This window comes from Coffea eugenioides, chromosome 4 (assembly GCF_003713205.1).
Source record: "Coffea eugenioides isolate CCC68of chromosome 4, Ceug_1.0, whole genome shotgun sequence".
NCBI classification, from domain to species: Eukaryota; Viridiplantae; Streptophyta; class Magnoliopsida; order Gentianales; family Rubiaceae; genus Coffea; species Coffea eugenioides.
This window is the reverse complement of record NC_040038.1, coordinates 14230812-14302900: the sequence shown is the minus strand read 5'-3', so window position 1 is coordinate 14302900 and position 72089 is coordinate 14230812. Positions and strand designations below refer to the sequence as shown.

The 72089-nt window shown below is 34.6% G+C and overlaps 2 protein-coding genes and 2 pseudogenes across 3 annotated transcripts; all 4 read left to right on the top strand.

Annotated features, from left to right (window-relative positions):
* The first annotated feature begins 1150 nt into the window (after positions 1–1150).
* Positions 1151–5438, top strand: LOC113768603 (E3 ubiquitin-protein ligase SIS3). Its single transcript, XM_027313031.1, has 10 exons — positions 1151–1567; positions 1686–1724; positions 1901–1967; positions 2067–2140; positions 2515–2653; positions 2737–2829; positions 3134–3199; positions 3663–3782; positions 4222–4335; positions 4831–5438. Exons 1-10 carry the CDS (start codon positions 1539–1541, stop codon positions 5218–5220), a joined length of 1131 nt encoding a protein of 376 aa, XP_027168832.1. The 5' UTR covers positions 1151–1538; the 3' UTR covers positions 5221–5438.
* Positions 5439–10982: 5544 nt separating this feature from the next.
* Positions 10983–16880, top strand: LOC113767608 (annotated as a pseudogene).
* A 2835-nt stretch (positions 16881–19715) lies between these two features.
* Positions 19716–25704, top strand: LOC113767609 (receptor like protein kinase S.2-like). Of its 2 annotated transcripts, XM_027311760.1 has the most exons (9): positions 19716–20581; positions 20903–21031; positions 21572–21594; positions 22025–22432; positions 23002–23288; positions 24208–24343; positions 24447–24589; positions 24821–24944; positions 25100–25704. In XM_027311760.1, exons 1-9 carry the CDS (start codon positions 19944–19946, stop codon positions 25408–25410), a joined length of 2199 nt encoding a protein of 732 aa, XP_027167561.1. In that variant the 5' UTR covers positions 19716–19943; the 3' UTR covers positions 25411–25704. The 2 variants fall into 2 exon arrangements, 1 of the variants encoding a protein (XP_027167561.1); XR_003468034.1 differs by lacking the exon at positions 25100–25704 and having other exon boundaries at positions 24447–24651; positions 24821–24907.
* Positions 25705–35962: 10258 nt separating this feature from the next.
* Positions 35963–41763, top strand: LOC113767607 (annotated as a pseudogene).
* Positions 41764–72089: the final 30326 nt, after the last annotated feature.

The following is a 72089-nucleotide window of genomic DNA, read 5'->3' as shown; positions in this document are numbered from 1 at the left end:
TGTGTGAAGTTGAAATTATTATATTTGGACAAATAATATATTATATTATTTTTTACTTTTATATTGTTTTAATTTATTTTATATTTTGTTTGGGATAAAACATTTTTACGGTGTTTAATTTATTTTAGATTTGGTTTGGAATTATTTATTTAAATTTTTATTACTTGATTATGTAATTAGTTTTGTGAAAAATTGATTTTATTAGAAATTACAGTGACAAATTAATAAATTAAAATTAAGTTTCGGGTCATTTCGGGTCGACCCGCCAATTAAAATTAAGTTTCGGGTCAACAGATTCTCGGGTTCGACCCGCCAACCTGATTTGGACCCGAATTGCCACCCCTAGTTTGTACATTCACATGATAGGTTAAGTGTAATTTAAGTATTTTAACAAGTGTCTCCATTAATTTTTAATCACGAGAAACATTATATGTCAATGCAATTTATACACTAATTACTAGTTTATAAATTCAGTATGTGAATACTACTATTGTTTGGAAAATTTTCTCAGTATTGTATACTAAACACGTTTTCTAACTTTATTTTTATCTTTCCAAGCAATTATTTATTTAATATAAATTACATGATAGAAAAGTATTACGGTGAATAATACGTCAAGATTCTCACAGTAACCTTCAATTAAAATGAACTGATTACTTCAAGGATCAAATACAGTATCCATTCAATTTTAAATTACTGTATATAAAATTCTCTAAACGAGCAGGGTTTAGATTTAGGGAATATGTTTAAAAAAGACAAAAAAATTCAAATATAAATAGAGACAATATAACTCATGAATCTAGACCTAGTCGATCATTCGTATAAAATTTTTTTTTCACACTACCACTCCACTTATTGTTAAGTATTCAATCTCTTGTTTTCCTTTTTTTTCTTCTCTCTTTGTGTAAAAGTATTTAAAAGAATTCATCTAAAAAAAAGACTGAAAATCAAGTGTCATCGTATGTTACTTAGAGTAGAATTTTCTCTAAAAAAAAAAAAAAGATACGATGCCATCAGTAAAAAAAAGTGAAGTCATTAAAATTAGTCAACGAAATTCTTCAAAAAAAAAAAAAAAAAGTACATTACTCGACCAAATATCCATTCAATTCTGGGGAAACAAACGGCCGTCAAACTCCCGTCAACCGTCCGTCATCCTCCCCATTAACTTTCTCTTTTGCGCAGCTCCACTGCTCCAGTTGAGTTCAGTTAAGTTCACCATTAACTCTTTCTTTCTCGTTTTCCCACCCAAAAAAAAAAAAAGAAAAAAAATCCAGAAATCTCCGAATTCTTCATCTCTCAAATAGTCCGTATCTCTACGTAGAATTCCCGTATCCCATGCGTATATCAAACGCGTAGTCATTCGTTAATCAGCTCTCTTCTGCTTATACGAACTTTTCTTTTGATTCCGGGGAACTGAGTTGACTCACTGAGCAAGAGATTCGCTTCTGGACGGCTCAAATTTGATTTGGGTGGTGAAAAATCAGGAAATGAGAATCGAATCTTTGGCTCAGTCTTGCTAGGGTTTCTGGGTTTTTCGAATGGCGATCAGAGGTGTCGATTTTAAGTGGTAATCTCTTGCTTTTTCTTTTTTCGTTTGTTTATCAGTTCAAATATTGAATTGGGAGTGTAATTTCTCTTGTTTTCTTTTATTATTGGAAATAATTGGGGGTTCTTCTTTGTTGCAGGTATGATGGATTCTTTTTGTCAATGCTAGCTACTAGTATGTATCCTTTCAAGAATCAAGCTGAGAAAGTTAGGGTTAATGGATTCTATTTTTTGTCCTCTTATTTCAGTGTTCATTTCCCGGATGTTTTATTTTTGGATTTCTTTAATAAATAAATTTCTTGCATTTGGGTGAAAATTATGGTTTTGGATTTGTTGCCTTAACTATTTTGATTAGAATAATTGTGGCAATCAATTGGAAGAGATACCATCTCTGTACATACCCGTTGCACATATGGATTGTGGTGAGTATCTTGAAATTTGTTTGTGCTTCTTTGGGTTCAATTGGTTGATGGAAGTAAAAACTGAATTTTGCCCTTTTTTTTCCTCCTCTTTTGGATTAGGCTGACTACACAACTGTATTTGTATTTCGGCTACTGATGTTTGTAGATAATGGCCTTGCTGCTGGAATGGGATTGTAAGGCTTCTTCCATCATTTTTTAATTCAACTTGTACAATCTTTTAATCTTTAGGAATTAAAACTAATGTTCTATTTATCTATTGTTTACAAGGTGTTATTTTTTGTGTAGTGAAATGAACTTCTGTAGTGCGAAATGGACTGTGGTTCAGTTGTGAAAGTAACAAAAAGCAACCATTTTTCAGTTGCATATGAGATGTCGCTGCATTTCTAGTTGAAAGTTTATAAAGAGCTTCGATGAATATTAGTCTTGAAATTGATAAATGAGGTCTCAAGTAAAAGTTTAGCTTGAAGTTGCGCAAGGTTCGGTTGAATTTTTGGTGCAACTATAGCCTAATAGTACTAGTTTGATGGGTGTGTTATGTTGATTGTAGGGATTTTGGTCCACAGCAGAGACATGCTCGTTTCTGTGGAAGAACAGTAGTTCTCTCAATTCTTGCTCTGTTGCTTTATCCCTTTCTCTGGGTCTGGACTATTATTGGGACCCTATGGTTCACCAGTGCCAGAAACTGCGTAAGTTTCTCCCCCTTTTCTTACTGCATCTGATAATTGTACTTTGCCAGCACTGAAAGGTTATAATTTGGAAATACTTTCAGTTGCCAGAAGAAGGCCAGAAATGGGGCTTTCTAATTTGGCTGCTCTTCAGCTACTGCGGACTTGTTTGCATAGCTTGCATGTCAATGGGAAAGGTTAGTTTTGTTTTCTGCAGTCGTCATTACCCATTTTGCCATCCCCAACCCCCCCCCCCCCAACCCACCAAAAAAAAAAATCATTTGCTTTTACTTTCTCTGTCTTGTTCTTTGTGCTTTTTCCTTTTCTTTTGGCAGCCCAGGAAGGGGGGAGGGGTGTTGGAAAGTGCGGAGAGAAAACAGAAATAGATCACTGCTGTTGCCATGTTGCTTGGTGTCTCTTACACAAGTGTCTGCCTTTTGTGGTTTATCTTTCCTTTTCAATGTCACATGCTGATTATCTGAGTTGGACCTTTGTTTGCAGTGGTTGACAAGAAGGCAAGCACATCTATTACGTGCTCAACAGGGCATACCTATTTCAGAATTTGGAGTAAGCACTAAACTAAGCTAAGGACTGTGCTTCAAAATAGTAGACTCATTTTCTCACATACATCACGTCCATGTGTGCTATATGCAAATTTGCAGTTTTACAGATTGATCATGCTTAAGTTCTTTACTCAATCAGTGCGTTCTAAGAAAATATACTGCAGATACTGATATAGAAAGAACTTTCTTAAATTGTAATGCAGATTTAGAATGGCTTGGACAGGTCTTACTTAGGATTATCATGATGGTGGATTTCTGATGCTCGTACTAGTTTTCTCAATTGATTGCTATCTTAAAAGTTAGACCTAGTTATCAAAAGCGAAAAACATAAAAGAGAAAAGTGAAAAGATTTATTTTTCTAATAGTCTTTGACAACAATTGCTGTGTTTTTGGTTCTATTATCACTTGTTGTGCAGGATTCATCTCCTCTTTGAAAAGAACTTGTTGAAAAATGCTTAAAATTTCAGGTTTTGGTTGACATGATCCGGGTGCCAGATTGGGCTTTTGAAGCAGCTGGCCAAGAAATGCGGGGAATGGGCCAAGATGCTGCTGCATATCAACCTGGACTTTACCTGACTCCTGCTCAGGTAAGAATTGATTTACCTTAGTTTTTGAGTTTATGCTATCTTGATTTTCTGGTCTAGATATCTTGCAAGTTTAGTGCATGTTGGCATATCACTGGTAGCATTTAATCTATTAGTGCTGCACTTTTTGTTGCTCTGAATATTGAAACATAGTGTTATTAATAATAATTGGTCCATGAACTAACTTTAAGCTATGGATGAAACATTATCTGTGGATTTTATGTAGCCGTCTCATTAGTGTCAAATTGTTTTTTATCTGAATAGCATAGGTTTTACAGTGAAGAACTTTCCAGAGTTTGACATGCTTACTGTTGGCCGAAGACATGCTGTTTCCTCTATATATTCTTTAAGCCTGTTAATTCTCTGTCCTGGCCTGATTGTTAAGAATTTCATACTCCTCTTATTACATTTTTTTTATGTGTTTCTATGTTTGGGTGGTTAGAGAGAAGCTGTTGAGGCACTCATTCAGGAACTCCCAAAGTTCAGGTTGAAGGCTGTTCCAACTGATTGCAGTGAGTGCCCTATTTGTCTAGAAGAGTTCCATGTCGGCAATGAGGTAATTTTGTTTGCTTCAGTCACTATAGTTTTAAGTTGTTAGCTTATTGAAAGATGATTATAAGTCAAGTTTTCCCAATCTCTTCTCCCTTGCAAACACAAATAAGTGATGCTATTATTATGCCAATATAGGGATTGAACATCTTTCGTATTTTTTGTGTGTTAAAAAAGATTTTTCCATGTGTATGGTTATCATGGTCCATCAGAGCTTCAAGTATACTGCCTCTGGGCTCTAGAAAATATTTAAATACTTTGTTCAGGCTTAAGAATATGGTCGATTGGCACGAGAATTTGGAAGAAGCTTATTCAACTATTGAATGTAGATAATATGTGTACTTGGAGTTGATAATCCCTGTTCATTCTCTCTCCTAACAAAAAAGAAAGGGCATCTTGCACTTGCGTACTACTTTTAGGATAGAATGAGGCGCCAAGGGCAAAAAGTAAAAGTTAATTTCAGGATTAAGGTTTATGTCATAGTTCCCTTGGTATTTTGCAGGTTAGAGGCCTTCCATGTGCTCACAACTTTCATGTAGAATGCATTGATGAATGGCTTCGGCTTAATGTTAAATGCCCTAGATGTCGTTGCTCCGTTTTTCCAAACCTTGACCTTAGTGCACTATCCAACATTCGTGCTGATTCAGAACGATCATCTTCTCATGTTGTGACAACCACCCCGTATGTAAGAACTCAACCATCTAGCCAGAGATATCTGCTGAGATTACAAGGGCTTCTCCGTCCAATTCGCACAGAAAATGCAGAACCTGTCGCTGAGGCAGATATTGCTCTGGACACTGCTGAAAATGGAAGAATGGCTGTTGCAACTCAAGGCCAAGCAGATTCAGAGCGTGTAGAAGTGCTGGTTGAACACTCCTCCCATCAGCAATAACCAGAGTTCGCTTTAAACACTCTAACCCCCTCATGGGATTGGACTTGGAGAAGCTAATTTGATTTTTGCCCACCAATAGCTATTGCCCAAGTTCATAACTTTCCCCTACCATATGAAAAGAATTCATTGATTAATTTGCTAATGTTGAGAAGCACACATATTTTCGTTCAAGTAATGGCATTCGTCTTGATATTTGGAAGCTGTAGATTGGTGTGTCATCTCATGTGTGTTGTGTTTTTTGCTCCTCTACTTGCTTTTTGGACAAAATTAAAAAGATACAAGGGAACTTGTGCAATTGCAAATATTAGCCTTCCTTTATGATGCCAAAGTTCCACCGGTGATGCAGCTCTCACGAATGAGCTGTAGAGGGTGCAACAATTAAATGTCTTTGCTGTTGCATGAAAGGCAAAGAGCCCTACGCGTCTCATGTATCAAGACAATTTTCTGATTCTGTGATTCTTACCTTCTGTGTTCTGACATTATTTGTCCCTGTCGTGGCATCCAAATCCTTGATGGGGTTGACCTGTAAGAAAAGTGCAGGGCCTACGGGCTTTTGGTGGTTAGATTCCTGTGGATATTCCATCCGTCATCCGTTTCCCTTGTCAAGTGGAGGATGATATCGACTTTAAGTGGGCCTTTCCTGAAAAGGCTGGTGATCACATAATTGGACACTCAGTATTCAAAAGAAAGAAAATTTAAAAAAGCCACCACTGAATTAAATGCATGTTGGAGTTTCTACTTACATCGAATTCCCTCCCCTTTCTCTAGATTAGGTTATAAGAATCCTATCGTTGCGACAAAAAAAAAAAAATTAAACGCATGTTGGAACACTTCTGGAAAGTTCAACTGAGAATCAATAATGATTCTTGTTCAAGTTTAGTACCAAAATTACGCAGTTTTGGTAATTGTTTTACTAATACATTTGAGAGCAAATGGTGCATAATATAATGAAACTATTACCTTTTATTATTTTTTGTCTTTCATCACTTGACCTTTTTCTTAACAAAAATTATCACTTAACTTTTTTCCCTTGGCAAAAAAATATTAGCATTACTTAACCTTTTTTTAGCCAAAAATGTCATCCAATTATTAAAAATGCAATTTCTTGGTCATTCTATTCCATTTAGGTGTTAAACGTTACTGGAAAACCACATACGTGATCTGTACAAAGGGTTCCAGGGACTATAAAATTTTTTTTTTTTTTTTGAGCATAAGCTGCTGGAGAGTTGACATGACAAATGAAAGAACTTGTCGCGGCCTAACGGTCCTAGAAATTTAATTCTCAATTGGCACCCTACGATTTCCACATTACAGAGAAGAATAAGAGAAGGATGTTAGATAGAATTTGGAGAAATTGAAACTTAACCCTCAAGCAAAATCAAGAAGCCCAATTATACTTCCTGTATTAGCTATATAGTCCCTTGGTTCCTACCATTCGGCCGGAAGCCAATCAATACTTGTCACGTAAATAACTAATTGTTTGAGCTATGTACTATCAATGGATACACGAGCAAGTGTAAGTGCGTGTCCCCTATTCTTTATCAATCATTTGTTGCTGGACAATTTCCAACAATTTTAGTAATAAAATTACTATTTTATATATATAAAAAGTGTAAATGCATGTCCCCTAATTCGATTTCAAACTTGAAATTCTGTTTTTGCATAGGTTGCATACATCTGTACTTACTAGTGTAAAAAATTCAAAAAATTCTCTACACCGATAGTACATAAAAATTTAATCATATTAAATTTATCCTTATGGACAGTTATTCCAAATACCCCAATCTACTTTCTATTTGTTTTATTTACTTAGGGTTCATTTGGTCCACAAACTAAATGAGATAGGATGAGTCAACCTCGAATTATTAATCCTGGGTTGAGTCATTCTTGGATTAACAATCCAAATCATCTAGTGTTTGGTTGATTTTAGCTTGGACAGGATATATTGGAAAATAATCCTATCTTGTGTTTGATTGGAGATTGGATAAGACGGGATTACTATTTCAATGACTAAAATACCCCTTAATTTGTAGGATCGTTTTAGTCAAATAATTTAATAATTTATAAACTTTATTAAAATAAAATAATTTGAAACTTTAGAATATAAAGTAAATCAACGGCTTTCAAATATAAAAATTTACATTCACTCAAACTCAATCCATTCGGACCCTTAAAAATAGGTTCTAATCTAGTTTTTGAAACTAAAATTTAAATTTAAGTAAATAAAGGACTGAGTTTTGACTAAGTTAGGGTTAAATTGAATAAAATGCATCCCAACCCCGTCATATTGCCATCCTTAATTCCACCACACCCCAACCCCCTCCGCCCTCGCTTCCGTCGGCCACTTGGTATCAGTAGTGGTCAAGACTCCTCCATTCTTTTTCCCTTTCTTTTTTTGATAAATATAAATGTCAATTTTCATTAATTCAAGATAAGGTCCACATTGAGGGCAGAATACACAAATGAAGGAGAAGCATTTAATCCACTGAGATAACCTAGTACTGTTACAAGATCTAGAGCCCAATTCACTATTATTGTCATACAGAAAAGTCATTTAGCGAAAATTTTTGTGAGAACGTAAGAGTCTTATATGATATGATTCCCATCAAAGAACCCAACACGTAGAACCAAATATGTAAGTCAAGAATCCAATTTTGATCCAACAATTTAATCTATTAAGTTTCGGGATCTTACTTATATATTGACCACTCTTTCTCTATCTTTCGAACCAATGCGGAACATAATTATTTACTCATGAATCTAACAAATCTCCCTCTTTTATGAGTAACCCTTCACATTAAACCCATAACAAATCTCTCCCTTTTATAAGTAACCCCTCACATTAAACCCAGGTTTACAAGCTCTTCTTCAAGTCTACTAAATTCCTTGATACTTTGGTTCACCATCCAAACTGCATTATCGACTCCTGCCAACCTCAAATTTCTTGACACTTTGGTTCACCATCTAAACTGGATTCTAGATGCTTCCCATAACAAATCTCCCCCTTTTATACACTTTGGTTTGCCATCCAAACTGGATTTTAAACTCCTGCCAACCCAAAATTCCTTGACACTTTGATTCACCAAAGTCCACCATCCAAACTGGATTCTAGACCCCTCCCATAATAAATCTCCCCCTTTTATAAGTAACCCCTCACATTAAACTCAAGATTAAACTCAAATTTATAAACTCTTCTTCAAGTCTACTAAATTTCTTGACACTTTGGTTCACCATTCAAACTGGATTCTATATCCCTGCTAACCCTGCCAAACTCATGGCGCCAAATTCCTTGACACTTTGGTTTACCATCAAGAAGAGAAAACCAAATTGCTTGACACTTTGGTTCACCATCCAAATTGGATTCTAGACTTTTGCCAACCTCAAATTCCTTAATACTTTGATCCACCATCCAAACTGGATTCTAGACCCTTGCTAACCCTGCCAAACTCATGGCGCACCTGATGCAACAGAAGCCAAATTCTTTGACACTTTGGTCCAGTTTCGCAACCTGAAACTCTGATGCCATTTGTTAGGAAGAAATATCTCGAGAGAACCCATGAAACTCTGATGCCACTTGTTAGGGAGAAATATCTCGAGAAAGCCTATCAAAGAGTCTAATATATAAGTCAGGAACTCAACTCTGATCCAAAAGTTTAAACTATTAGGTCTCGAACATTTACTTACATATTAACCGCTCTTTCTCCATCTCTCGAATCAATATGGGACATAATCCTTTACTCATGAGGCTAACGATTTATGTTATCATACATTTTGCTTTAATTTTTCTCTTATAGTTGGGGAAAACTTTTGTAAAGGGTTGCATAAGTATCTGGTTCAATTTCTAGTTTCTACTAGACATTAAGAGCGTATTTTGTTGCACTTTCTAATGATTTGTTTCTTAAAATGTCTGAACGAATGATTATAACTCTAATAGTTCGAGACTTCGAGTAGGGGTGACAATCGAGTCAGAAATGGGTTGATGGGTCGGGTTGAGACTCGAGTATAACAGGAAACCCGCTGACTCGAACATGACCTGCCAACCCAAAAAGGGTCAGGATACTTGACCGGAACCCGAAAATTTTGGGTTGGCGGGTTGACCCGAATGACCTAAAATATAATTTTAATTTATTAATTTACCACTGTAATTTCTAATAAAACCAATTTCGCACAAGACTAATTACATAATCAAATAATAAAAATTTCAATAAAATAATCTCAAATCAGATCTAAAATAAATTAAAACACCGTAAAAGTGTTTTATGTCAAACCAAATCTAAAATAAATTAAAACAATATAAATGTTAAAAATAATGTAATACATTATTTCTCCAAACATAATAATTTCAATTTCACACAAGTTAAATAAATTCATTTAAGATTAAGTGGTTAATGCCTTTGGAAAAAAAGAATAACTTAGTTTAGTTAGATAAAATATTTTTTATATTTATTAAGTTATTTTTAATTCATAAATGGGTTATCGGGTCACCCACGGGTTGACCTATTTTCTTTTTGGGTTCATTAGGTTCGACCCGATTCTGACTCAAACCCGCGAAACTTCAACTCAAACATATTAATTTTGTGTTAGATTCGTGTTGTATTTTCAAGTCGTGTCAGAAATTGTCACCCTTAACCTTGAGTAGTAGAGAGTTGGGAAGAATTTATATGTGTCTATACATTTAATACAAGGTGTGGACCAATCACTTCTCGAGTATATGATCCAATGTCGAAACCGGTACAATAGACGTAGATGCCAATATTTGATGTAAACATTAATACAATAAGATTCATAGACACAACAAGTTATTGATACCATTGCACTGTGCAATCACAATAGTGAGCGCAGAATATCTGAATCCGTTTCCATCCACCACTGGGTGATGAGAAATAAATTTTTCGTTTCTTAAGCCACGGACCAAAGTCAGCCCAGTCAACCGATGAAATCCACGAGACGAAGAAAAAGAGCATCCATTTCCTCCTCTTCACCTTCCATCATAGAGTAGGAATGACAATAGGGACGGGTGTCCACACAGGGGCTAATGGGGCAGAGGTTGGGATGGAGGGGAAATTTTTCCCTCCATATAAAAACGGGGCTGGGGGCGGCCGCCATCGGCTAAAAAAATATATAAATAAATAAATATGTATATAATTATATATAATATTTAATTTAATTAGTGATAAATTTTTGATAATAATTTTATTAGTTATATATATTATATAATATATATTAGTATATATAATATAATTGATATTATCAATTATATTAGTAATTTTATATATTTATTAATAGAAATTATTAATTAGTTATATTAAATTTACTAATATATTTATACTAAATTTACTAATTACACTTAATATAATAATATTTTTTTTTCAAAAAAAAAAATAAGTACAATAATAAATTAGTGATTGTATTTGTGTTAAATGTGAAAACTTGACCACTTTAGTTGTATTTATTTCATCATGTTAAATTATATTCAAACAACTTTTGTTTGATTATTTTTATGAGTTTTAATTGTGAAATTATAATGAATAATAATTTAGTGATGTATTGATATTTTAGTACTTAATAATTTGCTAAAATTTTAATTATAATAAAATTATATTAAAAAAATTATTATTAGCCTCGCGGGGCGGGAGCGAGGGTAATTAGTAGGCAGTGAGGCGGAGCCCCCCGCCCCCTCCCCTCCCCTCCCCTCCCCTCACCGGCGGGCGGTTGCCATCCTTAGTTATATAGACTAGTAGTTTCTGATATGGTACTAGTAATTCAGTTGTATATACGAGTATGTAATGGAATCAGAATATCAGAGTTTGATTATGTCGTACTAATGATTATAACATTAATGATACTCGAAAAATTGTGTACCTTAGTAGTAAACTATTGATGAAGAATGTCAGCAGTATACGACAATTGGGAAAGGCTAGTCAGCGCCACTATTCGCAGAGAGGAGCTCCGGCTAAGTGCTCTTAGGACCCCAAGTGATGTTTCTTCAGCATCATTATCATCATCTTCCTCCTTTAACTTCACTTCCTCTTCTACCAAAGTTTCGTCTTTCAACAATTCCTCCAGATTACCAGCAGTTGGGAAATCTTTTACTCATGATCAAATCCTCCTAGCCACCGATTACTTCAGTAAATCGAATTTCATCAAGCATGGCCGCTCTGGGGATCTCTTTTATGGTGTTTTAGAAGGTGGGCTTCAGGTGGTTGTTAAAAAGGTTGATCTGTCAGTGGGTTCATACTTGGTAAATGAATTGGAAATTCTTGGCAAGGTTTCTCATGCTAGATTTGTTCCTTTTCTGGGGCATTGCTTTGAGAATGGGAATAACACGTTTCTGGTTTACAAATACATGCTTAACAAGGACTTGTCCAGTTGTTTGAGTAATAGGGGAATTGCCCCGGATGGCATTAAAGTTGATTGTCAAAAATCGACATCATTAAGTTGGGCTACGAGGTTGAAGATTGCGACTGGAGCTGCAAAGGGTTTGTGTTATCTGCATCATGAATGTGTCCCACCCCTTGTTCATAGGTAAACCCAAGAATCTTGCTTGTTGGCATATTCATTTTCCTAGGCATAGAGCCTTACCTCCTGATATAATTGAAATGTAAATTTGACGTACATAAAATGTTGAAGGTTCTAACTCGCCCCTACTATCTCAGCATACTTCACCTGATGATAAAGTGATGGCTCTTGAGTTTTGGTTCTGGAATCTTTTTGTGAATGATTCATATGATAGTGTTTGAGCAGTGCTTTTCCTTTTTCTTTTCATTCCTTTTTTCCTTGTGTCATTTTGACCTCTTGAACATTCCATGATGGGCTTCACCTGTCAATTGGCATGATTTTGGTATAATCGTTACAGAAATGTTGAAGCTCGCAGCATACTAATTGATGAAAACTTTGAAGCACGGATAGGGAGGCTTGCTGATGTCTGTACCGAGAAAAAAGAGAGACATCAGAACAGGATTTCAAGGTTATTATGGTTGCCAAAGTAAGTATTTTGTGCCATGGTGATACTTCTAAGTTTTTGGTGTTCTCGTGAGACTTCCTAGTCAATTCTATTCCCATAAAATGTCTGCTGGTAAATAATCTGCAATATCATGGCCATGTTTTAAACTTCTTAAGAGTAAAATCACAAAATCAAGTGGATCCTTGGAATGAAAATGTTTACAGTATAAGAAGCTTTTCATCAATGTTATAGTTCTAATTGAGGAAACTTTGGGCTTTTATTACAAGAATCAGAGGATTCACTTGCAGTGGCTGAAGGCTTGACATTGTAATGTGTCTCTTTGAACTCATAAAAGAAATAATAGCATGCACATAACTTCTGAACCAGGGGTTCTCTTAGTGATTGACGTATTTAATCTGAAAAGAAGCTAAAGGTGTTACTTTACTAGCACTAGATTCTCTTATAATTATCATTCATACCCAATGTATCAAATCTATAGAGTTGTAATTATAATTCATACCCAATGTGACTTATTTGAGTTTTGTGGCTATTCTTTTCTCTTTAGATTCAGGGCTTCGGAAGGAGGCACCGCAGGTATGTAAAATTTATTGCAGTATAGTTTGTTTGTTCTTTTTATTTTTTGCTCTCACTATCGAAAAATGGTAATTAGCCTCTGATTTTCGATTCAATCTGACATCTTACAAACTATAATTCAGAAGGGAAGCAGAATAGAAAACTGGTGGACCATAAATTTAAATGGTGAACAGCTGCTTGAAATTTGAACTGCAAGAAAAAAGAATAGTGGAAATAGCAAAAAAGTTCAAAACTTTGAGAGTTTGGGTGTCCTTAAAGCAGCACTATCATCAGTTAGCTTTGTTATTTTTTTGCGAAAAATTCTTCATCTGCTTATGCCCAGCTACATGTTTGATAAGAAATGGCTTTTAAAGGTTAAACAAGATTACTAAAAGCATATGCTTGACCGTACCTTTGTCTTAATCTTCTCATAAATGACCAGGTTCATCCAATGCAATGTGTGCCTATGACGTTTATTGCTTTGGAAAGGTATTGCTTGAACTAGTCACAGGTCATCCAGGTTTTGGTGATCACAATGTTTCAAGCATCAATGGTTGGATGGATAAAGTCCTGTGTTACATCAATACTTATGATAAAGAACTCTTTGTGAACATTGTTGATCCATCTTTAGTGGTGGATCAGGATCTCTTGACTGAAGTGTGGGCAGCTGCTGTTGTTGCAAAGGCCTGTCTAAATCCACAGCACTCTAAGCGACCTCAAATGCTACACATAGTTGAGGCTTTAAAAGATCCTAAGTCGGTAAGGTTCTCTACTTATGTAAGATCGTGGCTTGATGGTCAACTTGGCACATCAGAAAAGACAAGAGTAACTGAGGGAATGACTGGAGTAGGTAGGTGCCATAATATTAGAGCCTGAGCTCCAGTTTCTTTTCTGAGCAAGCCTTAATTTGTTTATATTCCTGCTACTTTCTGCTTGGACAATTGAAACTTGTTAGTTCAGACTGGAATCTATTAGGCTGTTCTATTTTTGCACAAATATATTTGTATTAATTGCCCTTATGTTCACTGAAATTCTTTCAGCAGAATAGTTCAAAATTTTAACCAACAGTAGGCAAATTTTCCACAATACCTATCCCAGCATTTTAACACGGTTCCTTTGTCAATTTTTTTTTTATCTTTGGTACAATTATTTTTGTGAAACAATTGGTTTTTGTTTATTTTAATTTCCTTTTTTATACCTTCCATTTCAAGAGCTACCATTGGTGTGGGGATACTTTGAAACTACCTTAACTTCTTTTAACTTCTTTGAGTCACATTTGCATGATAAAACTGCTCCACTTGCCCCCCAAGTTTTTTATGTGTAAAATCATTAGACCGGGACAAAGGACAATTATAAGTGCATTTTGGCCAGGTACATCACAGGCAAACACCAATGCAGCATTTTCAATTGGGGATAGCAAAAGTGAGGAGGTTTATCCAATTGGGGATATCAGCGACCTCCCTAACTTGAGAATTTACACTTACCCAGAACTCTTAGCTGCAACTAAAAGTTTCAGAAGTGATAGAGTGCTGGGAGAAGGTTGGTTTGGAAGAGTATACAAAGGTTGGATTCATGATAAGTCCACATCAAAGGGCGGCAGTCAATCACCTGTTGCAATTAAAAAATGGAATCCTGAAAGTCTTCAAGGAATTGAGCAGTGCACGGTAATTCAAACTAAGCTTGTAACTGACTGAAGATATACAGTCATTTTGGATTTAATTGGTATCAGCTTTTTTCTTCCTTCATGCACATTGTTCATCTTATCTGAATCAATTATGTTGGCACATAAAAGACTGGAACATAAAAGGGTGGAACAAAGCTTTCCTTTTTGTAGTGCCATCTCTCTTGAAATAATTCATTACTGACCTTTCTTTAGGCATATCATCTCCCTGACAAAGAAAAAAGAAGAAGAAAAAGGTCCAGTTGTTCATCTAAAGCTGTTTTTTATTATCAACAAAATTGCTTGCGTCAACTTCCAAAAAGGAATCTTTCATGTTGATGACTTGATAGATCATACTAACAATATACAAGAAGAGTCAAATGCATTAGACCTACTTAGAATTTGGCCCAAATTATGCTATATCTGGTGTTGCCAGTCACAGTTGTCATGGACATGTATTCACAGAATGGACAAAAAAAAAAGTTTCCCTTGCATGGTTCTCTTTCCACTGCCCAATGGGTAGTGGCATGTACAGAACAGCTAGTGAATTTAGATCTAGCAGTTTAAAATACAACACTATTAGATGAAGGGAAGGAAATTAAGTATGAAGACTGAATATTCAAAACTTCCATGATTAAGGTCAAATAAGAAGGTGCAAGGTTGCACAACAATTTACATTAATAGAACCTGAATGTTAGTGGATTGGCTTATGAGTTTTTTACTGAAGAAAGTGTTTGTTATATCTTCTACATTTTCCACTTAAAAGAGGAAAGGAGAAAGGTGGTTGACGTTGTTAAATATGTATGTCAATTCCTCGTGATTTATGAATAGATACAATTCACCTTGTGTGTTGATGTCAAACATTTCCTGAGTTGCTTCAAAAGGTTCTTTATATTTCTTTATGCAGTCCGAGATATGGATGTTTGGAAAGCTTTCTCATCCTAACCTTATTAAGCTCCATGGTTACTGCTGGCATAATGGAGCATTGTTTGCTGTTTTTGAGTATATGCAAAAGGGCAGCTTTAAGAATCACCTCCTTGGAAGTGAGAGTTTTACTATCCTAACAGTATTTGCAAACAGCTTTGCATCATCTAAGGTATTGATCTACCATGCAGTAATTTGTGTCGTGGTGTTTTTTATATTTTTAGGGGGCTCTTCTATTCAGCCACTTCAATGGGATGTAAGGTTTAAGATCTTAATTGGAGCTGGTCGTGCTCTGGCATTTTTTCATGCATTAAAGAAACCAGTTATCTACAGAGATTTCAAGGCATCGTCCATATTACTTGATGGTGTAAGTTAGATCGATATACCTCATTAATACTCATATTTTTTTTATTAATCCAAGTTTATTGGATGCAAAATTTTTTTGATTTGTCTGCTAAAGCTAAAATTTCTTTCTTAGACTCCATATGCTTGCTGTAAAAATTTTACTTACATACCAATTTAGGTTATGAATAATGCTGTTTTGAGATTGAACCATGGGAAGCTTCATTGCTTTTAACATTGATCAAAACATTCTGTTTTCAGTCTTACAATGCCAAACTATCAGATTTTGGCTTGGCAGAGATGGGTCCTTCGGATAGTCAATCACATGTGTCGACACATGTTATGGGGACCTATGGCTATGCTGCTCCCGAGTATATAGCAACAGGTAATCATTCATAGATCTTTTAAGCTTCTTGCTTGTTATCATGGCAGTAGTAGAAGCTAAAGTTTTGATTAGTTTGGCTTAAATCAAGTCTGAGCCAGATGCCAATCGAAAGGTCAAGAGTCATAATGACGTGGAATTCTTATGTAACAGGACACTTGTATGTGAAGAGCGATGTGTATGGTTTTGGTGTTGTATTGGCCGAAGTGCTAACAGGTTTAAGGGCTCTGGACGTTAATCGTCAGCAGGGGAAACACAACTTGGTTGATTGGATCAAGCCTCATTTATCGGACAAAAGAAAGATAACGAGCATAATGGATTCTCGGTTGGAAGGCAAATACCCAATAAAAGCTGCTGTGGACGTGGCTCAGCTTACTCTAAGGTGTCTTGCTTCTAATCCTGAAGCAAGACCATCAATGAAAGAAGTTGTGGATGCACTAGAACACATTGCATCCGCTAAATGATGAGCCAAAGGAAACAGGGACGATTTCGACGTGCCAGATAGTTCATGGAACCAAGGCATGAAGGGCATCCACCCTGTCTCCCACAACATATAATGCCCTAATCTTGCTTTCTCAATGAACAGATCCTTTCACACATTTTTCCTACTTAATACGGCTGTTTGTTGTTTCTTCCACATTTTCGCATCTTTGAAACTGTATAGAGTTTGTCTTTGTAGTAGCATAATTACTGGAAGGAGGACTTGGGGGCTGATGTCTCATCATAAATTGTTATTGAAAATGAGTCACTTGTGCCCAAGTTTCTGCAAAATACACATCACATTCTGGTGGGATATTGAGAAGATTTCAACTGTTGATTGGTTATTGCACATTTAACCCCTTCTGTTAAGACCCTGAGGATGATGCTTTCAAACATTTACCTAACGTCAAATTTGTGGGAATTGAGATGATACCAACTGTCCTGTATCCTTTTACACGGTATCTTATTTTGGACATTGAGAAAATTTCACGTGAAGAAAAATATCATGAATCTTGAACCTGATATTGTGCTTATACACATGGGCTGAGGCTTTCTAGTTTCTAAATGGCATATTCTTAGTTAAGTTTACAAATGCAGTAATGTATAGAACGAAGAGGAACAGGATTGTCCTGGTAAAGTAAATAAGGGAAAGAATTAAGAGAAAAGCTTGCAAATAACAAATCCTAACATTAATGGGTCTAGACAAGAAGGAATTATTCTTTATTACCATGGGTTTCCTGGTTTTTAGTTGTGGAGGTATACAAAGATTCAGATGAAAAGATAAAGGTAAAAATGGAGAAAAGAAAAAGGTTAAACTGCCCATGCTCAGGAAGCTTAATATTTATTTTGCACGCTTGTTGAACCTCATTAAACCATTTCATATATAGACTCCTTTTTCATTTGATTAGTCAAAAAATAAAAGTTGCTTATACATGAAGCTTACCTATTTCAAGTTTATTTTATGTAGAAATCCTCTTCTTTTTCCTCATACTCAAGAAATCTATAGTTGCTTTACATTTATAGATTTCTTTTTAAACTTTTGATACAACTAATTTATTAATCAAATGGTAAGTAACAACATAAATACTTTTGCTACCACAAAAAAAAAAAAAAAGAGCCTGTCGGTTCTTTTATTTAATTTTTTAGACTCAAGATCAGTATATGATGGTCATGACCTAATAATTAATTAAACAGAATGTCGATATTTGTTTATATCTTTTTTGTTTTAGGCATTTCATTTTTATAGTCTTGTTCTCTTTCTCATTATATGATGCTTTAAAAAGTATAAAAGTTACTAAGATGACTTTTGACAAAAAAAAAAAAAAAGTGCTACTAGTTACGATAGTCTACCATCCTAGCCTAAAAATATGTCACGTTTAGAACAAGTAAATGGAAAGTTAGGCACTGTTTGGATTTTTTTTTATCAAAAAATTTATTTTTTTTCATGAATTTTTCTTACACATTGTCGAATTATACTAACTTTTCCTACAGATTTTACTAGATTATGTTCTGTATTAGAATAATCTGAAGAGTAAGTATATTTGTTAACAAATATTAGAATAATCATGTTGGTTTGTTAACAAATATTTTTGCGAAGATTTGCTAGTAGAAGATTATGTTTCGTTGAGATTATTTTAGGATAATTGCTAGATGGATATTTTGTTAGTTTATTTCATGTAAACACTATAAATAGTGAGTTGATGAATAAATAACACAAGCTTATTTTTAGATTCAATACAAGTTTCTTATAAGTTTTTTTTTTTTGCAACACGAAGGTGTTTTTTCTTAGTTTATACTCCAAAAAATCAACACTTGTTTTTCAATCGCCTTTTTATTTTATATACATCACATTTTAAATTATGCCACAGTAATCCCCCAAAAACTCTTAAAAATTGCAATGGGAACACAACCTTAGCTATTTCTAACAACAAATCTAATCAAAAAAGGAAAAAAGATAAAGGAAAAGATAGCTCCTCCTTAAAGTCTTTGATTCTTAATGTATTTATTAGCATAACTAATCATTGGCCTTAAGAATCCAAAATATTTGGAAAGTAAATGACAATAAAGTGAAGAATAGTGTATCCAACTATGGTCGTACTACACAAATATTCAATGCCATTATTAATCAGTTATAAATCCATTAAACCCAAGACCGCATTCACTTTTCACCTAGGAGTCAAATGAGACCCCATAACACATAAAAATCTAGGCCTTCTGAGAGGATTCAGGAAATTACATGAAGCTGATATGATAAATCTTGAACCTGCTACAGTTGTTAGGCCAAATCTTGAAGTCAACTTCTTTTTTTTTTTCTTTTCTATTTTTTCCCCTTCCTGTTAGCTACTTTGCATCAGTAGTGCTCAAGACCCCTCCATTCTTTTTTCCCTTTTTTCGATAAAAAGAAATGTCAAATTTCATTAATTCAAGACAATGTCCACATTGAGGGCAGAATACACCAATGAAGGAGGAGCATTTAAGCCACTGAGCTAACCCAGGACTATTACAAGAATTTTTTTGCTAGATTATGCTCCGGATGGTTAAAAGATCTAGAACCCAATTCACTGTTGTTGTCTTACGGAAAAGTCATTTAGCGAAAATTTTGCTCAAAAATTTTTTTTTTTGTTTTGTAAGAACGTAAGAACCTGATGAAGATTTTTTTTTTGTTTAAAATTCAGCTCTAATCCCAGTACACCTAAGATAACTGATATGAGTTATGTTATCATACATTTTGCTTTAATTTTTCTCTTATAGTTGGTGAAAACTTTTTGTAAAGGGTTGCATGAGTCTGCGGTTCATTTTCTAGTTTCTAGTACTTAGTAGAGGGCATTGAGAGCGTAATTTATTGTATTTTCTAATGCCTTGTTTGTTAAAATGCGTGAATGAAGGATTATAATTCTAATAGTTCAAGGCTACGAGGTGTTGGGAATAATTTTTCTGTGCTTATATATTTAATACAAGGTGTGGACCAATCATTTTGTGAATTATTAATTTCAAATATATGGTTCAATGTAGACATTGCTACAATAAATGTAGATACTAATATTTAATGCAAACATTAATACAATAATATGCAAACATAAACACAACTTTTTGATACCATTGTACTTTTGCAATATCTGAATCCGTTTTCATCCACCACTAGGTGATGAGAAATAAATTTTTCGTCTTTTTTGCCACGGACCCAAGTCAGCCAAGTCAACCGATCAAGTCCACGAGACGAAGAAAGAGATCCATTTCCTCCTCTTCACCTTCCATCATAGAGTTAGACTAGTAGTCTCTGATATAGTACTAATAATTCAGTTGTATGTAAAGTATGTAATGGAATGAGAATATCAGAGTTTGATTATGTCGTACTAATGATTACAACATTAATGATCCTCGAAAAATTGTGTACCTTAGTAGTAAACTATTGATGAAGAATGTCAGCAGTGTACGACAATTGGGAAAGGCTAGTCAGCGCCACTATTCGCAGAGAGGAGCTCCGGCTGAGTGCTCTTAGGACCCCAAGTGATGTTTCTTCAGCATCATTATCATCATCTTCCTCCTTTAACTTCGCTTCCTCTTCTACCAAAGTTTCGTCTTTCAACAATTCCTCCAGATTACCAGCAGTTGGGAAATCTTTTACTTATGATCAAATCCTCCTAGCCACCGATTACTTCAGTAAATCGAATTTCATCAAGCGTGGCCGCTCTGGGGATCTTTTTTATGGTGTTTTAGAAGGTGGGCTTCAGGTGGTTGTTAAAAAGGTTGATCTGTCAGTGGGTTCATACTTGGTAAATGAATTGGAAATTCTTGGCAAGGTTTCTCATTCTAGATTAGTTCCTTTTCTGGGGCATTGCTTTGAGAATGGCAATAACACGTTTCTGGTTTACAAATACATGCTTAACAATGACTTGTCCAGTTGTTTGAATTATAGGGGAATTGCCCCGGATGGCATTAAAGTTGATTGTCAAAAATCGACATCATTAAGTTGGGCTACGAGGTTGAAGATTGCGACTGGAGCTGCACAGGGTTTGTGTTATCTGCATCATGAATGTGTTCCACCCCTTGTTCATAGGTAAACCCAAGAATCTTGCTTGTTGGCATGTTATAGCCCTACCTCTTGACATAAATAAAATGCAAATTTAGAGGACAAAAAATATTGGAGGTTCTAACTGGGCGGCAATACCTTACAGCCCTTCACCTGATGGTAAAGTGATGGCTGTCCAGTTTTGGTTTTGGAATCTTTTTGCACGTGAATCGCATAATAGTGTTGGAGCAATGCTTTTCCATTTTCTTTTCATTCCTTTTTTTTTCCTCACGTGTCATTTTTTAACTTTGAGCATTCCATTATGGGCTTCACTTGTCAATTGGCATGATTTTGATATAATCGTTACAGAAATTTTGAAGCTCGCAGCATACTTATTGATGAAAACTTTGAAGCATGGAAAGGGAGGCTTAGTGAGGTCTGTACTGAGAAAAAGCAGAAAAATCAGAACAGGATTTCAAGGTTATTACGGTTGTCAAAGTAAGTATTTTGTGGCGTGATATTTCTAAGTATTTGTTATTCCTGTGATACTTCTTAAATTCTATCCCAATACAGTGTTTAGTGGTTAATATTATGCAACGTCAATTTGGCCATGTTTCAGTCTTCTGGAGTTTAACGACATAATCAAGTGGATCCTTGGAATGAAAATATTTACAGTACAAGAAGCATATTATCAATGGAGTAATAGTAATTGAGAAAACTTTGACTACAAGCATCAGAGGATTTTCTTGCAGAGGCTGAAGCCTTGACATTGTAATTTATCTCTTTGAACTCATAAAAGAAATAACAACGCGCACATAAATTCTGTACCTGGGGTGGCGTTAGTGATTGATGTATTTAATCTAAGAAAGAAGCTAAAGATGTTACTTTATTAGAGCCGGATTCTCTTGTTTAAGCATACAACAGTATTTAGTTAATCAAATCTATCATGCCTTATCATCTGCAGAGTTGCAACTGCAATTCTTACCTAATGTCAATTATCTGAGATTTTTGATAATACTCCTTTTTCTTTATATTCAGGGCTTCTGAAGGAGGCTATGCAGGTATATGAAATTTATTTCAGAAACCGTTCGTTTGTTCTTTCATTTTTTTTCCCTATCTTTGCACTATCTAGAAATGGTAGATTCGCTTCTGATTTTCAGTTCAATCTTACATCGTACACACCAAATTCAGAAGGGAAGAAGAATAGAAAACTGGTGGACCATAAATCTGAACCGTGAACAGCTGCTTGAAAGTTGAAACCGTAAAGAAAAATAAACAATGGGAATAGCAAAAAAGTTCAAAACTTTGAGAGATTGGGTATCCTTAACACAGAACAATCACCAGCTAGCTTTATTATTATTTGGTTCAAAATTCTTCATTTGCTTAAGACCAGCTACATGTTTGGTAAGAAGAGGCTTTTAAAGATTAAGAAATATAAGAAAATACATACTTCACCATGCCTTTAGTCTAAATCTTAACTTAAATGACCAGGTTCATTGAATGCAACATGTGCCTATGATGTTTATTGCTTTGGAAAGGTTTTGCTTGAACTAGTCACGGGTTATCCCAGTTTTGGTGATCACAATGATTTGAGCATCACTGCTGGGATGGAAAACATTTTGCCTTACATCAGTACTTATGACGAGGAACTCTTTGTGAACATTGTGGATCCATCTTTAGAAGTGAATGAGGATCAGTTGATTGAATGGTGGGCGGTTGCTATCATTGCAATGGCTTGCCTAAATCCCAAGCCTTCTAAGCGGCCTGTAATGCCACGTATACTTGAAGCTTTGGAAGACCCTAAGTCAGTAACGTTCTCTACTTGTGAAAGCCCATGGCCTGATGGTGTACTTAGCACAGTGGCAAAGACAAGAGCAACTGAAGGAATGACTGGAGTAGGTAGGTTCTCTAAAACTAGGGCCTGAGCTCTTCTCTGAGCAGGCCTGAATTTGGTTGTATTTCCTGCTACTTTCTGCTTGGACAATTGAAACTAGTTAATTCAAACTGGAATCGTTAGGTTGTTATATTTTTGCATTAACATATTTGCTGAGGTTGTCTGTGTGTTTACTGAAATTCTTTCAACATAAGTTGAACTTTTTGCCAACTGTAAGCATTTTTTGGTATGAGACATGTCCCAGCATGTTTGACATAGTTCCTTTGGTCAAATTTATGATCTTTGGTACAACTATATTTCTGAAAGAACTGGTTTTTTCTTATTTTACTGAAGAATTAGTTTTTTCTTATTTTATTTTCCTCTCAAGTCCCTCCTGTTCCAAGTGCTTGCCTTGTCTGGGGATAATTAGAGACTACCTTATATTCTTTTAACTTCTTTGAATCAGATTGCATCATATATAAAACATAACCACAAAAGATTCTTTCCCTCCCTTCTCTTCCACCTACCCCCCAAGTTTTTAAGTATGAATTCATTGAACGATGACAAAGGTCAATTACAAGTGCTTTTTGGGCAGGTACATCACAGGGATCTGCTAATGCAACATTTTCAGAGACCCCAATAATTGAGGAGACTGATCCAATTTGGGACATCATTAACCGCAAAAACTTGAGAGTTTACACTTTCCAAGAACTCATAGCTGCAACTAAAAATTTCAGAAGTGATAGTGTGCTGGGAGAAGGTGGATTTGGAAGAGTATACAAAGGTTTGATTCATGATAAGTCAACATCAAAGGGCGGTACTCAATCAGTTATTGCAGTTAAAAAGATGAATCCTGAAAGTCTTCAAGGGTTTGAGTGGCAGGTGATACACTAAACGTGTAACTAACTGGACTTCTAGTCTTTTTGGGTTTAGTTGGTGATTGCTTTCTTCTTCCTTCTTGCAAAATGTTCTTATCTGAATCAATCATCTTGGCACATAAAATACTGGTACATAATAGGCTGGAATAAAGCTTGCACTTTTTGTGATGCCATCTCTCATGAAATAATTCATTACTGGTCTTTCCTTCACTGTTTCATTTCCCTGTGAAAAACAGAAAAGAAAAAGTATCAGTTGTTTGTCTAAGGCAGTTTTGTTAAATCAACCAAGTTGCCTGCAACAAATTTCAGAAAAGAAATCATTCATCTTGATGATTTGAGAGCTTATACTAGCAATTATACAAGGACAGTCCAATGCACCAGACCTACTCAGAATTTGGCCTAGGTTATGTATATTTTGGTGATGCCAGTTATGGTTGTCATGGACGTATACTCACAGCATGGAAAGAATCAAAATTGACAGTAGTTTCCTTTGCATGACCTTTTCCACTGCCCAAGGGGGAGTGCAGTGTAAAGAACAGCTAGTGAATTCAGGTGTAGCAGTGAAACTTAAAATACAGTGATATTAATTGGTAGGACAGAAAATACAATATTAAGTATGAAGAATGAATATTTGAAAATTGCATGATTAAGTTTGAATAAGTGGAGCAAAGTTGCATAACAATTTATGTTAATAATGTTAACGGATTGGCTGTTGAGTTTTTACTGAAGAAAGTGTTTGCTAATAACTTCTACTTTTTCTACTCAAAAGAGGAAACTAGAAAGATTATTTTGACGTTGTTGGAGATATACATCAATTACTCTTATGATACATGAAGAGATTTTGTTCGCCTTCTGTGTTGATTTTGAAGATTTCCTCATTTCCTGTGTTGCTTCAAAAGTTTCTCTCAAATTTCTTCATGCAGACTGAGATATGCATACTTGGAAAGCTTTCTCATCCCAACCTTATTAAGCTCCTTGGTTACTGCTGGGAGGATAAGAAGCTGCTCCTTGTCTATGAGTACATGCCAAGGGGCAGCTTTGGCAACCACCTCTTTGGAAGTGAGATGTTTACTATCTTTTAACTGAAATTCAGAGATTTTAGCATCGTCTAAGGTAATGATGCGATTACAAAATTTGTTTCCTGGTGCTTTTTTGTCTTTAGGGGGCTCTTCTGTTCAACCACTTCAATGGGAATTAAGGCTTAAGATCTTAATTGGAGCAGCTCGAGCTCTAGCATACTTGCACGCATCAAAGAGAGAAGTTATCTACAGAGATTTCAAGGCCTCACACATACTTCTTGATGGTGCAAGTTAGATTAAGATACTTCATCAGTTGTCCTATATTTGACCAATGCAAGGTTATTGGATGTGAGTCAGTTCTTTCTACAGTTGATTTACTAAAGCTTGTAGGTTTCTTATTATACTCAATATCCTCAAAGCATTTTACAACCAGGTTAGGCTATGAAAGTGCTGGTGTTTAGATGATACCTTGAGAAGCCTCATTGCTCGTAACGTCGATTAATCATTTTGTTTTCAGTATTACAATGCCAAACTATCAGATTTTGGATTGGCAAAGGTGGGTCCTTCGGATGGTCAATCACATGTGACAACACGTGTTATGGGGACCTATGGCTATGCTGCACCTGAGTATATGGCAACAGGTAATCATACATAGATCTTTCAAGATTCTTGCTTGAGATCATGGCAGTACAGTAGTAGAAGCTAAAGTTTTGATTAGTTTGGCTTAAATCAAGTCTGAGCCAGATGCCAATCGAAAGGTCAAGAGTCATAATGACGTGGAATTCTTATGTAACAGGACACTTGTATGTGAAGAGCGATGTATATGGTTTTGGTGTTGTATTGGCCGAAGTGCTAACAGGTTTAAGGGCTCTGGACGTTAATCGTCAGCAGGGGAAACACAACTTGGTTGATTGGATCAAGCCTCATTTATCGGACCAAAGAAAGATAACGAGCATGATGGATTCTCGGTTGGAAGGCAAATACCCAATAAAAGCTGCTGTGGACGTGGCTCAGCTTACTCTAAGGTGTCTTGCTTCTAATCCTGAGGCAAGACCATCAATGAAAGAAGTTGTGGATGCACTAGAACACATTGCAGCCGCTAAATGATGAGCAAAGGAACCTGGGACGATTTCGACGTGCCAGATAGTTCATGGAACCAAGGCATGAAGGGCATCCACCCTGTCTCCCACAACATATAATGCCCTAATCTTGCTTTCTCAATGAACAGATCCTTTCACACATTTTTCCTACTTAATACGGCTGTTTGTTGTTTCTTCCAAATTTTCGCATCTTTGAAACTGTATAGAGTTTGTCTTTGTAGTAGCATAATTACTGGAAGGAGGACTTGGGGGCTGAAGTCTTATCATAAATTGTTATTGAAAATGAGTCACTTGTGCCCAAGTTTCTGTAAAATACACATCACATTCAGGTGGGATGTTGAGAAGATTTCAACTGTTGATTGGTTATTGCACATTTAACCCCTTCTGTTAAGACCCTGAGGATGATGCTTTCAAACATTTACCTAACATCAAATTTGGGGATATTGAGAAGATATCAACTGTCCAGTATCCTTTTACACAGTATCTTATTTTGGACATTGAGAAAATTTCACGTGAAGAAAAATATCACGAATCTTGAACCTGATATAGTGCTTATACTCCTGGGCTGAGGCTTTCTAGTTTCTAATTGGCATATTCTTAGTTTACAAATGCAGTCATGTATAGAACGAAGAGGAACAGGATTGCCTTGGTAAAGTAAATAAGGGAAAGAATTGCAAATAACAAATCCTAACATAAATAGGTCTAAGACAAGAAGGAATTATTCTTTATTACCATGGGTTTCCTGGTTTTTAGTTGTGAAGGTATTCAACGATTCAGATGAAAAGATATAAAGGTAAAAATGGAGGGAAAAAAAGGGTTAAACTGCCCATGCTTAGGAAGCTTAATATTTATTTTGCAAACTTGTTGAACCTCATTAAACCATTTCATATATAAAGGATTATAGACTCCTTTTTCATTTGATTAGTCAAAAAATAAAAGTTGATTATGCATGAAGCTTACTTCTTTTTTTTTTTCTTTTTCAGTGTAAGCGGGAGGACACCCGAGACCTCTTGCTTACACTCCCTCCACCCGTACCACCCAACCCAACCCTCCCTCCTAAACAATCAAATGAAGGCTAATGGCAGGAAAAGTTTACTTATTTCAAGTTTATTTTATGTAGAAATCCTCTTCTTTTTCGTCATACTCAAGAAATCTATAGTTGCTTTACATTTATAGAATTTTCTTTAACTTTTGATACAACTAATCTATTAATCAAATGGTAAGTAACAACATAAATTCTTTTGCTACCACAAAAAAAACAAAAGAGCCAGCAGGTTCTTTTATTTAATTTTTAGACTCAGGATCAGTACATGATGGTCATGGCCTAAAAATTAATTAAATAGAATGTCTATATTTGTTTATATCTTTTTTGTTATAGGCATTTCATTTTTATAGTCTTGTTCTCTTTCTCATTATACCATGCTTTAAAAAGTACAAAAGTTACTAAGATGACTTTTAACCAAAAAAAAAAAAGTGCTAATTATTGGTAGTATCCTAGTCTAAAAATTACTAGTTAATTCACGGTTTGGGATTATTTGTAGTATACTAGCCTAAAAATATGTCACGTTTAGAACAAGTAAGTGGAAAGTTAGATAGGCCTTGTTTGGATTGTTATTTTTTTATCAAAAAAATTATGTTTTTTCGTGAATTTTTTCTACACATTATTGAAATATGCCAACTTTTTCTAAAGATTTTACTAGATTATATTTGGTATTAGAATAATTTAGTTAATAGAAGAGTAAGTATATTTGTTAACCAAAGATCATGTTAGTTTGTTAACAAATATTTTAGTCAAGATTTGCTAGTAGAAGATTATATTTTGTTGAGATTTTTTAGGATAGTTGTTAGATGGATATTTTATTTGTCTATTTCATGTAAACACTATAAATAGTGAGTTGATGGATAAATAACATAAGCTTATTTTCAGATTTAATACAAGTCTCTTATGAGTTTTTTTTTTTTTGCAACACTAATGTATTGTTTCTTAGTTTATATTTCAAAAAATCAACACACATTTTTCAATCATTTTTTTATTTCACATACATCACATTTTAAATTATGCCATAGTAATCCCCCAAAAACTCTTAAAAAATTGCAATTCAAACACAACCTTAGCTCTTTCTAACAACAAATCGAATCAAAAAAGGAAAAAAAAAAGGAAGAAAAGTTAGCTCCTCCTTAAGTCTTTGGTTTCTTAATGTATTTACTAGCACAAGTAATCATTGGCCTTAAGAATCCAAAATATTTGGAAAGTAAATGACAATAAAGTGAAGAATAGTGTGTCCAACTATAGTCCTACTACAAAAATATTCAATGCCATCATTAATTAGTTATAAATCCATTAAATCCAAGAGCACTTTCACTTTTCATGTAGGAGTCAAATGGGACCCAATAATGCATACAAATATAGACCTCCTGAGAGGATTCAGTAAATTACAGATGATATGATAAATCTTGAACCTGCTATAGTGGTTAACTCAAATCTTGAAATCAACTCTTTTTTTGTTTTTTGGTATTCTGCCACCCCCCAACCCTCTCCGCCCTCGCTTCCGTCGGCCACTTGGTATCAGTAGTGCTCAAGACTCCTCCATTCCTTTTTCCTTTCTTTTTTGATAAATATAAATGTCAATTTTCATTAATTCAAGATAAGGTCCACATTGAGGGCAGAATACACAAATGAAGGAGAAGCATTTAAGCCACTGAGATAACCTAGTATTGTTACAAGATCTAGTACCCAATTCACTGTTATTGTCATATAGAAAAGTCATTTAGCGAAAATTTTTGTAAGAACGTAAGAGTCTTATATGATATGATTCCCATCAAAGAACCCAACATGTAGAACCAAATATGTAAATCAAGAATTCAATTTTGACCCAAAAGTTTAACCTATTACGTCGCTGACTCTTACTTATATATTAACCACTATTTCTCCATCTCTTGAACTAACGCGGAACATATATTTACTCATGAATCTAACGAATCTCCCTCTTTTATGAGTAACACTTCACATTAAACCCATAACAAATCTCTCCCTTTTATAAGTAACCCCTCACATTAAACCCAAGATTAAACCCAAGTTTACAAGCTCTTCTTCAAGTCTACTAACTTCCTTGATACTTTGGTTCACCATCCAAACTGGATTCTCAACTCTTGCCAACCTCAAATTTCCCAAATTTCTTAACACTTTGGTTCACCATTGGTCCACTATTTAAACTGGATTCTAGATGCTTCCCATAACAAATCTCCCTCTTTTATACACTTTGGTTTGTCATCCAAACTGGATTCTAGACTCCTGCCAACCCAAAATTCCTTGACACTTTGATTCACCAAAGTACCCCTCCCATAACAAATCTCCCCCTTTTATAAGTAACTCCTCACATTAAACCCAAGATTAAACTCAAATTTATAAGCTCTTCTTCAAGTGTACTAAATTTCTTGACACTTTGGTTTACCATTCAAATTGGATTCTAGATCCCTGCTAACCCTGCCAAACTCATGGCGCCAAATTTCTTGACACTTTGGTCTACCATCAAGAAGAGAAAATCAAACATTTACCTAACATCAAATTTGGTCTACTTGAGAAGATATCAACTGTCCTGTATCCTTTTACACGGTATCTTATTTTGGACATTGAGAAAATTTCACGTGAAGAAAAATATCATGAATCTTGAACCTGATATTGTGCTTATACACATGGGCTGAGGCTTTCTAGTTTCTAAATGGCATATTTTTAGTTAAGTTTACAAATGCAGTAATGTATAGAACGAAGAGGAACAGGATTGTCCTGGTAAAGTGAACAAGGGAAAGAATTAAGAGAAAAGCTTGCAAATAACAAATCCTAACATAAATAGGTTTAGGCAAGAAGGAATTATTCTTTATTACCATGGGTTTCCTGGTTTTTAGTTGTAGAGGTATAAAAAGATTCAGATGAAAAGATATAAAGGTAAAAATAGAGGGAAAAAAAGGTTAAAATGCCCATGCTCAGGAAGCTGAATATTTATTTTGCACAGTTGTTGAACCTCATTAAACCATTTCATATATAGACTCCTTTTTCATTTGATTAGTCGAAAAATAAAAGTTGCTCATACATGAAGCTCACTTATTCCAAGTTTATTTTATGTAGAAATTCTCTTCTTTTTCCTCATACTCAAGAAATCTATAGTTGCTTTACATTTATAGAATTTTCTTTAACTTTTGATACAACTAATCTATTAATCAAATGGTAAGTAACAACATAAATTTTTTGCTACCACCAAAAAAAAAAGAAGAGCCAGCAGGTTCTTTATTTAATTTTTAGACTCAAAATCAGTATATGATGGTCATGACCTAATAATTAATTAAACAGAATGTCTATATTTGTTTATATCTTTTTTGTTTTAGGCAGTTCATTTTTATAGTCTTATTCTCTTTCTCATTTTATGATGCTTTAAAAAGTACAAAAGTTACTAAGATGACTTTTGACAAAAAAAAAGAAAAAAGAAAGAGTGCTAATTATTGGTACTATCCTAGTCTAAAAATTACTAGTTAACTCACTGTTTGGAATTATTTGTAGTATCCTAGCCTAAAAATATGTCACGTTTAGAACAAGTAAGTGGAAAGTTAGGTAGGCCCTGCTTGGATTGTTATTTTTTTATCAAAAAATTTATGTTTTTTCGTGAATTTTTTATACACATTATTGAAATATGCCAACTTTTCCTACAGATTATATTTGGTATTAGAATAATTTAGTTAATAGAAGAGTAAGTATATTTGTTAACCAAAGATCATGTTGGTTTGTTAACAAATATTTTATTTAAAATTTGCTAGTAGAAGATTATATTTTGTTGAGATTTTTTAGGATAATTATTAGATGGATATTTTGTTAGTCTATTTCATGTAAACACTATAATAGTGAGTTGATAGATGAATAACGTAAGCTTATTTTCAGATTCAATACAAGTCTTTTATGAGTTTTTTTTTTTGCAACACTAATGTATTGTTTCTTAGTTTATATTCCAAAAAATCAACACACATTTTTCAGTCGTTTTTTATTTCACATACATCACATCTTAAATTATGCCATAGTAGTCCCCCAGAAACTCTTAAAAAATTGCAATTCAAACACAACCTTAGCTCTTTCTAACAAAAAATCGAATCAAAAAAGGAAAAAAAAAAAGAAGAAAAGTTAGCTCCTACTTAAATCTTTGGTTTCTTAATGTATTTACTAGCACAAGTAATCATTGGCCTTAAGAATCCAAAATATTTGGAAAGTAAATGACAATAAAGTGAAGAATAGTGTGTCCAACTATAGTCCTACTACAAAAATATTCAATGCCATCATTAATTAGTTATAAATCCATTAAATCCAAGAGCACTTTCACTTTTCATGTAGGAGTCAAATGGGACCCATAACACATACAAATCTAGGCCTCCTGAGAGGATTCAGTAAATTACAGATGATATGATAAATCTTGAACCTGCTACAGTGGTTAACTCAAATCTTGAAATCAACTCTTTTTTTGTTTTTTGGTATTCTGCCACCCCCCAACCCCCTCCGCCCTCGCTTCCGTCGGCCATTTGGTATCAGTAGTGCTCAAGACTCCTCCATTCTTTTTTCCTTTCTTTTTTGATAAATATAAATGTCAATTTTCATTAATTCAAGATAAGGTCCACATTGAGGGCAGAATACACAAATGAAGGAGAAGCATTTAAGCCACTGAGATAACCTAGTACTATTAGAAGATCTAGAACCCAATTCACCGTTATTGTCATACAGAAAAGTCATTTAGCGAAAATTTTTGTAAGGACGTAAGAGTCTTATATGATATGATTCCCATCGAAGAATCCAATATGTAGAACCAAATATGTAAATCAAGAACCCAATTTTGAACCAAAAGTTTAACCTATTAGGTCTCGGGCCCTTACTTATATATTAACCACTCTTGGCCCATCTCTCGAACCAATGCGGAACATAATTATTTACTCAGGAACCTAATAAATCTCTCCCTTTTATGAGCAACCCTTCACATTAAACCCATAACAAATCTCTCCTTTTATAAGTAACCCCTCATATTAAACCCAAGATTAAACCCAAGTTTACAAGCTCTTCTTCAAGTCTACTAAATTCCTTGATAGTTTGATTCACCATCCAAACTGGATTCTCGACTCTTGCCAACCTCAAATTTCCCAAATTTCTTGGCACTTTGGTTCACCATTGGTCCACCATCCAAACTGGATTCTAGATGCTTCCCATAACAAATCTCCCCCTTTTACACACTTTGGTTTGCCATCCAAACTGGATTCTAGACTCCTGCCAACACAAAATTCCTTGACACCTTGATTCATCAAAGTCCACCATCCAAACTGGATTCTAGACCCTTTCCATAACAAATCTCCCTCTTTTATAAGTAACTCCTCACGTTAAACCCAAGATTAAACTCAAATTTATAAGCTCTTCTTCAAGTTTACTAAATTTCTTGACACTTTGGTTCACCATTCATACTGGATTCTAGATCCTTGCTAACCTTGCCAAACTCATGGCGCCAAATTCCTTGACACTTTGGTCTACCATCAAGAAGAGAAAATCAATTTTCTTGACACTTTGGTCCACCATCCAAATTGGATTCTAGACCTCTGCCAACCCCAAATTCCTTAACACTTTGATCTACCATCCAAACTGGATTCTAGACCCTTGCCAACCCTACCAAACTCATGGCGCACTTGATCCAATAGAAGCCAAATTCTTTGACACCTTGGTCCAGTTTTGCAACCTGAAACTCTGATGCCACTTGTTAGAAAGAAAAATCTCAAGAGAATCCATGAAACTTTGATGCCACTTATTAGAGAGAAATATCTCGAGAGAGCCTATCAAAGAGTCTAATATATAAGTCAGGAACCCAACTCTGATCCAAAAGTTTAAACTATTAAGTTTCGAACCTTTACTTACATATTAACCGCTCTTTCTCCATCTCTCGAATCAATGTGGGACATAATCCTTTACTCATGAGGCTAACGAATTATGTTATCATACATTTTGCTTTAATTTTTCTCTTATAGTTGGGGAAAACTTTTGTAAAGGGTTGCATAAGTATCTGGTTAAATTTCTAGTTTCTACTAGACATTAAGAGCGTATTTTGTTGCACTTTCTAATGATTTGTTCCTTAAAATGTCTGAACGAATGATTATAACTCTAATAGTTCGAGATTTCGAGTAGGGTGACAATCGGGTCAGAAATGGGTTGACGGATCGGGTTGAGACCCGAGTATAAGAGGGAACCCGCTGACCTGAACATGACTTGCCAACCCAAAAAGGGTCAGGATACTTGACCCGAACTCAAAAATTTCGGGTTGGCGGGTTGATCCAAATGACCTAAAATATAATTTTAATTTATTAATTTACCACTGTAATTTCTAATAGAACCAATTTCGCACAAAATTAATTACATAATCAAATAATAAAAATTTTAATAAAATAATCCCAAATCAAATCTAAAATAAATTAAAACACCGTAAAAGTGTTTTATGCCATACCAAATCTAAAATAAATTAAAACAGTATAAAAGTTAAAAATAATGTAATACATTATTTGTCCAAACATAATAATTTCAACTTCACACAAGTTAAATAAATTCATTAAAGATTAAGTGATTAATGCCTTTGGAAAAAAAGAATAACTTAGTTTAGTTAGGTAAAATATTTTTTATATTTATTAAGTTAGTTTTAATTCATAAACGGGTTATCGGATCACCCACGGGTTGACCTGTTTTCTTTTTGAGTTCATTAGGTTCGATTCAAACCTGCGAAACCTCAACTGAAACCTATTAATTTTGTGTTGGATTCGTATCGTATTTTCAGATCGTGTCAGAAATTATCACCCCTAACTTCGAGTAGCAGAGAGTTGGGAAGAATTTATATGTGTCCATACATTTAATACAAGGTGTGGACCAATCACTTCTCGAGTATATGATCCAATGTAGAAACCGGTACAATAGATGTAGATACCAATATTTGATGTAAATATTAATACAATAAGATTCATAAACACAACAAAGTTATTGATACCATTGCACTGTGCAATCACAATAGTGAGTGCAGAATATCTGAATCCGTTTCTATCCACTACTGGGTGATGAGAAATAAATTTTTCGTTTCTTAAGCCACGGACCAAAGTCAGCCAAGTCAACCGATGAAATCCACGAGACGAAGAAAAAGAGCATCCATTTCCTCCTCTTCACATTCCATCATAGAGTAGGGCTGGAAATAGGGGTATTGCCACCCGTCCCCGGGGGCTAATGGGGCAGAGGTTGGAATGAGGGGAATTTTTTCTCTTCGTTTAGAAACGGGCCACCAGCCGCTAAAAAAAATATAAATAAATAAATGTATATAATTATATATAATATTTAATTTAATTAATTATAAACTTCTGATAATGATATTATTAGTTATATATATATATTACATCATTTATATTAGTATATATAATATAGTTGATATTATCAATTATATTAGTAATTATATATATTTATTAATAAAAATTATTAATTAGTTATATTAAATTTATTTATACTAAATATACTAATTACACTTAATACAATAATACTTTTTTCTCAAAAAAAAACACAAGCACAATAATAAATTAGTGATTTTAATTTTGTCAAAAGTAAAAACTTGACTACTTTAGTTGAATTTATTTCATAATATTGAATTGTATTCAAATAACTTTTGTTTGATTATTTTTATGAATTTCAATTGTAAAATTATAATGAATAATAACTTAGTGATGTATTGATATTTTAGTAGTTGATAATTTGCTCAAATTTTAATTATAATAAAATTATATAAAAAATTATTATTAGCCTCGCGGGACGGGGCGTGGGGAACGGGTTAGGCCTGTTAACGGATCGAATTCGGGTCAGAATTCATCATTTCAGACCCGAAGCCGTCATACTATACCTGTGCCGGATCCGATCCATCTATCCGACGGGTCTTCTACTTTCTCTCCTGGAACCGGATCCGACGGGTCTTGGATCCGAATCGGATCTACCCGGAAAAAAGAGACCTGTCATAGAATCAGGATTCTGGGATTGATTTCTAGATGATGCCCTTGCATTTGAGGAGTAGTAGTGCAGGTGCCAGAGAAAACATTACCCGTACTTACTAGCAAGTTTCAATGTTTCATCAGACCAAAAAGGATCTAGATCCAATTAAGGACCCTTTTAACTTTGCAACAAAAAAAAAGAAGAAATCACAGAAACAAGCAAGCCATTAAACAGACAATAAGAAGAGCAAAGTAGAAGTGTGATAGACTCACCAAACAAACCACAGAGACAGAGAAAGACAGAGAATCGACAAAGCCCTTTAGAAGGAGAAGAAGTGTCTTCCTTAGCACTGTCCTGCTGTATAATGATTGATGTTCAAGATTTTTTTCATTCGACACTTGGGAAACAAGAAGAAGAATATACTACCATGTGTTTAACTGCTGTAATTTTCTTTAATTGAATTGATCTGTTCGTTATTTGCAACAGAGCGTGCTTTCACTTTCTTCGGACAAGTCAAAATTTAAACAATGGGATTAGTAGCCAGTACAAATAAGTAAAGCTTATTTTTTTCCCCAAAACATGAATTTTAAATAAACAATAACACCATGAAAACACCAAAAATACCACACGCGCATTCCCCATCCATTAGGCTGTCACCATGATTTTCAAAAATACTAGAACCAGCCACTATCTTTGACAAAGTCAAAATACTACAATAGAGGCTTTCACCATGATTTTCAGATACTTTTAGGCAGAGAGAGAGATGGGCCGCTGGAAGCGTTGGAAATATGCTTCTTTGGAGCTGCAACCGTGAGAGATAGAAAGTGTGTCCCCGGCGGCCTCGCTAGTCTCTGCTATGGCTTCGACAATCAACGGAAATGGCGGACAATCTGGTGGAACTTGGAAGCTCAGAAATGGCTTACTTGCACAAGAAAGAGAGAGAGTGATGGATTTTGTCTTGGAAGCTTTGCCCGTTTCACAGCAGACTGGAGAGAGGAATTTCGTTTCATGGCGGGCTGGTGGAGGCGGAGCAAAAGAGAAGACAGAGTGAGAGGGAAGGAGGGAGGCGTGGGTGCGGTTGGAATTGGGGTATTAGATATTAGAGTTTGGAAAATTTTGGATATAGAAGAAGTATTATTGTTTTGATATTATATATTTTTAATTATTAATTAATTAAAACGGATTTGGATCTGATACGGGTCAAAATGATATATCCTGTATTCGACCCTTTTTTATTAGATAAAATGGATTCAGATCCGAGTTTGGATCGCGAATCTAAATACCTATCCGTATCTGGAAAATATTGACGGATTCGATCTGAATTCGAATCAGATCCGAACCGTTGACAGCTCACCTGGACCCGAATCGTTGACAGCCCTAGACAGGGCTCGGGAGCGGGGTAATTAGTAGGAAGCGAGGCGGAAACACCCCCCCTCCCGGGCGGTTGCCATCCTTAGTTATATAGACTAGTAGTTTCTGATATGGTACTAGTAATTCAGTTGTATATACGAGTATGTAATGGAATCAGAATTTCAGAGTTTGATTATGTCGTACTAATGATTATAACATTAATGATACTCGAAAAATTGTGTACCTTAGTAGTAAACTATTGATGAAGAATGTCAGCAGTGTACGACAATTGGGAAAGGCTAGTCAGCGCCACTATTCGCAGAGAGGAGCTCCGGCTAAGTGCTCTTAGGACCCCAAGTGATGTTTCTTCAGCATCATTATCATCATCTTCCTCCTTTAACTTCGCTTCCTCTTCTACCAAAGTTTCGTCTTTCAACAATTCCTCCAGATTACCAGCAGTTGGGAAATCTTTTACTTATGATCAAATCCTCCTAGCCACCGATTACTTCAGTAAATCGAATTTCATCAAGCATGGCCGCTCTGGGGATCTTTTTTATGGTGATTTAGAAGGTGGGCTTCAGGTGGTTGTTAAAAAGGTTGATCTGTCAGTGTCTTCATACTTGGTAAATGAATTGGAAATTCTTGGCAAGGTTTCTCATGCTAGATTTGTTCCTTTTCTGGGGCATTGCTTTGAGAATGGGAATAACACGTTTCTGGTTTACAAATACATGCTTAACAAGGACTTGTCCAGTTGTTTGAGTAATAGGGGAATTGCCCCGGATGGCATTAAAATTGATTGTCAAAAATCGACATCATTAAGTTGGGCTACGAGGTTGAAGATTGCGACTGGAGCTGCACAGGGTTTGTGTTATCTGCATCATGAATGTGTTCCACCCCTTGTTCATAGGTAAACCCAAGAATCTTGTTTGTTGGCATATTATAGCCTTACCTCTTGACATAAATAAAATGCAAATATTGGAGGTTCTAACTGGGCGGCAACACCTTACCGCCCTTCACCTGATGGTAAAGTGATGGCTCTTCAGTTTTGATTTTGGTATCTTTTTGCACGTGAATCGCATAATAGTGTTGGAGCAATGCTTTTCCATTTTCTTTTCATTCCTTTTTTTTTTTTTCCTTACGTGTCATTTATTAACTTTGAGCATTCCATTATGGGCTTCACTTGTCAACTGGCATGATTTTGATACAATCGTTACAGAAATTTTGAAGCTCGCAGCATACTTATTGATGAAAACTTTGAAGCACGGATAGGGAGGCTTACTGAGGCCTGTGCTGAGAAAAAAGAGAAAAATCAGAACAGGATTTCAAGGTTATTACGGTTGTCGAAGTAAGTATTTTGTGGCGTGATATTTCTAAGTATTTGTTATACCTGTGATTCTTCTTCAATTCTATCCTGATACAGTGTCTAGTGGTTAATATTCTGCAAAGTCAATTTGGCCATGTTTTAGTCTTCTTAAGAGTTTAACAACATAATCAAGTGGATCCTTGGAATGAAAATATTTACAGTACAAGAAGCTTTTCATCAGTGGAGTAATTCTAATTGAGAAAACTTTGGACTTTGACTACAAGCATCAGCGGATTTTCTTGCAGAGGCTGAAGCCTTGACATTGTAATTTATCTCTTTGAACTTATAAAAGAAATAACAATGTGCACATAAATTCTGTACCAGGGGTGGCGTTAGTGATTGATGTATTTAATCTAAGAAAGAAGCTAAAGATGTTACTTTATTGGAGCCGGATTCTCTTGTTTAAGCATACAACAGTATTTAGTTAATCAAATCTATCATGCCTTATCATCTGCAGAGTTGCAACTGCAATTCTTTCCTAATGTCAATTATTTGACATTTTTGATAATACTCCTTTTCCTTTATATTCAGGGCTTCTGAAGGAGGCGATGCAGGTATATGAAATTTCTTTCAGAAACGGTTCATTTGTTCTTTCATTTTTTTCTTTCTTTGCACTATCTAGAAATGGTAGATTAGCTTCTGATTTTCAATTCAATCTTACGTCTTACACACCAAATTCAGAAGGAAGAAGAATAGAAAACTGGTGGACCATAAAGCTGAACCGTGAACAGCTGCTTGAAAGTTGAAACCGTAAAGAAAAATGAACAATGGGAATAGCAAAAAAGTTCAGAACTTTGAGAGATTGGGTATCCTTAACACAGAACAATCACCAGCTAGCTTTATTATTATTTGGTTCAAAATTCTTCATTTGCTTAAGACCAGCTACATGTTTGGTAAGCAAAGGCTTTTAAAGATTAAACAAGATAAGAAAATGCATACTTGACCATGCCTTTAGTCTAAATCTTAACTTAAATGACCAGGTTCATTGAATGCAACGTATGCCTATGATGTTTATTGCTTTGGAAAGGTTTTGCTTGAACTAGTCACGGGTTATCCCGGTTTTGGTGATCACAATGATTTGAGCATCAATGCTGGGATGGAAGACATTTTGCCTTACATCAGTACTTATGACAAGGAACTCTTTGTGAACATTGTGGATCCATCTTTAGAAGTGGATGAGGATCAGTTGATTGAATTGTGGGCAGTTGCTATCATTGCAAAGGCTTGCTTAAATCCCAAGCCTTCTAAGCGGCCTGTAATGCCACGTATACTTGAAGCTTTAGAAGACCCTAAGTCGGTAACGTTCTCTACTTGTGAAAGCCCATGGCCTGATGGTGTACTTAGCACAGTGGCAAAGACGAGAGCAACTGAGGGAATGACTGGAGTAGGTAGGTTCTCTAAAACTAGAGCCTGAGCTCGTCTCTGAGCAGGCCTGAATTTGGTTGTACTTCCTGCTACTTTCTGCTTGGACAATTGAAACTTGTTAATTCAAACTGGAATCGTTAGGTTGTTATATTTCTGCATTAACATATTTGCTGAGGTTGTCTGTGTTTACTGAAATTCTTTCAACATAAGTTGAACTTTTTGCCAACTCTAAGCTTTTTTGGGATGAGACATGTCCCATCATGTTTGACATAGTTCCTTTGGTCAAATTTATGATCTTTGGCACAACTATATTTCTGAAAGAATTGGTTGTTTCTTATTTTGCTGAAGAATTTGTTTTTTCTTATTTTATTTTCCTCTCAAGTCCCTCCTGTTCCAAGTGCTTGCCTTGTCTGGGTATAATTAGAGACTACCTTATATTCTTTTAACTTCTTTGAATCAGATTGCATCATATATAAAACATAACCACAACAAGATTCATTCCCTCCCTCCTCTTCCACCTACCCCCCAAGTTTTTAAGTATGAAGTCATTGAACGATGACAAAGGTCAATTACAAGTGCTTTTTGGGCAGGTACATCACAGGGATCCGCTAATACAGCATTTTGGGACATCAACCTCAACAATTTAAGAGTTTACACTTTCCGAGAACTCGTAGATGCAACTAAAAATTTCAGAAGTGATAGTGTGCTGGGAGAAGGTGGATTTGGAAGAGTATACAAAGGTTTGATTGATGATAAGTCCACATCAAAGGGCGGTGCTCGATCAGTGATTGCAGTTAAAAAGATGAATCCTGAAAGTCTTCAAGGATTTGTTGAGTGGCAGGTGATACACTAAACGTGTAACTAACTGGACTTTTAGTCATTTTGGGTTTAGTTGGTGATTGCTTTCTTCTTCCTTCTTGCAAAATGTTCTTATCTGAATCAATCATCTTGGCACATAAAATACTGGTACATAATAGGCTGGAATAAAGCTTGCACTTTTTGTGATGCCATCTCTCATGAAATAATTCATTACTGGTCTTTCCTTCACTGTTTCATTTCCCTGTGAAAAACAGAAAAGAAAAAGTATCAGTTGTTTGTCTAAGGCAGTTTTGTTAAATCAACCAAGTTGCCTGCAACAAATTTCAGAAAAGAAATCATTCATCTTGATGATTTGAGAGCTTATACTAGCAATTATACAAGGACAGTCCAATGCACCAGACCTACTCAGAATTTGGCCTAGGTTATGTATATTTTGGTGATGCCAGTTATGGTTGTCATGGACGTATACTCACAGCATGGAAAGAATCAAAATTGACATTAGTTTCCTTTGCATGACCCTTTCCACTGCCCAAGGGGGAGTGTAGTGTAAAGAACAGCTAGTGAATTCAGGTCTAGGTGATATTTATTGGTGGCAAAGAAATTACAATATTAAGTATGAAGAATGAATATTTGAAAATTGCATGATTAAGTTCCAATAAGTGGAGCAAAGTTGCATAACAATTTATGTTAATAATGTTAACGGATTGGCTGTTGAGTTTTTACTGAAGAAAGTGTTTGCTAATATCTTCTTCTACTTTTTCTACTCAAAAGAGGAAACTAGAAAGATGTTTGACGTTGTTGGAGATATACATCAATTACTCTTATGATACATGAAGAGATTTTGTTCGCCTTCTGTGTTGATTTTGAACATTTCCTCATTTCCTGTGTTGCTTCAAAAGTTTCTTTCAAATTTCTTTATGCAGACTGAGATACGCATGCTTGGAACGCTTTCTCATCCCAACCTTATTAAGCTCCTTGGTTACTGCTGGGAAGATGAGAAGCTGCTCCTTGTCTATGAGTACATGCCAAGGGGCAGCTTTGGCAACCACCTCTTTGGAAGTGAGATGTTTACTACCCTTTAACTGAAGTTCAGAGATATTAGCATCGTCTAAGGTAATGATGCCGTACAAAATTTGTTTCCTGGTGCTTTTTTGTCTTTAGGGGGCTCTTCTGTTCAACCACTTCAATGGGAATTACGGCTTAAGATCTTAATTGGGGCAGCTCGAGCTCTAGCATTTTTGCACGCATTAAAGAAACAAGTTATCTACAGAGATTTCAAGGCCTCAGACATACTACTTGATGGTGTAAGTTAGATTAAGATACTTCATCAGTTGTCCTATATTTGACCAATGCAAGGTTATTGGATGTGAGAAGTTCTTTCTATAGTTGATTTACTAAAGCTTGTAGGTTTCTGATTATACTCAATATCCTCAAAGCATTGTACAACCAAGTTAGGCTATGAAAGTGCTGGTGTTTAGATGATACCTTGAGAAGCCTCATTGCTCGTAACGTCGATTAATCATTTTGTTTTCAGTATTACAATGCCAAACTATCAGATTTTGGATTTGCAAAGACGGGTCCTTCGGATGGTCAATCACATGTGACAACACGTGTTATGGGGACCTCTGGCTATGCTGCTCCCGAATATGTGGCAACAGGTAATCATACATAGATCTTTCAAGATTCTTGCTTGAGATCATGGCAATACAGTAGTAGAAGCTATAGTTTTGATTAGTTTGGCTTAAATCAAGTCTGAGCAAGATGCCAATCGAAAGGTCAGAAGTCATAATGACGCAGAATTCTTATGTGACAGGACACTTGTATGTGAAGAGCGATGTGTATGGTTTTGGTGTTGTAATGGCCGAAGTGCTAACAGGTTTAAGGGCTCTGGACGGTAATCGTCAGCAGGGGAAACACAACTTGGTTGAGTGGATCATGCCTCATTTATCGGACAAAAGAAAGATAACGAGCATAATGGATTCTCGGTTGGAAGGCAAATACCCAATAAAAGCTGCAGTGAAAATGGCTCAGCTCACTCTGAGATGTCTTGCTTCTGAGCCTAAGGCAAGACCACCAATGAAAGAAGTTGTGGATGAACTAGAACACATTGCATCTGCTAAATGATAAGCCAAAAGAACCCGGGACAATTTCATCGTGCCAGATAGTTCATGAAACCAAGGCAGGAAGTGCATCCACCCTGTCTCCCACAACTCGTAATGTCCACCGTCTTGCTTTCTCAATAAACAGATCCTTTCAGACGTTTATCCTATTTAATACGGCTGTTTGTTGTTTCTTCCACAATCCCACATCTTTGAAACTGTATCGGATTTGTCTTTGTAGTGGTGTAATTACTGGAAGGAGGACTTGGGGGCAGATGTCTTTTCTCAAATTTTGAAGTCTGCATAATATGAAGTATATATGCAGACAATAAATACATCTGTCAATATATCATCCAAGTATGTATATATATATCCCCAAAAACAAAAAAATAAAAGAAGAAAGAAAGTCATAATTATCTAACTATATATTAAGAAATTTATTTTCTTTTCGCAAATAAATATATGTCCAAAATAGTTATCCTGTTCTTAGGTACTTCACTTATTGAAATTGGAATCAAAATATTTAATGGCAACCCTAAGTAATTATGTGCATAAATTCGAGTAAGCAAACATCTCACCCTGCATTTTTCATGAAATGGATGATGTGTCACTCAATGAGAAGGTCCAAATTATTATACCTCACCCTCCAAATCCAACTTATTAAATTCTTAAAAAAAAATTAAGTTTTTTGTTTATGGGCATAATCTAGGGGAGAGTGGACATGGCAAATTAAAAAAGTTCTCGAGGCCTAAGTGTCCAAGAAATTTAACACTCAATTGGCATCCTTAGATTTTCACATTAGAGAGGAAAATAAGAGAAGAATTTTTGAGAGAAATTGGAGAGATGAAAATTAATTCTCAATTAAAATTAAGAACCCCAATTATACTTCATATATTAGTTATATAGTCCGTTGGGTCCTACTATCGGGTCAGAAGCTAATCAACACTCGTCACGTAAACAATTAATTGTTTGAAATATCAACTTTGTCCTTAGTGGATCCTTATTCCTCAGCCGTAATCGACTTTCCGCTCGTTTTGATTGCTCAAGAATTTCTGTCTCTGGGCTTGTGGGGGGTCTTCACCGCTTTGTAGCAGCGGGTCCAATGGGCTTGGTTCCTGTCGGGGTTTCTATCCCACATCGGCTTTGGGGGGGTTGGGAATTGGGTAGTTAAGTCTCTGGGAGCAATCCAAAAGTTGCCGGCTTTTGGGTTAACTTCTGGGATTAGGTTTAGTTAGTCAATTTTCGTTTCTCGAAAAGAAGGTTGCTCAAGAATTTGTCTTGTCCCACAATATGCAAAGTTTTTATCACCAAAAACCCAAAAACTTTTGCTAAATGGGCTTCGAGGATAGTTGGGTCTATCTCAAAATTTCTGTCTTGCCCAAATCTGTTTACCGTCCCGCTTCATCAATGAAAGGCCATCCCTTAATTTTTCTTCGTCATCATCATCGTAAGTGTTGATTTTCACCAAGAATAAGAAGTAAGGGAGTTCTAGAGCACTTTTTTTGTGCCATATTGATGATTAGTATTAATTTATCGTTCAATTTGTCAAAAAGAAATATGAACTCTTAATGATTTTAGGAATTTGAATTATTAAATGATACATCAAGAATTTATTGAATTACAATTATCGGTATGATACCCTCGAAGAGGATGGTACAATTTCCCTGTATATAAATTAATTGGTGTTAATTTTCCGAAAAAGTATTCCGGTCGAATTTAGGAATAATAAGAATAAGAAGTTAAGGATTTACTACTCCCTTCTGATCAATGATAATGATGAGAGTTCTTCTTTATCCTCCAATACTAGTTTTGATGAAGAAAACAGCATTTATCATCCATCTTCACCATCAGAATGGGATTGGAATAAGCAGAGAGCAATGCTTCGGTTTTGAAGGTTGGTTCTTTTTCACATGGCTTGCTTTTTTTTTTTTTTTTTTTTAAATAATCTCCCACCATAAGTGTTGTAGCTGTAACTTTTATGCACTAATGACTAATTTTCGTGGAATGGGCAGGTGGGGTTGTTTTGTATGGTTGTATTTCTATATTATCTTGTTGTATTCATAAATTTTGTTCCTGTACATCAGATATTGTTAAAAAAAAAAAACTGGTTGAGGAATGAGTAATTTGCAACAACGGTGTTTGAGGAAGGCGAAAGCTATGCAAGTTAAAATGACTTTAAAAGCACTTAGGAGCATTTAAAGATGGATGCTGGCAAATTAATCTTATGTTTAGCCATGATTCTTTCACCAATACATTAGAGTACTGATTGGTCTGAAGCAAAGTCTATTATTTTTTATTTTTTATTTTTATAGAGAGAAACGAAGTCAACTGATCAGTCGAAGATGTATGTGTTGAATTGCAGATACGGAAAAGAACATCCATTTTCATCTCCTCACCTTCCAGGTGTTTATCAATAGATTTTCACTAACATTTTGATGTAGCACTAGTAATTTCGTGGGATATCAGAATTGGATCATGTCATCATCATAATGACTGCAAAATGGTTCTAAAGAACCTTGTTCCGACTACCAGTACTATAGTACTAATCAAGGATGGCAGTGGCATGTAATAACTGGGAAAAAGGCTAGTCACATCCACTCTTCGCAGGGAGCAGCTCAGGCTGAGTGCTCTTAGAATAGAACCCCAAGTGATGTTTCTTCAGCGTCATTATCATCATCTTCTTCCTTTAACTTCACTTCCCCTCCTACCCGAGTATCGTCTTTCAACAATTCCTCCAGCTTACCAGTAGTTGGGAAGTCTCTTACTTATGATCAAATCTTCGTAGCCAGTGATTACTTAAGTAAATTGAATTTCATCAACCATGGCCGCCCTGGGGATCTGTTTTACGTAGTTTTGGAAGGTGGGCTTGAGGTTGTTGTTAAAAGAGTTGATATGTCAGGGTCTTCATACTTCATAAAGGAATTGGAAATTCTTGGCAAGATTTCTCATGCTAGATTTTCCCTTTTCTGGGAATGACACCTTTCTGGTTTACAAACACATGCTTAACAAAGACTTATCCAGTTGTTTGAGTTATAGGTAGGCATGGCCAGGGTTCTAGACTCTGCAGTTACAGTTCTGAAATCCACGGTTCTGATTCTTTATAAAGGTAGAATCAGAATCACAACTTTATAAGATGGTTCTCAGTTACAGTTTTGGAATCAGCAGTTCTGGTTCTGATTCTAGTCCTGGTTCTTCACTGGTTTTGGTTTTAATTTTGGTTCTATACAAATATAATTATATTTAGTTACTTGTTTTTACAAATTTTAATGCAAAACAATATATTTAAACTTTTAAATAGAATGTAAAAAAAATAAATATAGTACAAAGATCAAGTTTCAATTTTATTATTATTTTATAAAGCAAGGAATAAATGATACAAATATTATGAAAAGTTACATTCTATCATCAAATTTTGAAAAATACATTACATTATCAAATGGTAAATATTTTAAGTAGGTAAAAAGATACAAAATATTTTCATTGAAGTTGAAATGGAATATCGAAATAAGAGCTAATTACTTAATCAATCTTCATTGCTTGCTACGGTACTAGTATCGGTTACGTCATTGAATCCTTTCTCTTCATCTTTTCCCATCTCTTGTTGTCTATTTTCTACTTTAGCCCAATCACCCACGTGTGCTTGAATTTCTAGTGATCTGAGACTTAATCTTGATCTTATCTCATCCAAAATACTTCCACTGGCACTAAAAGCCTGTTCCACTGCTAGTATTGATGCTGGAATTGCTAGAATTTGCTTAGCAATAAGGGAGAGGATAGAATAATTCTCCGATTTTCGCTTCCACCAATCGAGAACTTTAAGATGCTTAGTTAAGTTGCTATCATCTTGCTCAAATTTGGTAGTTAGATATGACTTGATTTCTGCACTAGTATTAAGTAGGGGTGGGCAAAAATTATCCGCTAATTCGAAAATTCGCCATATCCGATTTGTATTATTTGATCAGATCAAAAGAGAGTCGAGTACCCACTAAGATGCAGGGCGGGTTAGGGTCCAAAAATTAAAAATCTGCGGGTACCCGACCCGATTCGACCCACCCTGCATATATATATATATTAATTTTTATACACATACTATAAAATAATAATTTAGAATTAAATAAGTAATTTCATTGAACAAATTGCATTACAAATATAAGAGACTATAGTTTGTTTATAAGATTCATTTGTAGAGGTCATAATCTTATATTTTATAGAAAATAGTTTAATTAATGTGGAACATATATTTAAAAAAATATGCTACTTATTTCAAACTTTTATTGATTTTGAATTCTTTTAATTCTTTTCCTTTATCTTGTAATCTTTTTGCATGCTTGTTTCTTGGTGGGAGACTTTTTTTTGAAAAAAAAATCTTCATTAAATCTTAGATGAATGTATAAAATATAAAATTAAATTAGTATAACTTATTTTTTTTTAAAAATTAAATGATAAATGGGGCAAGACAGGTACCTGTTGACCCTATCCTATCTCAGCGGGTACCCTATAACCGAGTATCTGCTGATATGTGAGGCGGATAAGGGTAAGAAAATAGCTGACCTTGCGGGTCGGATCAATCAAATGGTGGATGGGACGGATATCTGACCCACGTCCACCCCTAGTATTAAGTGAACACTTTGTCGCTTTGGTCTTTGAAAAAGTAATTTATCACCGAGTTTAACAATCACTTTAGTACTATTACCAGCATTAATGGAGGGTTCATCCAAAATACTAGCAGGAAATCGATCATCATAAGCAATACAAAATTCATTATATAAAAAACAAATAAGTTCTTTAACTTCAAATACCATTTTATTAACATCATAAGCATAATTATCACTGCCATATATTTGTTCACAATATGATGACGAGTACTCATGCAAACCCTCTAATCTAACATGAGGATAAAAAACCGAAGCAACCAAACTATTTCCTAAACATGTCCATAATAGGTTTTACAATGTTACATTTTTAGATTCATTTAAACAACCAACAATGTTACATGCCTCGGTAAGAAATAAATGAGCAATAGGATAATACACACCAAACAAAGTATAAGTAGTATCATTAAAAACTGTTAAAACTTATAAAATTTTATTGCAAACAATTCAATTATTTTTATGCAACATTATATCAATCATGTTAGTTGCAAAAAATGCACATAATAATTCACTATATTTATAAGATTGGTTGAGTAATTCAAATATTGAATTCCAACAAGTAGGAACATCTCTTGAAAATCTTTTAGAATTTTTTCCTTAGTCCTACAAAAAGTGTTCCATTCTTTCATTAGTTTAGGGTGTGCCCACAAATAAGAAAATGCTTTTTTAATAATATGATTTTCAAGCACCTTTAAACCATCTTGTATGGCTAAATTTAAAATATGACATGCACATCTAATATGAAAAAATTTACCAGCTAATCCAAGTCGGCAAAGATCTTGTAACTCTCTAATGGAACCAGTATTTGTAGAAGCATTATCAAAACCAATTGAAAATTTTTTTTACGTAGACCATACTCTCCCAAAATAGTATTAATCATTTTAAAAATATTTAGAGCAATGTGAGAGTCATAAAAAATATGTAAAGCTATCATTCTTTTTTGCATATTTCACTCATTATCAATTCAATGACAAGTTATGGCCATATAAAAATGTCTTTGCCAATGATCACTTCAAATATCAGAACATATTGACACACGACTATCTAAATTTACAAATAATTGAATTAATTCTTTTTTTCCTATAAGGATCGAAAACAACTTAAGAGATGGGTGAATTAGGTTGATTATAAAACTAATCAAGTTATGGGTACTTTTTGCTTAATATGAAATTTACCCTTTTTTCTAAGTGATCACACAATGAATCAATCAATTAATGAACAAAATCACTTGAGAGAAGTAGAAGATATAAGCAATTTAAAGATCACAAGATAACAATAAGTAAATAAGACGGGAAGAATTGCAAACCAATTGACTACTAAACTCCTCTTGAGCTTGTATATCAATTTATAGAACAAACTTCTTCAAGTTGATGAAATATAGCCAATTTTGTGTATAAAGGAAGGCTCACTTCCTCCTTACCCCAAGCTCCATTCGATCAAGTTAGGAAGTTTTATTATCCCTCAGGACAACTCTCACAGAATTACACTATTGAAATATTCACTCACAAATGAAAAGTTTACTATGAACTTCACACCATTAAAACTGCAAATCTTTCTTGGAGAGTGTTTTCTCACTAAAACTACTCTATAACTTTTGTATTTTCAGTGTGCAAAAATTGTTTGAAATTTCTGACCATACTCTATTTATATGATACCAAGAAAGTGCTTCATTAATGCTTCCAACGAATAGAAAGTAGCTGAAGAGTCAACTAGCCGTTGGGAGTATCGGACGTCCGGTACTACTGTTGTTTGCGTCCGATAGCAGATAGAAAGTTTGAAAAATCCTATCGGACGTCCGGTACTTCCGTCCGATAGCAGACAAAGAATTTGAAGAATTCTATCGAACGTCCAATACTTGCGTCCGATAGCAGACAGAGAGTTTGAAAGATTATCTCAATTTTATTGAACGTCCGGTATTGTCTTTGTGAGCGTCCGACAGCTTTTGTCGAGTTTGAAGGATCCTATCGGACGTCCGATACTTCCGTCCGATAGCAGACAAAGATTTTGCAGGATTCTATCGGACATCCGATGCTTGCGTTCGACAGTTTTCGTTTTCCTTTTTCTTCTTTCAAATGCTCTTGTCTTTGAATCAAATTGCTTCGAGGCTGAAAGGATTTTTTAGAAAAGATATTAGTACTATCCAATTGTTTTGCAAAATTTCAAAAGACAGAGATCAAAATCAACATTCTCTCATTTTTCGACGATGACAAAACAATGGATGGAAGAAGGGAAAATGAGCAGAAACTCCCCGTTACTTATAACATCCAAGACCATTAAGTACCATCATATAATATCATCACATGAACTCCCCCTTACTCATACATCCCAAACCAGCATCCATTTTGTAATTTCTCCCCCTTTTTGTCAACATAAAAGTAGAGAATAATTGTCATAAAAAAATAACAGTATAGCAACCATCATCAGCCAATAACAGAAGAATAACATCAAAAGATACAAAAAATAACAACGAACATCAATGAAACCAACATTCATATCAACCAACATTCATTAGTCATTCAAAAATCATCAAAGGAAACTTAGTTCAGAACATTAGAAATATCACAAGCATTACAAAATACTTGTAGCAATCATACTTTTATATTTCTTCTCATCAATTTTTGTACCTTCTTGGGTTTGAACCACTTGGAGCCCAAAGAAGAAATTCAATTCTCCCATCATACTCATCTCAAACTCATTTAGCATAATAGTGGAAAAATTCTTATACAAACACTCATTAGTAGCACCAAAGATAATATCATATACATATATTTGTACAAATAGAAGATCATTTGAACTTTGTTTAATAAAAAGAGTGGTATCCACAATACTCCTTTTAAAATCATTCTCAACAAAAAAAATTATCCACTTTTTAATACCATTCTCAATCAAAAGATTTGGGCTTTTGAGAGTTAATATCATTTCTAATTATCCACATGTATTTTATGCATCTTCTCATGTTCTTTTTCACATAACAATCACTTTTCATATGACTTTTTTGACAACAAAAATTACACATAACCAAAGAGTTATTTGCATAAACAGATTTAATAAATCTTACTTGTCTTCTCTTATAGACAACAAAATTATTTACACCAGAATTTAACTTCTTCACATGAGTGACAAGATGAGTCTTTCATTCACTCTCTTAAAAAGAGTTTTTTTTTTTGTTAGAGCAACTCATTTAAATTATCCATTCTTCTTTTCAAATTACTTTGTTTCTTTTTGAACATTTCACAAAGTTTTGTTTTTCTATCAATCTCATCCTTTTTTAAGAAATCATTTTCAGTTTTCAGCTTTTTATTTTCCTGAAAGAGACGTGCATTGTCTTGAAGAAGAAAACTAATTTTATATTTTAATTCATTATTTCTAGCATAAAATTCTTTCAAATTATCATTCAATTTTTCAATGAAGGATTCAAAATCATTATCAGTTTCATCATTATTTTCAAATTGAGGGTTAGAAGTGTTACCTCATTATCTCCAATGGCCATAAAGGCCAATTGAGCATATTCTTCTTCCTCTTCAGATTCACCATCAGAGTTGCACTCATTCCATGTGAATTAAAAATTGTTGAATCTTGATTTTCTTCTTTTTTTCGTCTTCTTCATTGGACACTCACTCACGTAGTGTCCAAATTGGCCGCATTCATAGCATTTGTCACATTATCTTTTATTGGGCTCTTGCTTTCTTTTGTTTCTTGCATTGTTAAATTGATTAAAATTTGAATTGGTAGGTCTTCCTTTTCTAAATCTCCTTTTATTGAGGATTCTCTTGAAACATTTTGTGATAAGAGTTAGACCATCATCATCCATATCTTCACCATCCAATGAAATTGAGTCATCTTCATCTTGAGATACTTTTAGAGCGATGCTCTTTTTTACTTTTGCATTTTTTTTCTTGTACCTTGGTCTTTAGTTTCAACTCATAAGATGTTAGAGAGTTTATAAGAGATTCAATAGATATTGAATTTAAATCTTTTGTCTCTTCAATTGCAGTCACTTTACTTTCTCAATCATTAGACAAAGCATTCAAGATTTTTCTATTTTTCTCTCCTAAGGTATATTTCTTTTCCAAAATTTCTTAATCCTTAATAAGATCATTAAATTTACAATACATTTGATTAATATTTTCATGAGATTCCATCTTAAACAACTCATATTTAGTAACTAAGATAGATTTCTTTTGTTCTCTAACATTCTCACTACTTTCATGAATTTCTTTCAGTTTGTCCCAAATTTCTTTAGTTAACTTGCAACTCTTGATTCTAATAAATTCATTTGAGTTTAAAGCACTATATAACACATTCATGACTTTTGCATTTAAAATGAGATGAGTTCTATTTTCAACAGTCAGTTCATTTCTTATTTTTGGTTTAGATCTATGAGTATTTTCATTTATAACAGAGGCATCATATGGATTTTCACTAACAATAAATCACAACTCAATATCAATTGATTGTAAAAAGATAATCATTCATTCTTTCCAACTTACATAATTTGATCCATTAAACATTGGAGGTCTAATCACAGATTGTCCTTAAAAAAATATGGCATTGTTGGTTGTCATCTTTACTCCTAACCTGCCTGAGCTTAATCTCTAAGAGACCAAATTCTGATACCAATTGTAAGGATCGAAGACAACCTAAGACAGGGGTGAATTAAGTTAATTATAAAACTAATCAAGTTATGGGCACTTTTTGCTTAAAATGAAATTTACCCTTTTTTTCTAAATGATCACATAATGAATCAATCAATCAATGAACAAAATCACTTGAGAGAAGTAGAAGATATAAACAATTTAAAGATCACAAGATAACAATAAGTAAATAAGAAGGGAAGAATTGCAAAGCAACTGACTACTAAACTCCTCTTGAGTTTGTAGATCAATTTATAGAACAAACTTCTTCAGGTTGATTAAATACAACCAATTTTGTGTACAAAGGAAGGCTCACTTCCTCCTTGCCCCAAGCTCCACTCGATCAAATTAGGAAATTTTACTATCCCTCAGGACAATCCTCACAGAGGTACACTATTGAAGTATTCACTCACAAATGAAAAGCTTACAATAAATTTCACACCACCAAGACTACAAATCTTTCTTGGAGAGTGTTTTCTCACTAAAACTACTCTATATCTTTTTGTATCTTTAATGTGCAAAAGTTGTTTGAAATTTCTAACCATGTTCTATTGATATGAGACCAAGAAAGTAATTCATTAATGCTTCCAACGGATAGAAAGTAGTTGAAGAGTCAACTAGCCCTTGGGAGTATCGGACGTCCGGTACTACCATTGTTTGCGTCCGATAGCAGATAGAGAGTTTGAAAGATCCTATCGGACATCCGGTACTTCCGTTCGATAGCAAACAAAGAGTTTGAAGGATTCTATCGGACATCCGATACTTGCGTCCGATAGCAGACAGAGAGTTTGAAGGATTATTTCAATTCTATCGGACATCCGGTATTGTCTTTGTGAGCGTCCGACAACTTTCGTCAAGTTTGAAGGAAATTATCGGACGTCCAGTACTTCCGTCCGATAGCAGACAAAGATTTTGAAGAATTCTATCAGACGTCCGATACTTGCGTCTAACAGCTTTCGTCCTCTTTTTTCTTCTTCCAAATGCTCTTGTCTTTGAATCAAATTGCTTCGAGGCTGAAAGGATTTCTTAGAAAAGATATTAGTACTATTCAATTGTTTTGTAAACATCAAAAGATAGGGATCAAGATCAACATTTCTTTCACTATAAATATTTTTAAGTGTTTGTCTAAGAGTGGTTCTAGGAACAAATTTAAATTGAAGATTCAAAACGTTTTGTTAATATTTCTTGAAACCCAACTTTTCACCAAAACCAAAGGATAAATTTCAATAGCTACCATTTTTGCTATCTCATTCCTATCTCTTTCCTCAATATATTGAAATAAAGAAAGGTTAGAAGAAGCGAATCCGGTAATTTGTGATTGTTTTTTGTCGATGCCATAATCTTGAGGATGACGCTTTTTCATATGTTTGTGATACTTTCCATAGCCATCTCTCGTTTTGTACTGGTAACATTTTTTACAATAATTGCATTTTGCTTTAGTTTCATCAACTTTGACAAATTACTGCTTCGTCGACTGGTCTCAATTTTTTGCTCTTCAAAAATGGTCTCCATGTGTTCTTTCTTGAGTTGGAATATCACATCATCAATATTGTGACATTTTTTTGCCCTTGTTGATTTTAAAGATGAGCTACCACCACTAAAACTTGTCATTTGATAGCAAATAAGTAAAAAAAAAAGTTTGCAAGTAATAATCCAATACCTATAATTATAGATATTAGATGAATTAAGTAAATAGTATAATATAGACAAATTGAGAGTGAGCAAATAAGAACAAAGTTGGAGAAATTAGATAGTAGATCAAAAAATTGAGAGTATTAAAGATGAAAGAGAGAAGATAAAATTTTGGTGTGGGAGAAAATGAAATTTAGAAAACAATTTATAGGAAAAAAAACTTGAAAAAAATAGGAAGCCGTTGCTTTTGCAACAGCTACATTAAAATAGCTGTTGCTAAAGCAAACGGCTATATTCAAATAACCACTGCAGATAAAGCCAACGGCTTTATCCTTTAAGACATTAAGTAATAGAAAGCCAACAATGGCTACTTCAAGTCTCCAAATTCAAGTGTCCATCCAACTGTCCAAGTTCAAGATAGACTTGGACTTGGACTTTGTCTATTATCTCTTTTTTTTTAAACGGTTCTAACTAGACCAGAACCAGTGGTTTTGGATCTGGTTCTATTTTTAGCGAATTAAAGGGTGCATAATGGTGCTTAAATTTGCAAATATTTTCTTGTTATTTTGGTCAAATATGGCGTTAATTGCTGAATTACAATTGTTGGAATTGGAAGCAAAAAGGAGCCAAAATAGTGTTTTTCCAGAAAACTTCTACCTAGTTAAGCATGAGCACGTCTAAAGGTGTCTTCGATGACCAGACATGCGTTGACGTTTCCAATTTCAATTTGGATTTCTGGCTAAAGCGAGATTCCTTTCCAGGTGTGAAGACTTCCTACTCATATTAGGACACTATTAGTCTTTTTTGTTTCTATTTTTATTTGCTTTTCCTAGGGGAACCTGGATATATTTTGACAACTATAAAAAATAGGAGAAATTAGAATTAGGGTTCAATTATTTTTTTCTTTCACCCTAGCAAGACAATGACTCTTGCTTCTCCTTTGGTATATGACTTTGGCAATTATTCATATTTTTGCTTGGGATGGTTTGTTTCCATAAGGAGCAACTAAACTCTATTTCTAGTCAAGAGATAGCTTGAAGATTTGGTTTTACAAGCAACTGTGAGTTCGAATTAAATTTTATTGTTTCTTTTATTCATTTGTATTTGTGCATTTTGAAATAATTTCTTATGATTTCTATGTTTAGTTGAATATTAAAGGTCCGATATTTGATTGAACTAGATAATCTACTATCGATCAAAATAGTTGAATTCGCAATTATTTGGCTATTTTAATCCTTGTGGTGACTGACATGATTAGGTTTATGTCAAAAAAATATACGATCTAATCTAAATAAACCCTCGTAACATGTTAGAGCTTGGTGATAGCTATAACTAATTTATCATGAATGAATGAATTTATTACTGCATCAAGGATCAGTTGTGTGAACCATCTCTAAAAGTTATGTTTTATGAATCCTTTAGATAGTCAATCACATATGTCAACTCGTGTTATGGGAACTCATGGCTATGCTGCTCTTGAGTGTACAACAATAGGTAATCATTCAATATAGATATCTGCTTCTTACTTGTGATAACGACAGTAGCAGAAGCTAAGATTTTGATTAGGTTGGCTTACATCAAGTCTGAGCAAGATGCCAATTGAAAGATCAAGTTATAACGACATAGAATTCTTATGTAACAGGACATTTGTATGTGAAGAGCCATGTGTATAGTTTTGGTGTTGTATTGGTCCAAGCGCTAATAGGTTCAAGGGCTTTTGACACTAGTCATCCAAAGATGCATACAACTTGGTTGATTGGATCAAGCCTCAATTACGTGACCAAAGAAACACCAACAGCATATTGGATTTCTCAGTTGGAAGGCAAATACCCGATAAAAACTACTGTAGGAATGGTTGAACTGGCTTTGAGGTGTCTTTGCCTCTCAACCTAAAGAAGACCATTGATGAAAGAAGTTATGGATGCACTAGAATACATTGCATCTGTTAATTACTAACCAAAATAACCTAGGAAAAATTAGGAACAAAAAAATGAAATTCATGCACCGTGATTAGGGCTGTAATCGAGTCGAATCGAGCCCGAGTATCGCCATACTCGAGCTCGACTCGACATAGAGATAGGGGTGCTCGACCTCGAGCTCGAGCTCGAGCGAGTAGTATTATTGGAGCTCGAGCTCGAAACTTACTCTCAGTACTCGAGCTCGACTCGCATGGGCTCGAGTCCATTCGAGCATTCGAGCCTTATCGAGTTCTATCGAGATCGAGTTATTAAATTTCATTTTCTTGATAATTTTTTAGTGAAAAGTCATTATTGCCTTTTTAAAATTTTTATATAATTTGAAACATTTCGTAAATTCGACAATTTTTTTGGGTATAATGGTAATTTTATATATTAAATAATATATATAATTTTAATAATAATATATTAAATAATTAAAATTAATATACTCGATAAGGCTCGTCGAGCCTCCGGGCATCTCTTCTGGATGCTCGAGCTCGACTCGATAGCCTTATCGAGCTGCTCGAACTCGACTCGAACTTGGTTTGACCGAGTTCGAGTCAAGCTTTTGACGCAAGCAGTTCGGTTCGATTACAACCCTAACCGTGATCTACCCCCACAACCTACAAATGCCCAAATTCATGCTTTCTCGAAACAGACCATTTCATATATTTGTTGGGAATATCACAATGGATTGGCAAATAAAGTAACAAAAATTGGTTTCAAAATTGTGATTGTATATCAATTTCCTTTAAACTTTATTTGTCTGGTATAACGTGCAATAACCTTAGATAAATATCTTTTAGGATAAGATAAATTTTGTTTATCTTAAACTCTTGCACAAAATAAGACAAACCCTCTTAAATTAAGGAGTGTTTTTGAAAGAATTTAAAACAGTAAAAAAATGATTTTCTGCAGGAAAGCACTCTCTACTTGACCTCTTTATATAGGAGAGATTGCTTAAAAAATAAATGAACTTAATAAATATTTGTATGAATAGATTCAAAGTATTATATACAAATTCACGTACTTTAATTCGTGCATCACATGATTCTATGATAAAAAACATGAATCTATCCTTATATTCAAGGATGCCCACATATATGAATATACATTTATCATAATGTATGTACATTTTAGAATCATTTGATTCATAATATATATATATATATATATATATATATATATATGTTAGGCCCGAAGACAACCTAAGAGCGGGATGAATTAGGTTGATTATAAAACTAATCAAGTTATGGGTACTTTTTGTTCAATATGAAATTTATCCTCTTTTCTAAGAGACCACACAATGAATCAATCAATAAATGAACAAAATCACTTGAGAGAAGTAGAAATATAAGCAATTTAAAGATCACAAGATAACAATAAGTAAATAAGAAAAAAGGAATTGCAAATCAATTGACTACCAAACTCCTTTTGAACTTGAAAATCAATTCAAACAAACTTCTTCAAATTGATGAAATACAACCAATCTTATGTACAAAGGAAGGATCACTTCCTCCTTACCCCAAACTCCACTCGATCAAATTAGAAAATTTTACTATCGCTCAGGACAACTCTCACAGAACTACACTATTGAAATATTCACTTACAAATGAAAAGTTTATAATGAATTTTACACCACCAAGACGACAAATCTTCCTTGGAGAGTGTTTTCTCACTAAAACTACTCTATATCTTTTCTATCTTCAATGTGCAAGAGTTATTTGAAATATCTGACCATGTACTATTTATATAAGACCAAGAAAGTGTTTCATTACTACTTCCAACGGATAGAAAGTAACTGAAGAGTCAACTAGCCGTTGGAAGTATCAGACGCCCGGTACTTCCGATGCTTGCGTCCGATAGTAGACAGAGAGTTTGAAAAATTCTATCGGACGTTCGGTACTTCGGATGCTTGCGTCCGATAGCAGACAGAGAGTTTGAAGGATTATCTCAATTCTATCGGACGTCCGGTGAGAATGTTCTGCATCCGATATGATCTGCCCTGTTTATCGGATGTCCGGTATTAATTTTGTGAGCGTTCGACAGCTTTCGACAACCTTTATCTTCTATCAATTTGCTCTTGTTCTTTGAATCAAATTGCTTCAAAACTGAAAAGACTTCTTATTGAAAAGAGATTAGTAATATTCAATTATTTTGTAAATATCAAAAGATAGGGATCAAGATCATCATTCTCCCCCTTTTTGATAATGACAAAACAATGGGTGATGATAAAAAAAAAATTATCAATCTCATAGCATCTCCCCCTTACACATTGCATCCCTTACTTAGCCAAAACATCAAAATCCAAAACATCCAAAATAACTTCCCTTACATTAGAATAACTCCCTCTTGCATATTGCATCCCTTACTCAGCCAAAATACCAAAATCATTAAGATCATTAGAATATAATTAGATCATCATTATTCTTTCCCTTTTTGTCATCATAAAATCAGAGAGTAATTGTCATAAAAAAATAATAACAGCTGCAACCATCATCAGTCAATAACAAAAAAATAACACCAAAAGAGAACATCCAATTGGTCAAGAATTTTTTAAACCAAAAGATAATAATGTTCAAACCAAACAGATTTTAATCTTTTGCAAATAGGAAAATAAAATTTTTGAAAGTATCATTTTTATGAGAAAAAAACTACCTAAGTGTATTTAAAATAATCATCAACAATGATTAGACAATATTTCTTACCACCCAAACTAGCAATTTGTGTAGGATCGAACAATTTAAGATCTAAAAACTCTAATGGTTTTGAAATAAAAGTACAATATTTTGGGTTTAAAAGAGATTTTGATTTGTTTTCCAAATTGACAAGCATCACAAATTTTATCTTTTTCAAATTTAATTTTTGACAAACTTCTAACAAGATCCTTTTTAAATTTTTTTTTTAATAAATTCATATTAAAATGACAAAATTTTCTATGCCACAATCAAGGATTTTCATTTGAAACTTTAAGACATTGAAAGTTAGAGTGATTAATATTTTCAAGAATCACAACATAGATGTTATTGAATCTTTTTCATTTGAAAAATGATGTTAAACTTTGATCAAGAACTAAGCACTCATGTTTTTTGTATAAAACAAACAAATTTTTTATCACATAATTAACTAACACTTAACAAGTTATAATTCAAATTATTAACCAAAAGAACATTATGAATAAAAGTCTCACCATTCTTGCTAACATCTCCTACTCCAATTGTTTTAACTTTCATATTATCTCTAAATGTCACTTTGCCACTTGATTTTGGTTTGAGTTTGATGAATTGTGATGGATCATCGGTCATGTGTCTTGAGCATCCACTGTCTACGAACCACTTTGATTCCTTAATGATGTTCACCGGGTTCACCTACTCAAGAGTTCAAGAACTAATATTTGGTACCCTTTAATTTTTGGGTTCTTGAGAGTTAGTATCATGTCTAATTATCCACATGCATTTCATGCCTCTTCTCATATTCTTCCTCACATAACAATCACTTTTCATGTGACATTTTTGACAATAAAACATTACACATAATCAAAGAGTTATTTACATGAATAGGTTTAATAAATCTTACTTGTCTTCTCTTATAAATAGTAAATTCATTTGCACCAGAATTCAACTTCTTCTCATGAGTGCCAAGATGAGTCTTTGATTCATTCCCTTGAAAACAATCTTATTTTTTATATTGGAGCAACTCATTTAAATTATACATTCTTCTTTTCAAATCACTTTGTTCCTTCTTGAATATTTCACAAATTCTTATTTTTCTATCAAACTCATTTTATAGATCAATCTCACCCTTTTTGAAGTAATCATTTTCAGTTTTCAGTTTTTTATTTTCATAAAAAATATGTGCATTGTCCTGAAGAAGAAAGCTAATTTTTTGTTTTAATTTTTTGTTTCTAGTATAAAATTTTTTCAAACTATCATACAATTTTTTAATGAAAGATTCAAGATTAATCATCAATTTCATCATCACTATCAAGTTAAGAGTTACAAGTTGTTATCTTATCATCTCCAATAGTCATAAAAGTCAATTGAGCAGATTCTTCTTTCTCTTCAATTTCACCATCGAAATTGCACTCATTCCATGTGAATTGGAAATAGTTGAATCTTGATTTTCTTTCGACTTTTTCTTCTTTCTCCTTTTTCATTGGACACTCACTTATGTACTGTCTAAGTTGGTCGCATTCATAGCAGTTGTCACCTTATTTTTTGTTGATTTCTTGCTTTCCTTTGTTTCTTGCAATGTTGAATTGGTTGGAATTCGAATTGCTAGATTCTTCTTTTCTAAATCTTCTTTTACTGAGGATTCTCTTGAAACTTTTTGTGATGAGAGTTAGATCATTGTCATCCACATCTTCATCATCCAATAAAATCGAGTCATCTTCATCTTGAGATACTTTTAGAGTAATGTTCCTTTTAGCTTTTGCATCTTCTTCTTCCTGTACCTTGATCTTAAGTTTCAACTCATAAGATGTTAGAGAGTTTATGAGAGATTCAATAGGCATAGAATTCAAATATTTAGCCTCTTCAATAGCAGTCATCTTACTCTCTCTCAATTTTTAGATAAAGGCATTCAAGATTTTTCTGTTTTTCTCTCCTAAGGTGTATTCCTTTTCTAGAACCTCTAAATCTTTAATAGGTCATTGAATCTACAATACATTTTATTAATATATTCATTAGGTTCCATCTTAAATGACTCATATTTAGTAACTAAGATAGATTTCTTTTGTTCTCTAACATTCTCACTACCTTCATGAATTTCTTTCAGTTTGTCCCAAATTTCTTTAGTTGAGTTGCAGCCTTTGACCCTAATAGATTCATTTGAGTGTAAAGCACTATATAACACATTCATACCTTTTGCATTTAAAGTGAGATGGGCTCTATCATCACCAGTCAATTCATTTCTGGTTTTTTGTTTTGGTCTATGAGTATTTTCATCTATTATAGAAGTATCATATGGACATTCATTAACAATAAACCACAATTCAATATCAATCGATTGCAAAAATTAATCATTCTTTCTTTCCAACTCACATAGTTTGATCCATTAAATATAGAAGGTCTAGTTACAGATTGCCCTTCAAAAAAATAGCATAATTGGTTGTTATTTTTACTTCTAAATCGATTGAGTTTAATCTGTAAAAAACCAAACTCTGATACCAATTGTCAGGCCCGAAGACAACCTAAGAGGGGGGTGAATTAAGTTGATTATAAAACTAATCAAGGTATGTGCATTTTTTGTTCAATATGAAATTTACCCTCTTTTCTAAGAGATCACACAATGAATCAATCAATGAATGAACAAAATCACTTGAGAGAAGTAGAAGATATAAGCAATTTAAAGATTACAAGATAACAATAAATAAATAAGAAGAAAAGAATTGCAAACTAATTGACTACCAAATTTCTCTTGAGTTTGAAAATCAATTCAAACAACCTTCTTCAAATTGATGAAATATAACCAATCTTATGTACAAAAGAAGGCTCACTTCCTCCTTGTCCCAAACTCCACTCGGTCAGGGTAGGAAGTTTTACTATCCCTTAGGACAACCCTCACAGAGTTACACTATTGAAGTATTCACTCACAAATGAAAAGTTTACAATGAACTTCACATTACCAAGACTACAAATCTTCCTTGGAGAGTTTTTTCTCACTAAAACTAGTCTATATCTTTTGTATCTTTAGTGTGCAAGAGTTATTTGAAGTTTCTGACCATGCACTATTTATATAAAACCAAGAAAGTGCTTCATTAATGCTTCCAACAGATAGAAAGTAGCTGAAAAGTCAACTAGCCGTTGGGAGTATCGGATATCAGGTACTTCTGATACTTGCGTCTGATAGCAGACAGAGAGTTTGAAGGATTCTATCGGACATCAGGTACTTCCGATGCTTGCATCTGATAGCAGACAGAGAGTTTGAAGGATTATCTCAATTCTATTGGACATCCGATGAGAATGTTCTGCATCCAATATGATCTGCCCTATTTATCGGACATCCGGTAGTGACTTTGTGAGCATCCGACAGTTTTCAACAACCTTGATCTTCTATCAATTTGCTCTTATTCTTTGAATCAAATTACTTCAAAACGGAAAAGACTTGTTATTGAAAAGAGATTAGTAATATCCAATTGTTTTGTAAATATCAAAAGACAGGGATCAAGATCATCAATATATATGTACATTCTAGAATCACTAGATACAAATTTTAAAAATTTCCAATAATCCCCCCTCCATTTTCAAAATATAGAAAATGGACTTCAAAAAAGGTCACCGAATAATCTCACACTAATATGCATAAAACCACTATCTTAGTGAAGATTCTTTAAAATCAATCCTACAAAATGGTAGACAAGTTTTGAACTACTTGTATATTAGACAAACCTTATAAACATATCATACATTGAGCAATGTACAACCATGAGTTCTTCAATGATACATTTTACGATCTTGTATCACTATTCTTTCATGAATGCTACAAAGTAAAAACCTTAACTTTGTGGTTTATCGAAAATCAGCATTCATATAGGCGACATCTTAATATCCTCACCATTGATGGCACTTTTAAGATTCATTAAGAGTCCAATGACTCATCCTTACATTTGCACTGGCGAGCATAATAAGTACTATTCTACCTTGGGATGTCTAAATTTTACATAGTGCACCAACTAGTAGAATGATGTACTTTCATTCATTGAATTCAAGGTTAGACGTTGTATCCAACATTGAATTGAGATTCCACCAATAGTGATCAAGAATTTTGGACTTTAAACCCAACCCTTTTGGCAAATGATCACTCATATTTTCATTAGATCTCACAAAATCAATTGATATGACTCCATTTTTTATCAAATCTTTGACATAACTATGTCTTGAATTTTTGCATTATTTCATCTTTTGAGTGTAACAAGTAAACATGACAATATCTAGTATAATCATTAATAAAAGTCACAAAATATTTTTTACAACCCAAAGTAGGAGTGCCATGCAAGTCACACACATCGTTATGAATAAAATCTAAGATTTTTGAAAATCTTTCAACTTTAGAAAATGAATTTCTTGTAATTTTTGTTAGCATGCATGTTTTGCATTTTCCTTCATTTTTGTCATAATATGACAGCAAATCAAGGCCTTGTTTGGAACCTTGATTTTTAGCCAAGTTTGTATGATACTAGTTTTTTAACAACTTTTGCTACAGGAACCTCAAAAACTTATCAAAATTTTTAACCTACACACTTTAAAATATCCAAAACACAAAAAAAAAAAAATTCCCTTCCCCTTTTCTTCTTCTTCCTTCCTCACCCAACCCACCACCACCTCTGTCGCCAGTTCTGGCGCCGATTACCTCTTCCGGTGTCGGTCTTTTTTTTTTTTCCTTTCTCCCTCTCCCCCTCTTCCTCCCCTGCCATCCTCCCCCTTTGCCCGATTTTGATCCTCTATTTTTTTTCTCCCTCTCCCTCTCTCCCACTTCTCCCCCACCACCCTTCCCCTTCCCCTCTAGCCGATCTGGTCGCGAGACCAGATCGCACCGGGGGAGGGTGAGGGTGGCGGGGGAAGAGAAGAAGAAGGGGAGAAGGAAAATTGCAAAAAAAAAATTTCCTATTACTACTTCATCTACCGACAAGAAAAGGAGAGGAGAAGGGATGAGAGGGAGAGGAAAAATTGAAAAAAAAAATTGTTTCTGCTGCTGCAAAACTCAGGTGCCGGTCTTCTTTTGCAGAGACGGGCGAGGGAAGGGGATGGGGGATGGGGAGATGGAAGGAAGGGGAAGGGGAGAGGGAGAAGATGGGTGGCGGGGGAGGGAGAGGGAGGGGTGACGGGCAGAGAGTGACAGGGGAGGGAGAGGGAGGGGTGGCGGGGAAGAAAAGGGAAGGGGAGAGGGAGAGGGTAGCGGGGGAGGGAGAGGGGATGGCGGGCAGGAGAGGGGGAGAGAAAAAAAGCAAAAAAAAAAAGAAAGAAAGTTCTTTCTTCGAGGGAACAGCCGAACAGGGGAGGGGGAAGGGGAAGGAAGGAAGGAAAAGAAAAAAGAAAGAAAGAAAAAAAAGAAAAAAGAAAAAGAAAGAAAGAAAAGGAAAAAGAAAAAAAGTTTTTTCATCTCACAAAAATTTTTCTACAACTTCTACAGTGATCTACAGTAAAGTTTTATACAAACACTCAAAAAACTCACCTCCCAAACGGGGCCCAAGTCTCATCATTTCATATATTCTATTGTAGTTAATATGACCAAGTCTATTATGCCACAATCCAAAAAATGACTCAACCAAATACACAGAAATTATATCGATCTTATTATTTCTAATAGCAAGTACATTCAGTTTAAACATTTCATTACAATAATAACTCATGCCTACAAACATACCACCCTTAGACAAAATAAACTTGTTAGTCTCAAATACAAGCCTAAAACCAAATTTATTCAACAAACTAGCTGACATCTTCCTAACTTACAGTACATAAAACACATTTGTCAATGTTATAACATTGTCAGAAGTAAATTTTAATTCTACTTCTCCAATGTCTTGAACCAAAATTGTAGCAAAATTTTTCATGTAAACAACGATGCTTTCATTCACAGGTTTCATGGACTTGAAGAACATTTTTATTATTGTACACGTATCGCATAGTACCAGAATCAACCCACTAAGCAAACTCATGTTCAATCATATTAATCTCAAAGCTCATAACCACAAGATTTTTGCTTGTGTTATTAAAAACTCTTGCTTCTCCTTCTTGCTTTTAGGAATCTTGTACTTGGACTCGTAATGTCTTTTCTTGCAATAAAAGTATTGCCCGTTCTTCTTTTTCTTGTTATTGTTGGATTGGTTCTTGGGTTGTTAGCCCTTCTTGCTTCCTTGAAACTTATAGTTTGTCTCTCTTCAATCACATGTACTTTTGAAGTAGAATATTTGTTCTCTTCAAAGATTTGTGTATTCTTCTTTTCTTGCATGTGAATTTCCTCTTCTACTCGAAAAGACTTAACAAGAATCTCAAAAGAGATATCCATTTTTTTATGTTTGAGGTCTCTCTTAAAATCTTTTCAAGAAGGTGGTAATTTGTCTATTATACAGCAAATAATAATGGTTTCATCCATGTGCAAATTATATTGTGTGGAGCGATTAAGAAACCTTTCAATTTCACTAAATTGCTCCATAACAGACCTATTATTTACCATTTTATAATTATTAAAAGATGTGACAAGAAACTTATTACTTGTAGCGTCTTCTTGCATGTATTTGGACTCCAAACAATCCTAAAGTTTCTTGGCGGTAGTAATTGAATAGTAGATATCAAATAGGCTGTCACTCATGGAATTGAAGATGTGATCATGGCATATTTCATCGTTGTTCTTCCATTTATGACGTTTTCGGATGTCTTCAAGAATTTCTTCATCGAGATTGATGATCAATGGGTTTGGGGTAGTTAAAACATAGACCACTTGGAGTACAATAAGAAGGAAATGAACATGTTTTTGCCAACAAATGAAATTTCATTCATCAAACCTTTCAAGTTTGACAATGTTGGATGCCAACTCTTTTAAGGTACCAGCCATTGTAGAGTACAAAATAAAGTTTGAAGAATGTTGGGAGTATTATAATGAACTGGCAAATAAAGTAACAAGAATTGGTTTCAAATCGTGATTGTATATCACTTTCCTTTAGACTTTATTTATCTGGTATAATGTGCAATAATCTTGGACAAATATCCTTTAGGATAAGATGCAGTTTGTTTGTCTTAAACTTTTATACAAAGTAAAACAAATCCTTTTGAATTAAGGAGTGCTTTTGAGAGAATTCAAAGTAGTAAGAAAGTGATTTTCTGCACCAAAACACACTTTACTTGACCTTTTTATATAGGAGAAATTGTTTAAAAACAAATGAATTTAATAAATACTTGTATGAATAGATTCAATATATTATGTACAAATTCATGTACTTTAATTCATGCATCACATGATTCTATGATCAAAGACGTGAATATATCTTTACATTCAAAGATCCCAGCATACATGAATGTATTCATAAATGAGTATACATTTATCACAATGTATATCCATTTTAGAATCATTTGATTTATAATACAATACATGTATGTGTATCCTAAAATTACTAGATACAAATTTTGAAAATTTCCAACAATATTTGTCCTGATTAATACGATCTCTTGCTGTTTCTTTTACAATCCCACATCTTTGAAATTGGGTCGAATTTTGTTTGTAGTAGTATATTGCAGAAAGGACTCGTCTCTTGGACTGATCTCGTAAAAGTAAATCCTTACAATATATAAGGGGCACTTTTGTTTTACTGTGCAAGGCCACTTTCATCTGCACTTTTGTTTTACTGTGCAAGGCCACTTTCATCTGCTCCTTCAAGGCCTTTCCCATCATTTTGTGCTCTGAATGGTCTTGGTTTTATATGTTTTTTTGCCTTATGTGCTTCTGATCTTTGTTTGACGATTGTGTAAGAAGTAGAGATTTTTTAGATTGATATTACGTTTTTGCCCTTGGTGTACTTATTGTTCCTTTGTTTTCCCTTAAATAAATCTTGTTTATCTGCCTCTCTTACATTGTGTAAGAGATGTGTAAGAGATATCGTGTAAGATAAGAAGTAGAGATTTTTTAGGTTGATATTACATTTTTGCCCTTGGTGTACTTATTGTTCCTTTGTTTACCCTTAAATAAATCTTGTTTATATGTCTCTCCTTATAATATATAAGGGGCACTTTTGTTTTACTGTGCAAGGCCACTTTCATCTGCACTTTTGTTTTACTGTGCAAGGCCACTTTCATCTGCTCCTTCAAGGCCTTCCCCGTCATTTTGTGCTCTGAATGGTCTTGGTTTTATATGTTTTTTTGCCTTATGTGCTTCTGATCTTTGTCTGACGATTGTGTAAGAAGTAGAGATTTTTTAGGTTGATATTACGTTTTTGCCCTTGGTGTACTTATTGTTCCTTTGTTTCCCCTTAAATAAATCTTGTTTATCTGCCTCTCTTATATTGTGTAAGAGATGTGTAAGAGATATCGTGTAAGATAAGAAGTAGAGATTTTTTAGGTTGATATTACGTTTTTGCCCTTGGTGTACTTATTGTTTCTTTGTTTACCCTTAAATAAATCTTGTTTATATGTCTCTCTTATGGATATGGATTGGCCTTTTTTGTCAATTCCTTTGACAAGATTGCTGGGTCAAATCAACAAACAGTAATTCCACCATGCAATTTACACTTTCCTCCTCAAAGATGCCTTTCTTGTGGATTATGAGCTTTTAGGTTGAGGCTATTACTGGAAGTTAAATTTTCCCTGCCCCTTTGCATGTATCTGTTGTTTCCAATGCCATATTCACCGCTATTATCTCTGCGTTTATATGTTCTCCGCTCAGCAAATATATAGATTTATTTCATACGCATATGCTATTGTTTCTCAATTAGCTTTCTGCTGCTTCCCTTTGCTTCGTTTGCATTTCCACTGCTGGTACTCATCGTTCTGCTCTGCTCTCTTTTACTTTGTTTCATCGTTTTTGTTCCATGAATAGCTACTAATCACCTGTTTACCTCTTGGTTTCCATGTTTTCCTTATGCATGTTTATGTTCCTTGTACGTTTATCTTTTGCATGCATGTGGTTTTGACGTTATATTGCCTTTTTTTTGCAGCAGTTGTTCAATACTTTTAGCCATCTTTTGTTGGGTAATAATTTCTCTTACCTCTTTGACTACTTTAAATGCAATTTTCTGCACTTTTATAGTTGCACCAACTTCCGTTGCTCTTTGCATTCATGCTTTTTTTCGCAAACACCATTATCTCCACTTCTGCTTGTTTAGTATATTCAGTTAAACGATAGGATGAGTAGTTGTACCGATAGTCATAAGGTAGTTACGCAAAAGGCTATACACAATCAGAGGTTAAGGGAGAAATATGCTATGTTATTGTCTGAGGAGAAAGAATTACACCGTCTAAAACAGAGAGAGGCGTATCAAAAGAGGAAAGCCAAAAAAAATTCCACTAATTCGTCTGATCAAAAACAAACCACCACTGGAGGTACCCTTCAGCTGTGCGATGAAGCCCAACTCACTCTTGATGCAGGTGCAGAAGCTATTTCCTCTATTCACTTATTTAAACTTAGTATTATATTATATTAATATATTTGAATTCCAGTTTTATGAATATTGATTATTCAACGCAAATATTTTTTGCTCCAAAATAATGATTAAAGAACCTGCCAAGTGTTTTCAACAATGCACTGAGGATGTAAATATATCAGCTACCACCAATGTTCATCACCAACTCCAGGGTGAGATACCTGCATACCTGTATATACTTATAAATGTAGTATTACGTTTTATGAAACTGTAGTTGTATTCTATTGCACCGGTATTCCATTTTTGCTATTCTCTCAGATTTGTCTACTTCTTTAGATACGCAGGAACTTTATCATAACCAATCTTCGCAACAAACTATGCAACCCCAATTGCAATCTAATGACTTCCCACAAACAGCTGTGCTCCAGCCTATGACAAATCAAGGTTAATTTATTCAGTTATTTAATCATTTTGTCCTGCATTTCATACTTCTTATTTTAATCTTACACTTGATTATCTGATCATTGATTATATACTTATCATTATGAAATTTATAGTTACTGTGACCATTGCTCAGCAGCCTAGACTACAATGTCTCCACCAATCCTTACAGTCAAACACAGAACGAAATCAAGGTTCATTTTGATAAGTACATAAAACTTTTTGTATTTTATAACCATAAATAATTGTTAACTACTCTTATATAGCAGGTGAATCTCCAATTTGCACCAACTGTTATAGGTACATTTTCGTTGTTGTGCAAGATACACCAGGTTTGCCAATGATGGCTTGACTGTTTACATTGTTAGCTTCTATTACTTTATGAATCATCTTAACAAAATGTCCCCATTGCATTCTTTTATGTTCTTGTAGGCATTGCTATGGTGCCTTCTCTCAGTGACACCATACAATCAAGTATCAGAGATCATAATGTTTCCATTAAAGGTTTATTATGCTGTTCATGGAATTTTGTTCCACTGTTTCTTCTGTCTCAATAAATTCCTTTATCTATAAATGTATTCTTATATCAATAACTTCTCTTTACCTGACATAATTCTTACCACAGTTGTATCCACTCAGCAGCAAACATCTGCCAGATCTCGAAAAAAGAAGACGAAGACTAAAAAACGTATGCAACATGGTAGAATTTTATCAATCCTGTCTGTTGTATACTCTTTATAGCCTGTTCTTCAATTGAATATATACCATCAGTTACCTTCACCTTTTTGATTCATTAATAATATATGTCAGGTGAAACAACAAACGGAACTCAAGCACTCAAATTAATCAGTAATGAACCAGATAAATTGCCTGAGGTTCCTGACTGTCAGTACTGCGGTCTAAAAGATTCCATTCTGAGACACCAAGTTTCTGCTGTTCTGATAGTGAAGTTATCCTACATGAAAACAAATTACCGGACATTTTGGTTGAGCTGTATACGGGAAACACAGAGGATGCAATATCTTTTCGTACATATGTTCGAACATATAATAATATGTTCGCTTTTACTTCTTTTGGAGTTCACTATGACAAGGCCTTATGCAAGAGAACTAATGCTTTCTATACATTCAAAATCCAAGGACAGACGTATCACTTCATCAATGAATTGATTCCCCACGGAGGATCTGGCATGTATCTGCAACTTTATTTTCATGATACAGATCATGAATTACAGAACAGGCTAGCATTTTCAGAGAGAGTCACAGTAAATATAGTCTCTAAACTCATGGATGTGATGAAGCAAAATCCTTATGCCTGTTTTTTTTCGAAGTTTACGCAATGTTCCAGATTTAGACTCATATCAGATTATTCTCAGATCACATTCTACTACTGATCAAAGAACTTACAATAAGCCTATAGTTTCTCAAATTGCTGCTCTATGGATTGAAGGTGAAAATCCAACAGAAGCTTATAGCAGACATATACAAGTATATACAGAAGAAGGCCAGAGCCATCGCGTATAGTACTATTATGGCTGTTACGATCCTCTCCAATATCCTCTACTATATCCTCTTGGAGAAACAGGCTGGCACCCAGGAATTCAGAGATCAGGAAATGTGAATCCAAAGAAACGTAAAAGAGCAGAAAGAAAGAAAAAATGCACAGTGACATTAACCAGTTTTACATCACCTGAAGAGCTCTTCAACTCAGAGCAACAAGGTGCATTTTCCTTAGCTATTTTGCACAAGTTTACTATCAGCATCAAAATTTTTTCTGAATGCATTTTATATATTTGATACTCATGCTTTAAAACTACCTCTGCAGCTTTTCAGCAACACGAAAATTCAAAGGAGTTCGTGTCAATGAGAGAATATTATGCCTACAAGTTTCAGATTAGAAAAGAATACAATCCAAATATTCTGAACACCGGCCGCCTACTACAACAATTCGCTGTAGATATGTATGTCAATCTTGAAACTCAAAGACTTGACTTCTATAGAAGCAAGGAATTGCTTATTCGAAGAGAACAACTCCAAGGCTTGATGGACTCTGTAATTCAAGGGCAATCACAAGGTTCTAAAGTAGGCCAGCGTGTACTCTTACCTGCTTCATTTATAGGAGGGCCTCGAGACATGAAAAAGAGATATATGGATGCTATGGCCTTAGTTCAGAAATTTGGAAGGCCTGATTTATTTCTTACTATGACATGTAATCCTTCATGGCCAGAAATTAAGGAAAACATGCTGCCTACTGATGAAGCACAAAACAGAATCGACTTATGTGCTCGGATGTTTCACGCTAAATTGGAAATGCTAAAGGAAGAGCTATTCAAGAAAGAAATTTTCGGTCAAGTTACAGCATACACCTATGTGATTGAGTTTCAGAAACGAGGCTTGCCGCATGCTCACTTCCTTATTATTCTGAAACCCAATTCAAAGCTATACTCTCCTGATTCCTATGATCAAATAGTCTCTGCTGAACTACCAAATGAAGGTACACAGAAGCATTTGTTTAAAATGGTTCGTAAGCATATGATGCACGGACCTTGTGGCAGTAAAAATCCTAACAATGTCTGCATGCAAGGTAAAAAGGTCAGATTTTGTAAGAACAAGTATCCAAAGCAATGGGCAGATTCTACAACTCATGGACAGAATGCTTATCCAATATATCGCCGAAGAAATGATGGAAAAATAGTTCATGTTCGAGGTCAAGAACTGGATAACAGATGGGTAGTACCACATAATCCGTACCTATTGGCAAAGTTCAATTGTCATATCAATGTTGAAATCTGTTCTACCATCAAAGTTGTCAAATACATGTTCAAGTATATTTTCAAAGGACATGACAAAATCCATTTTCGAGTTAACTCAGATACTTCAGAACAATGCATTGACGAAATCAAAGAATATCAGACAGCAAGATGGGTATCTGGTATTGAAGCTATGTGGCGCATATACAGATTTACTCTCAATGAAATGCATCCTTCGGTTATGAATTTACAGTTACACTTACAGAATTATCAATCCATGAGCTTCAAGGACAATGAAGACATCAGAGATTTATTGAAAAATCAGTTCAAGAAAAGGACCATGTTAACAGAGTTTTTCTATATGAATGCAACAGATGATTTAGCAAAAGCTTTAAAATGCACATACAAGGAGTTTCCTCAACATTTCGTTTGGCATCCAGATAAGAAGTATTGGTCGGCAAGGAAACAGAAAGACTGTATTGGAAGAATTGTTGCAGCAAATCCAAATGAAGGAGAGCGTTATTTTCTGCGGCTACTCTTAATCAATGTTAAAGGACCAACTTCATTTGATGATCTCAAAATGATAGACAATAAATACGCAAATAGCCTTCAAGAAGCAGCAATACTCAGGGGATATTTTGAATCGAACAATGCACAGCAACAATGCCTCGAAGAAGCAGCACTCTATCATATGCCTCACACTTTCAGAAGACTTTTTGCCACAATATTAGTACATTTTCCGCCAGCAAATCCTAGACAGCTTTGGGAAAATTTTGAAGAATCTTTATCCGAAGATTTTTATCATCAGCCTCATTTGCAAAGTGATCAGATACAACTAAATGTGCTTCATGAAATAAGTAAGTTCTTACAATCAATGGGCAAGAATAGCAATAGTTACGACTTAGTTCCACGAATTCTGAGGTTGAATCCAGCAGACAGAGAAACAAGAGATACTATGAGTGAAACTCAGATTATTATCTCAGATGAAGATATTGCATCCATTAGTCGGCTAAATATGGAACAGAAACTTGCATTTGATATAATTACAGCTCATGTATACAACAATCACAAAGGATCTTTCTTCTTAGACGGACCAGGAGGGACTGGCAAAACATTTTTATACAAAGCTCTATTAGCTGATATCAGATCCAGAGGTTTCATAGCATTGGCTACAGCATCAAGCGAAGTTGCAGCATCAATACTTCCTGGAGGACGAACAGCGCATTCGCGCTTCAAAATACCAATCAATATGGACACAAGCAATATGTGTACTGATAGAGCCGTTATTTGGCACGTTTTGCACTGTCATCTTGTCCTAATTTTGGCTATTCATGGTGCTAAGAAAGGGGATTTCACTCATATTTGACATTTGTGTGAATTGTAGGTGGTTGGCATCAAAAAAGATATCGCGGGGAAAAATTTCCAGAAGACTTTTCATTTCAGAGCGTGGCCACGCCTTAGAAGGAGGACGAAACCGAAAGCCGGACCGTGGTCCACGTGAACCCGAAGCATTGGATTAAAACTTCAAAGGAAATAGCTTCGATTAGCTGAAATTGCTCCAGACGTCTCTGCTTTTTGACTTGAATCGCGGCGGCTATATAAAGAGGACAAAGCGAGATTGGAAAAGGATGAACTTTTTAGCCTTAGCTTTAATTTTCTTTTTTTCGACTCCTTGTCAGACGCTTGCTTCTGTTCTGTTTCTTTTACTTTTGTTCGCCTGCGGCTGGCGGCCAGGCATTGAACATTCTCGCGGATTGCATCTGGGCTCCGTAGAACGGAGACCCTTTTTACGTTTTGCCTTTGACTCTTCAAAATTCCGTGAGGTTACTCTTGTGATTTTCCAATTCTTCGGCAAACAATTGAATGTATTCAATTAATTTACGCGGGATTGACACGATGAGGAGCGGCTAATTTCCTCCTCTACCCAAAGGTTGACGCGAAGGCGCGGTCCATAATATCTGTGAGATCTAACCGAATCTTTATTATTTCCTCCAATTAATTGCTATTCGTGCGTTTCCTGAATTAATTGTTCATGGGTATTTTATTGATTGAATATCAACGGCCGGGTATTTGATTTAACTTAATAGCCTACTGCCACGTTAATTAAATAGAATCCGTAATTGTTCATTTAGTTAGCACCCCGTGGCAACCACCATAATTGGTTTTATGATGGGGAAACGCAGGATCTAGCTTAAATAAACCCTCTTAGCGTGTTTATTGGTTAGGGTTGGGTTCTTCTAACTTTAATGCAATTGGGTAATTAAATTCCTATGGTCGTACCTAGGGTTGTTATCTGGTTAGGGAAGCAGTCAATGGTCGTACCTTGACTGTCGAAAAGGTAAGGAAGAACTGGTTGTCAGAGCTTATTGATAACTATAACCAACCTAGTGATAAATGGATGAAATATCTTTGCATCGATGATCATTTTAATTGGACCGTGCCTGAGTAGTTGATCCTTTGGGTAGACTTTTATTAATTGCTATTTTTAGTGAATTGTGCTTTGCGAGTTAGTTTTGAATTTTGTTTGTTTTATTT

What these genes read in the sequence shown, in the direction of transcription:
- LOC113768603 (XM_027313031.1), top strand. Translation starts at nt 1,539, where the DNA reads ATGGCGATCAGAGGTGTCGATTTTAAGTG. An exon ending in CTTGCATGTCAATGGGAAAG is followed by an intron (nt 2,830 to 3,133) that starts GTTAGTTTTGTT and finishes CTTTGTTTGCAG; the next exon opens with TGGTTGACAAGAAGGCAAGC. An exon ending in TACCTATTTCAGAATTTGGA is followed by an intron (nt 3,200 to 3,662) that starts GTAAGCACTAAA and finishes TTAAAATTTCAG; the next exon opens with GTTTTGGTTGACATGATCCG.
- LOC113767609 (XM_027311760.1), top strand. Translation starts at nt 19,944, where the DNA reads ATGTCAGCAGTGTACGACAATTGGGAAAGGCTAGTCAGCGCCACTATT. An exon ending in TTCAAGGGTTTGAGTGGCAG is followed by an intron (nt 23,289 to 24,207) that starts GTGATACACTAA and finishes TTCTTCATGCAG; the next exon opens with ACTGAGATATGCATACTTGG. An exon ending in ACCTGAGTATATGGCAACAG is followed by an intron (nt 24,945 to 25,099) that starts GTAATCATACAT and finishes CTTATGTAACAG; the next exon opens with GACACTTGTATGTGAAGAGC.